Genomic DNA, 72,089 nt, shown 5'->3' on the forward strand with positions numbered 1-72,089 from the left:
TTTGCTAGGTTCAATATATGCTAAAAATGGCCAGCAATTATAATTCTCTAGGTCATTATGAGTTCATTGACACCAAACATGTCTAGGCTTTTTTTTGTCTAAGTGGTGAAAACAAATTCAAAATTTTGATTAAAAAAAAAAATTGTGCAATTTTCTGATACCCGTAGCTTCTCCATTTTTCGTGATCTGGCATTGGGTGAGGGCTTTTTTGCACACCGAGCTGATTTTGTTAGTGATACCACCTTTGATCACCTTTTTCAGCGATTCTGAAAGTGGTGATACCAAATATGTGTAGGTTTGATTTTTTGTATTGTTTTATTTTGAATGGGGCAAAAGGGGGGTGAACTTTTATATTTTTCAAATTTTTTTTATATTTTTAAAAACATTTTTTTTTTACTTTTGCCATGCTTCAATAGTCTCCATGGGGGGCTAGAAGCTGCCATAGCTCCATCGGCTCTGCTACATAGAAGCGATGCTCAGAACGCCGCTATGTAGCAGAATAACTGCATTGCTATGAGCACCGACCACAGGGTGGCGCTCATAGCAATCCGGAATCAACAAACATAGAGGTCTCAAGGAGACCTCTGGTTGTTATGCCAATAAACCAATGACCCCAATCACATGACGGGGTCAGCAGTGCATGTATTTATGGCCCGATGGCAGGAAGCGCTTGTTAAATGCCACAGTCACAGATTGACAGCGGCATTTAACTAGTTAATAGGTGCGGGTGGATCGCGATTCCACCGGTGCCTATTGTGGGCACATGTCAGCTGTTCAAAACAGCTGACATGTCCCGGCCTTGATGCGGGCTCACCACCGGAGCCCACATCAAAGCGGGGGTACTGACATCAGACATACTATCCCGTCCAATGTCTGTAAGGGGTTAATAAATAATTGTAATATTTTTTAAAAAGTAATGCTTTAATAATTTAATAATATTTAATGATATATGTTAACAAAATGCAAAGTAGATAAACTAATCCGAACTTCTTATCAAATCAATATTTGGTGACTGCATTTTGCCTTGAAAACATCATCAATTCACCTTGGTACTTGCAGACATTTTTTGAAGGAAGTCAACAGGTAGGATGTGGCAAACATCTTGGAGATCTAACCACAGATCTTCTGTGGATGTCACTTGTTAAAATCCTTCTATTTCTTCATTTAATCCCAGACATACTGTACGTGAGATCAGTGCTGTGTGGAGGGCCAAAACATTGCTGTAATAAGATATAATAATAAGATGTAATAAGATATTTTACAGTTTTCCAAAAAGTTGATTTCAGAAACACTTTAGAAGATATATGCAACTTGTACCACGCTAAAGTGAAAGGTGAAGAAGATTTATGACTTCAGAAGTGTGAAACAGGGATTGAGTGATAGAAGAAATTATGATCTTCTTGTTAAATACCTGAGGTGTGTGACTGAAATATGGCAGTACATTTGCAAGTGAAAAATGGACTTAGCATGTGTCGAGACGCTTAAATGAAATCTGATCTTCCCAATGAAACAGGTCAACAAAACTGCTACCTTGTCATCCCAAGTTTTAGCATACCGGTTGTACAATACTAAAAAAAAAAAACTCGCTCCAATTTAACCTGCTTCTCGATGTTCATGATGTCATAAAAGATTCTCAAGAAACCCTAAGCTCTAAAGGAAGGCAACACTGACTCTTCTCAGGTACATTCACACCAGTCATTGTTTGCACTCCATCTACAGTATCTAACCTAAACCATGTTCTCTACCTCCCAATGATTTCCACCACTTCCATTGTTAGCAGGCTTCTTCTCTATACTTCTTTGGGATTTCCATCATTTTCATTGTTATCAGGCTTCTTCTCTTTACTTCTCTGGGACTTCCACCATTTCCATTGTTATCAGGCTTCTTCTCTTTATTTCTTTGGGACTTCCACCATTTCCATTGTTATCAGGCTTCTTCTCTTTATTTCTTTGGGACTTCCATAATTTCCATTGTTATCAGGCTTCTTCTCTTAAGGGTATGTGCACACGTCCGGATTTCTTGCAGAAATTTCCTGAAGAAAACCGGAAATTTTCTGCAAGAAATCCGCATTTTTTTTTTTGCGTTTTTTTTCCGTTTTTTTCGCATTTTTTTTCGCATTCTGCAAGCGTAATTAGCTTGCAGAATGCTAAAGTTTTCCAAGCGATCTGTAGCATCGCTTGGAAAACTGACTGACAGTTCACAGCGGTAAGGTCCAGGCTGCGTCGGAGAGGTGAGTATATCAATATTTTTTATTTTAATTCTTTATTTTACACATTAATATGGATCCCAGGGCCTGAAGGAGAGTTTCCTCTCCTTCAGACCCAGGGAACCATACACTGGAAACTTCTGATTCCGATTCCCGATACCACAAAAGTATCGGATCTCGGTATCGGAATTCCGATACCGCAAGTATCGGCCGATACCCGATACTTGCGGTATCGGAATGCTCAACACTAATTTCCACCATTTCCATTGTTATCAGGCTTCTTCTCTATACTTCTTTGGGACTTCCACCACTTCCATTGTTATCAGACTTCTTCTGTAAACTTCTTTGGGACTTCCACCATTTCCATTGTTATCAGGCTTCTTCTCTATACTTCTTTGGGACTTCCACCATTTCCATTGTTATCGGGCTTCTTCTCTGTACTTCTTTGGGACTTCCACCATTTCCATTGTTATCAGGCTTCTGCTGTATACTTCTTTGGGACTTCCACCACTTCCATTGTTATCAAGCTTATTCTCTTTACTTCTTTGGGACTTCCACCATTTCCATTGTTATCAGGCTTCTTCTCTATACTTCTTTGGGACTTCAACCACTTCCATTGATATCAGGCTTCTTCTCTATACTTCTTTGGGACTTCTACCATTTCCATTGTTATTAGGTTTCTTCTCTATACTTCTTTGGGACTTCCACCACTTCCATTGTTATCAGGCTTCTTCTCTATACTTATTTGGGACTTCCACCACTTCCATTGTTATCAGGCTTCTTCTCTTTACTTATTTGGGACTTCCACCATTTCCATTGTTATCAGGCTTCTTCTCTATACTTCTTTGGGACTTCCACGATTTCCATTGTTATCAGGCTCCTTCTTTATACTTCTTTGGGACTTCCACGATTTCCATTGTTATCAGGCTTTTTCTCTATACTTCTTTGGGACTTCCACCATTTCCATTGTTATCAGGCTTTTTCTCTATACTTCTTGTAGTATTATGTATCCTTGTCCCTCTACTTTAATTAAAGAAGTTTTATTAGAAATAGTTGGAATAATGCTTAGTAGTGTATATTGCAACAACTACTCTTTACTATTGTTTAATAATTCATAATTTTCTGTCTCCAGAAATAGTCTTATATTGCCAGTAAAGCACTGTTAAAAAACAACAAAAAAACAACAGGAAGTTTCTGTTTACTGTGTGTAGATGAAGCACAGTTTTCCTTTCACTTTGCAAACTGACAGACAAGATGCTAAGATCCTAAGCTGTAAGAAATACCAGTTGTTCCCAGAGATACTTAGCACTTGTTGGCCCTTTTGCCTTCACTCTGCAGTCCAGCTCACCCCATACCATCACTATGTAATAATTATAGGGGATAACTCAGGAGACTCTTTGTGTGGAACAAGACAACTACAGGACACAGTTTTATAAGTGGTAAAGTCTATATTATCACACGGTGATTCAAACAGGTGCAGAGAGAAACTCAAGTCCACAACACTTGGTGTAAATGTTAAATGCAGCTTAGCAGTCTATAGGGAACTTCAGAGGAAAATGCAATCATGCAGAAAGTCTATGAAGCACAGTTATTCTTGAGGATACTTGACACGAATAAGTCCTTGTTTTAGTCCAAACACAGATAGATATGCTTATAAGGCATTTCAAGCAATGTCTTATCTCAACCAGGAAGGCCTGGGTGATAATCTCAGGTTTAAGCAGAGCAGCAACAGCTTACATGTCCAGCAAATGCAGATGGAAGTAAACACGAGCAGCAGATGAAGGAGGATTACTGGAAACTGGTGTATGCAGCAGGAACTCTGAGCAGAGTAGCAGGATCACCACAGGTTCACAGGAGCAGGTATATAGCCAGGGAGTCACCAGAGTCAGGAGCTGGATGCAAGGCAGAATACTCTAGCACAGACTGAAGGCTGGGGTGGAGTTTTATAGCAGGAAGACACAGTGCACATGAGACCAAAGATGCCATCCTGGAAAAGGGCTGTAATGCACAAAAGGCAATAAAAATGTTCAGAGTCCTGACACTCTATTGGGTTAAGGTCTGGTGACTGTGGTGGCCAGGTCATCTGGCGTAGCACCCCATCACTCTCTTTCTTGGTCAAATAGCCCTTACACAGCCTGGAGGTGTGTTTGGGGTCATTGTCCTGTTGAAAAATAAATGATGGTCCAACTAAATGCAAACCGGATGGAATAGCATGCCGCTGCAAGATGCTGTGGTAGCCATGCTGGTTCAGTATGCCTTCAATTTTGAATAAATCCCCAACAGTGTCACCAGCAAAGCACCCCCACACCATCACACCTCCTCCTCCATGCTTCACGGTGGGAACCAGGCATGTAGAGTCCATCCGTTCACCTTTTCTGCGTCACACAAAGACACGGTCGGTGGAACCAAAGATCTCAAATTTGTACTCATCAGTAGTGTTGAGCATTCCGATACCGCAAGTATCGGGTAACGGCCGATACTTGCGGTATCAGAATTCCGATACCGAGTTCTGATATTTTTGTGGTATCGGAAATCGGAATCGGAAGTTCCCAGTGTATGGTTCCCAGGGTCTGGAGGAGAGGAGACTCTCCTTCAGGCCCTGGGATCCATATTCATGTAAAAAAAAAGAATTAAAATAAAAAATATGGATATACTCACCCTTCTGGCGGCCCCTGGACCTTACCGATTGTAACCGGTAGCCTCTGTTCCTAAGAATGAGGAGTTTAGGACCCTCGATGACGTCGCGGCTTGTGATTGGTCGCGTGCCGCTAATGTGACCGCTCACACAACCAATCACAAGCCGCGATGTCATCGCAGGTCCTAAACTCCTCATTCTTAGGAACGGAGGCTGCCGGTTACAATCGGTAAGGTCCAGGGGCCGCCGGACGGGTGAGTATATCCATATTTTTTATTTTTATTCTTTATTTTTTACATGAATATGCATCCCAGGGCCTGAAGGAGAGTTTCCTCTCCTTCAGACCCTGGGAACCATCCAGGATAGCTTCCGATACTTGTGTCCCATTGATTTGTATTGGTATCGGGTATCGGTATCGGCGATATCCGATATTTTTCAGGTATCGGCCGATACTATCCGATACCGATACTTTCAAGTATTGGAAGGTATCGCTCAACACTACTCATCAGACCAAAGCACAGATTTCCCCTGGTCTAATGTCCATTCCTTGTGTTCTTTAGCCCAAACAAGTCTCTTCTGCAATGGTTTCCTAGCAGCTCTGTTACCATGAAGGCCTGCTTCACAAAGTCTCCTCTTAACAGTTGTTGCAGAGATGTGTCTTCTGCTAGAACTCTGTGTGGCATTGACCTGGTCTCTAATCTGAGATGCTGTTAACCTGCGATTTCTGAGGCTGGTGACTGGGATAAACTTATCCTCAGAAGCAGAGGTGACTCTTGGTCTTCCTTTCCTGGGGCGGTCCTCATGTGAGCCAGTTGATGGTTTTTGCAACTGCACTTCGGGACACTTTCAAAGTTTTCCCAATTTTTCGGACTGACTGACCTTCATTTCTTAAAGTAATGATGGCCACTCGTTTTTCTTTACTTAGCTGCTTTTTTCTTGCCATAATGCAAATTCTAACAGTCTATTCAGTAGAACTATCAGCTGTGTATCCACCAGACTTCTGCACAACACAACTGATGGTCCCAACCCCATTTATAAGGCAAGAAATCCAACTTATTAAACCTAACAGGGCACACCTGTGAAGTGAAAACCATTTCCGGTGACTACCTCTTGAAGCTCATCAAGAGAATGCCATGAGTGTGCAAAGCAGTAATCAAAGCAAAAGGTGGCTACTTTGAAGAACCTAGAATATAAGACATATTTTCAGTTGTTTCACACTTTTTTGTTAAGTATATAATTCCACATGTGTTAATTCATAGTTTTGATGCCTTCAGTGTGAATGTACAATTTTCATAGTCATGAAAATGCAGAAATATCTTTGAATGAGAAGGTGTGTCCAAACTTTTGGTCTGTACTGTATATATATATATATAAATATACTGTATATACTGTTGAATGGCTGGACAGTACAGAGATTAATCCTCTGCCAACTGAAAAATTCACAAAGTTACTTTGGTTTGTAATAAACTAATCAGGCAAGAACAATTGAAATAGCTCAACGCAACTTAAAGAGCTTGTGATTTCTCCAAATTTACCACAAAATAACACTTTTAATAAGTTCTCCAGTCTCCGAATTATTCAATCCCTTCTTGACATGTCTTTAGTAGGATTAATCTTACTTCAGGGCCAGAGGAAACATAGCAGCAATAGAACATCACTGAACTACAGCCATGCTTTGCTGTGGCCATCCCTGAGCCACCACCATTCGTTATTGTAGGCATGATGTAATTTTCAACATATGTTTCATTTTTCTTTTTCCATACATATAACTTATTCAAAAGCCACAAAAGTGCCAATTTTGTTTTATTGATTCACGGAAAAAAATTCTTAAAACTTCTGTGGCTTACTTATTTGCTTTTGGACCAGTATAGCTACAGAATCAGATGGCATTTGGTGATAACTTTCTGCATTGTCCAAATTCTGTAGCCACTGATTCAGCTTTGATGTCTATATCTATATCTTTGGAATATTTAATGTATTTGTATCTTTTTGTGTCCTTTTTCTTCTTTGTGCATGATAATGGTAAATTCTCTTAACTTTTTAACTTTTTGGATCACTCTATTGATGTAATTCATAATTGTAACAAGCAATCTAAAATCTTAGTCAGCAAGCCTCCAGCCAGTTCAGGTATTTGAGCTCTTTCTCCTGCATAACTGATGCCTAATGAAACCCTTGGTTTGTAAGTGGCATTTTGTGATGAAACCACTTGTTAAATTAATAGTTTCTAGGTATTTACATTGTTCTTGTTTAACTGGTTTATTGAAAACAGCAGAAAGTTTATAAATTTTGCTAACAATCTTAATTTGCAATGCGGGTTGAATAATCTTGATTGCAAGCAACTGCACTTATATTTCTTTCGTATTTACTCAACTAATTTTCATTTAGGACCTGCAGTCTGTAATGTTGATTTTTGTTGCATTCATTTGTTGGAATATTTTGGCTCTTGATGAAGTCCGCTAATTATGTATTACTTGGTATCCAAAGTACCGTAAAGATATAAACAATGAACAAAGTCATACAGCAAATCTCTGTATATTGTGCAATCCTGTTCTAAGGTACTGCAGCTCGGTTCCAATTGAATTGAATAAGAGTAGAGCTGCAGTACCTGTCCCAGCCTCACGATGTCATGCTGTGACGGTCTTCAGTAAAGAAGGGGGCCTCAAACTGTCCCTGGAACTGAGACCCTAACTATCCCTCTTCCAGTCGCTACTCGTAAAGGTAGAGAGGCCCGAGTCTCTGACCATTCTATGCTCCTGTTAAACCCTAATCTGTCCCCTCCCCCACACCACAGGGCCTGGGACAGAAATATAAGGTAAACAAGACACTAAAACACACACCTAAAAACAGCCCGCAACAATCTACAGTAGCAACAATGATCTCCTATTCAGCACAGCGTCTCCAAGAAGCTAGGAAGCAAAGCTTTCACTGGCAAGGCAGAGAAGGTCTGTCCAGGATTTATAGGGAAAGGTAATGACCAGATCAGAAGCAGCTGAAAATGGAGCTGCAAATTTCTGACCAGCATAGATAGGGTTGCTAACCTCTTCAGCACCAAAGGAAACCAAATCCATTTAATATGGGACACAAACTCACAGGCTAAATGGAAAATCTGCAATTCACAATATGTAGTAATCTTCTAACCCCAGATCTCCCAGGAGGACGTGACACACGCGTGACACCCGAATGCTTATATGTGACTGAACCATATCTAAATGTTTAACTTTATTTTAAGTTTATTCAATTTCCTATCATATCTCCATGATATTCCAAGGCACTTTATAGACATTATCATCACTGTCCCCATTGGGCTCACAATTTGAATTTCCTAACATGGGAAGAACATACAAACTCCTCCCAGATGCTGTCCTTGGTGGAATTTGAACCCAGGAGAACCACAGCAATGCAACACTAGTAAACACATAGCCATCCTACTGCTATAGCTCATGGTGACTGTTTATTTTCATGTAAAGGGAACCTGTTGGCAGATTTTGCCGCTATAAGATGTGGCCACAGCCTTTCAGGGCTTATCTAAAGCATGCTGCAATGCTGTAGATAAGCCCCCGGTCCAACCTGCAGGTGAAGAAAAATAAGTTATATTATACTCACCCGGGGGGCGGTCCGGTCCAATGGGTGTCGCAGGTCCGGGTCCGACGCCTCCCATCCTCATGCGATGTCGCCCTTCTGCTTCTTCATCGCTCCCTGGCATCGGCGCTCCTGCGCAGGCGTACTTCTCTGCCCTGTTGAGGGCAGATCCAAATATTGCAGTGTGCAGGCGCTGGACCTCTCTGACCTTTCCCAGCACCAGTGCACTGCAGTACTTTACTCTGCCCTAAAATACGCCAGCGCAGGAGCACTGATGCCAGGGAGAGATGAAGAAGCAGGAGGGCGGAGTCACAAGAAGAAGGGAGGTGCCGAACTGCGACACCCATCAGACCGGACCACTGTTATGACCCCAATGGCAGAGGGTCTCAGGAATAAATACCAAGTCTGCAAACACAAAAAACCAGCTCATAGGGCAGTGGTAACTGGGCTGACCATATATCTAATCCTAGCACCACAAATAGAAGTAGCCGGGGAACGTGCCTACGTTGGTTCTAGACGTCTCGCGCCAGCCGGAGAACTAACTAACCCTAGAAGGGAAAAGAAAGACCTTTCTTGCCTCCAGAGAAAAGACCCCAAAAGTTGGATACAAGCCCCCAACTAATAATAACGGTGAGGTAAGAGGAAAAGACAAACATAAGAATGAGCTAGGTATTTAGCAAAGAGAGGCCCACTAGCTAATAGCAGAATATAGTAAGATGACTTATATGGTCAGCAAAAACCCTATTAAAATATCCACGCTGGATATTCAAGAACCCCCGAACCGTCTAACGGCCGGGGGGAGAACACCAGCCCCCTAGAGCTTCCAGCAAGGTCAGAAATCACATTTAGTACAAGCTGTACAAAAATAGTAGCAAAGCAAGTAACTCAAAAAACAAAGAAGCAAGACTTAGCTTAATTTTGCAAGAGCCAGGACCAGCAGACAGGAGCAACAGAAGGATCTGATTACAACGATGCCAGGCACTGGACTAAGGATCCAGGAAGTTAATATAGTGACACCCCTGGACTAACGACCCAGGTGAGTGCCAAACAGAAAAAAGACAATCCCAGAGTCATACCACTAGTGACCACAAGAGGGAGCCAAAAAGTCTAATTCACAACAGACCACCCCTCGTGTGAGTATGATATAACTTATTTCTCTTCACTTGCAGGTCGGACTGGCGGGTTATCTACAGCAATATAGAATGCTGTAGATAAGCTCTGAAAGGCAGTGGCTGCATCTTATAGCGGCAAAATCTGCTGACAGATTCCCTTTAAGGAGCTCTTAAAAATGTATTATTATAATTATTAGTATTATTATTCCCATTGGCTAATCCTATTAAATATTAAAACTAATTGGCATATTTTGGATTTTTTGCCTTAATCTATACTTATCCAGTTAGATGTGTTCCTTCTAACTCTTTTCTCCAGTGTTGTGATCAGACGTGTAAGTAAATCTCACATATTGTATTCAATTATTCAGGATTATTTGCATGGTAATTCTATTACCTTCATTACACATACGCAATCGAAAATGATTTCTAGCAATTACTGTGTGTTACTTCCATTATTACAAGACCCAATTAATGGATCTCATGGATGCTCTTCTGTTGCTCAGGTCTACGAGATAATGTAACGCACTTTATGCAGCCGCTACAATGTTCATGTTAGTAGAGCATGCTGCGCTAATGCAAAGTAATTAATCATCTGTTTTGGAGTATACTCTACTAAATTGTCACTGGCGGACAAGGAATTAGTTGCTTTCAGTCCATAACAGTAAATCTTTCATAGCTGTTATGAAAATAAATTGATACCTAAAGTTTTTGAATTAGAAGTGTTCCCCGGTCTTTAATATTTAATCCTTTCTTTTTTTAACTTAAATTATCAAGGACTTGAGATGAGGGATCTGCTTATAATGGATAGTTTAGGTTTCTTTACAATATATGCAATTATTATATTATATAAAACTTGTAGAAAATCATGGTCTGTGGTCCTCATCCCTCCCCCCCACAACAAGCCTTCTTCAACCCCCCACAATAGTAGACTAATTTTAGTTCGCATACCACTCTACTATTTCCAGGAACTCTCCCAATTCTCGTTTTGTAGCTTGCCATCCACTCTTTTTCAGTGGGTGGTTCATTTTTTGCCAGCATTCTGCCAGCACTATAAGTGCTAGAACTTGATGAAATGTTATTTTTTATTTAAAATATCTTCCAGTAGTGCAAAACAGTAAAAAAAATAATTTTAATATAGTGACAGAGTTATAGCTCATTACCATTAGTGCTCCTAAAATGAAAGACTAATTAAAGAGCTATGTGTTCCTCAAAATATTATTATTAAATAAGTTTTCCAGTACTTTAAAATTGATGGCCTAGTCTTACTATATGTCATCAGTCAAAAGAAGAATCAAAGAGGGTTTAGTCCCAGATCCTTAGATAAAATTCTAATATTTTATTTAGACTGTTGTAAAAAAAAATTCCATGGCATTCAAAGACAAAAAGTCAATAAAGAGGAGAGAAAAGCAATAAGTTTTGATTGCAGACTGCGATCTTAATTAAATGAGTGCCGTGGAATATTCTACAATTGCCTAAATAAAGCATTGGAATTTTATCTATGTAGCTGGGACATAACTCTCTTTGCTTTTTCTTGACTTGTTACATCAGATCGAAATGGAGTTCTGTGCACCTGGACTGATTTGGACTTCAAAAGTGAGATGGATGTTTCATTACCTTGGTTTATATGGATTTTAAAAATTAACAAAAACTGACTGTCACATCCATAGACTAGGTGTGAACAGGTGCTAACCTAGAGTCACCAACTCATATACAATCAAATAAATAAGGCAGCACACTGTAGCGCCAAAACTTGAAAACATGAAATATGAAAATTGAATTGCATTACTGCACTAGAGATATGAAAAATTGAGAACGTTTAGCGCATAAATTGGCCAATTCATGTCTACCTGGTAGCCACGATAAGGCATTTCTCGTTTACCAGGACCTAACAATTCCAATCCTCTCTTAGAGTAAAGTCTTCAACTGTATGGGAACCTGTGAATCCTCTCTTAGACTAAAATCTATTGGCCAATTTATGCTCTAAACTTTCTCAATTTTTCATATTTCTAGTGCAATAATGCAATTCAATTTTCAGATTTCATGTTTGAAAGTTTTGGCGCTACAGAGTGCTGCAAAAAGCAATAGTGTAGAGTAGCAATACCATAGACATACCCTCTGGGTTAGCAAGTAGGATCAGCTGTGGAGGATATCCACTATTAAAACATAACTTTTAATAATATGAAAATAAAATATACTGTACACCCAACAACAGAAACAAACACAAACAAAAACAAGTGCTCAAGTGAACCAGTGCTCAAGAATAAAAATTGGATTGGTCTCACCAATGATGACTGACATATAATGGTATGCTTCCAACTGTAGGCACAGGGTCCGGGCTTGTAGAATAGAGGTAGGGCTCAGAATATACTATCTACCCTGTGTACCCCTGTGTAGAAGCTACAGAGTGCTGCCTTATTTATTTGCTTGGATTATATGGGTCATCAATTCTAGGTCAGTGGGTGGGTCAATATCTGTCTCACCCGCTGAGCAGTGGCTGCAGAGTTATACAGCACATCTCTACCAACTGTACAGTAGCCGCGGCTTGGTACTGCACATCTGCCTCTATACTTATGAGTATGGGTGGACTTGCAATACCCTGCTGTGGCCACTATGCAGTTGATGGAGCTGTGTTGACCTGCTCTGCAACTGATCATATCAAGCCACTGCCGATACTGGGAAGATCTAATTGGCAGGAAAGCCGGGTGTCACCCCCCCACCAATGTGATATTGATGAAATGAAAGGATTTCTCCAAAAGCTCTCATGTAAAAATGAATATAGCTCCAAGGTGTAGATTTTAAAATTCGTCCAGAGAACCTTTTTAAACTAAAAAGTTATGAAAGGTTAAATGAGTAAATGAATTGTGTAATATACAGTACATTGTTTTGATGGTGCATGAATAAGTACGTTTTCTGTGGTTTGCTACATCTTCCAAGACAAAAGATGTGACGGGGGACACAGTTTGCTGCGTCTAATCTTTTATTCATAATTTTAGCATACATAGCCCCTCGATGCTTTTTTACTGCCATAGATATTGTATAGCCTGTCTTAGGTGGCACAAACAAATAGCTCAGAAATTCCCCTAAATTAGAGCATAGTGATAGTGCCGTATATTACATGCCGTGAGACATGACAGCATGAAAGATTGCAAAGCAGCGAGCCTTCCATGTTGTCATAGCCACGTTACAATTCTAGAGCTCCCCACAGTCAGTCTGCCAGAAAATATCAATCTAATACATGTTAAAAAAAGAAAAAAAAGGTGACCATATGAAGTGGTAAGGAAAGGAGAAGCCAGTCTCCTCTGTCAAGTTCTGCAAATCCTCAGCATGGTTTAATTATGTAAAAATTAAGGCTGCACAACAAGCAGCATGTTAGATTCCAACTACGGTATATTGTGTTCATAAAAAAAAATTAAAAAAGGAAACAAACAAACCATTGTACAACTATATAATTATATTTATTTTTATTTTTAATTTTTAAAATTATTATAAAAACGTTTTAGAATGTATATTTTATTATAATATTCTCTGATACTGCCAGAAATGTCACACATGAAAAATTTTCCCAATGGGTTTTTGTAAATTTAGGAGGGCAGGTAAAGGAGGAATGTGGCATTTTGCTACTATGTGAAATATCAACAGTACAATCTGCCTTTTTTCTAGTTGAAATCCATTAGATTGTAAGGATGTGACAGAGACTGGCAAATACCTTCCCCTGAAGACAACAATTGTAGTGCGAATATTGACTTGAATTGTAGTGCACTCTATTGTATAATGTGAAATGTGTAAAATGTAATGTAAAATGCACTGAGTATTACAAGTACTAGATAGTGATGGGCCTTAGCAGTGTACAGAAATAAGAATAGTGTATGATACAGTTAAATGTTTGGGACCATCCCAGCATGGACGGGGCAAGCTCAAGTAAAAAGGGGAAACACTTCCTGGTTTAGTTAGTTAGAGAAAGCATGAGGTTCATTTGAAGTTCAAGTTGCAGTGGGCTGGAGGCACATGGAGTACATCGTTCTGTGAGCATGAGGTCGTTACCAGATTTCCTGTGGACATTCCTGTAATGTCTGGGGCCTATGGCCCGAACTAAGCACTGGGAAGTGTGTCTTAATCCCTTCCACACAGAGGAAATCAGGCAGGGAAATGCATGAGGGAAATGTAACTGGTCTCGGGAGTGCTGTGGTGCCAGACCGGAAATTCCTGCAGCTGACAGAAGGACCAAGCGTAGGGATAGTCCAAGCAAATGCTTGAAATGTACTGTGTTGATGAAAATGGAACCAGAGGGTGCAGGGCCAGAAACTGCACATTGTAGACTGATGTAGTTTAACTTTCCAGTAATGTTGAACTTGTTATAATGAACCGGGTGTCCCCTGATCTAGGATCTAAGGACATGGATGCAGCATAGGCCTCTGGCCTGTAATTGAGTGCAATGCATTGTACACAGCACAACACATGAACTGGGACACTGCGTGCTTGTAAAGTGCCAGGGTGTGGAGGAACAGCAGCTTGCCAATGGCTACCGCCATAGACAATTTACAAGACCACAGTAACAATTCATGCACTGTATTTGAGAGATCATAACTAACAACAAAGATTGGAGATAACACAGATTCCAGTCGTGTAATGCCATAGACGATGCAGTCAATAAATACTGTAGCTCCGTGAGCTTAGTTTTTTCTTCTATTGAGACCTCTTTCAGGCATCGGTTTTTATCACGTACCAGAAAAACTGACCAAGTTTGGTCAGAACTTCATCAGTTTTTCTCACTGATGAGAAAAAAAGGTTTGCCCACCTTTCATATCTATAAGTCAATGAAAAATGGTCAACAAACGCAGAGCATCTGAGTGCTGTCCGATTTTTTCACAGACTGATAGACTTGCATTGACGATTTGATCTGACACTCAGATAAATATAGAACATGTCTCTATAATTTTGTACAGACCATTCAGTCCGAGGAAAACAATGAACATGTTAATGACCTCATAAACTGTCATAGGTATGAGTGCTATCAGTGAAAAATAAGGATAGCACTTGTACCTGAAAAACAGATGTTGTGAATGAGCCGAACTCATAGCCCCAATGTGACATGATTGCAGAGTACCAGTAGATGGCTGTAGTGAATGGCCACCTGATCTGTCACCTTAGTGTAGGGGGTCAGCCCTTGCTAAGCATTGAAAGACACTGTGAATTTAAAGAGGCCATGCTTTCCTCTGTGTGCACTTGGGCAAGTCATTTTGAAATGCTCGCCAGGGCCGTGGGGTACTCGGTACTGGGTCCGGTACTTAAGGGGATGTGTCACAGTGGCGGCGACACGGTCTGTGGCCCTGGGCGCCCATGTAAAAGGGAAAGTCTTTAAAAGGAGTTATGAATAAAGTTTTTTTTCGTGATGCCACCTGTGATATTCAGTCAGTGGGGACCAATGCTGCTAAAAGGGGTCCTCTGGGGTGATGTTATGTCAGCTAAGATGGTATACCTTCCCACAGGTGAAGTATATCCCCAGGGCTCCCGGTGTGTAGATGAGGATGGTGAATGGTGCAGTAAAGAATGGAGGACACAGGTTTGCAGTCTCTTTACCTGATTTACTTGAGACTTCAGGCAACCGCAGTCCAGGGCACCAGATCACAGGTACAGGCAGAGTCAGGGTTGCTTGAGAGCGAATTTAGAGTCACTTCTACCAGGTGGAGTTAGAAGCCTTCCTATTAGCGCAGTGATGTTGTAGTCCCTTACTGCCTATGCCTTCTGGCAAGTTGCTCACAGTTCACTCTTCCTCCATGAAGGTTAGGACACAAACCCGTATGACAGGTGGCTCGAGCCTTTTTATAGGGTCTCTATCATGCCCCGGGCTCTATATGCCACTGTGCCTCCTGGGTATTAGACAGAGACACGACAACGGTCAGCATAGTACAAAAAAATCCCCAAAGAAAACTTAAAGCGAAATATGGCTATGCTGATAAACGTAGGGACTAAATAAACGAACTAGTCGCTAATTACATAAACAAAGAGGAGTGGGTCAAAGACCCAAAAATAACCCAAAATTCACAGATACCAATATATAAATAATCTTTATTAGAAAACATTTTTTTTAAATGAAAACAGGTAGGGGCATGGCGTCACATGGCGCACAAAAAACACCACACAGTCGTGTATAGTTACCAAGGTTACACGGAACCGAGAAACCAAACATCCATGATAAAACTATGATTTAGCAGAGAACCATACATTCCCCATAAGGGGTGAAATAACGTATAATATAACATACTGCAAGATGGATGCACTATCTCAAAGTAAATAATATAATATATACTAAGTGCTCATTACCTCAAAATAGGATGCGAGACTTCCAGGGTCCATTCGCCCACCCCAGGGGAAATGTATGGTTCTCTGCTAAATCATAGTTTTATCATGGATGTTTGGTTTCTCGGTTCTGTGCGCCCATGGTAACTATACACGACTGTGCAGTGTTTTTTGTGCGCCATGTGGCGCCATGCCCCTACCTGTTTTCATTTTTAAAAAATGTTTTCTAAGAAAGATTATTTATATATTGGTATCTGTGAATTTTGGGTCGTTTTTGGGTCTTTGACCCACTCCTCTTTGCTCCTGGGTATTAGGGCAGACAGGTTACTTGTAGTTCAGTTGTCCTGCCGGTTTCTGCTGTGCCTCCTAGAGTCTGACACAACCTCAGTATTCCGGCTACCGGTATCTGCGCTTTGCCAGGGAGGTAGCCCAAACGCAGCTGTGCTCCCCTGGTGTCACTCTCCTGCGCTTCGCTCTCCTGAACGCTCACTAAACACTGTTCTTCCTTCCAGAACATCACTATCCAGGAGCTGCAGCACCTCTGGCTGAATGGCCTCTCACATGTCCTTCTGCCTCAGACTGCTCCAGGCTGCTGTCTGGCACTAACTAACTCACTTTCCCTCCAGACCAGAATATATATATAGGAAAGATCCCCTAAACCAGGTTTAGAGCTTCCCCTTCTGGCCTGGAGTGTGAACATGTTGTGTGCTTTGTGATTACCTGACAAAAGAGATCTTCCTTCACTTCCAAGTGTGACATCACTCTCCCTGTGAGGAAAGCAATGCCATTGTGACAACCAGGATCCTGGGGTGTCACACTTTCTCCCCTGCAGTTTACTGTGTGCTGGTTTTGGACAAGAAGCAGGAAGTGAGAGAAGCCTTGTCTCTAAGGGAGACTGCGAGGACTGTTTACTGTGTCCTAGCAATGAGGGAGTGAAAAACTAATGCCTTCAAGGGAGAAGATAGTGCCTGGCTACTGCAGGATTTATAACCAGGACCATGTCCAAAAGGAAAGAGTTGCATTGCACAGCCAGAATAGTTCTCCCCGAACACCTGTAACCTGAGAGAGAAAATAACACTGTGGAACCAGTCATCTCTCAATGTTGAAAGTGGGAACATGACTTGCCCATATCTAAAAGAAGAGAGATCAGTTAACCTGAAGAAAGAGCTCAACACAACAAACTCGGCACAGCTGCAACAGGACCAAGCAGCAACTACCAGACCTTCTAAGCACTACAGAACTGTGAGTGAGACACCAGTGTTAACTGTGTTAGGGTGTAGAGCAGGGTTCTTTAGCTAGGATACTGTAACAGCGTGACCCGATTATCAGAAGCCAGGTAGTAAGTTAGAAGAGAGTAGTCTGTGAAACTTGTGTATACTGTTTATGTTGAACTTTGCAGTGCCATAGCTGGAGTGCAGCTTGTGTGACACCCTCCAGCTATCTCTCCATGTATCTATTATCACTGTTATCATTACAATAACTGTTAGTTTTATTTTCCGGCATATAAACCTCTGTGTCTTATTTCTGCCTCCTCATCAATTGTATCATATTTGAGTCCTACACGGCAGTGTCGTTCAGGCGCTGCTATATTAGTGTACCTTTTTTGACCTTTGCAACCACAGGACCACAATGGGGTAGCAATGACAAGCCATATCACTCTCCAGTACTCAAGCATTTCAGGGCAATAAATAAGCAAACAATTACATGTTCAAATCTACTAGTAAAACCAAAAAAAGTAAAAAAAAGTTTTATGAAATGTATGGTATGAAAGAAAACAAATTACTGCTTGTCCTGTAAAAAACAAGCCCACACAAAGCTCCGCTGTTGGGAAATAAAAAGTGCTTTAAGCATGTATTGTATATACAGGACTGCGCAAAGGTATTGGGTGGATATGGGAAAAATGCTGCAGTAAGAATGCTTTCAAAAATACAGTGTGTCCGTAAAGTCATGGTGCACTTTTGACCAGTCACATGATCTATTTATAGTTTACATTTTGGCGCCCTTTCTCTGGCCCAATCATATCAGACCTGTTCATGAGGAGAGATAACAAGAACCAATCAAACAACACAAACTCATTTAAGCTGTTGCTGAGCCCCCAGTTAGATTAACTCCTGATAAACTGAACTCTGATTAATCCATTGTCAGCTGTGTGGTTTTCCATGCCAGTTGAGATGTGGACAGTACAGAGGAAAGTTCAGTGTGTTCTGTGGCTCGCTAAATTTGAATCCATGACCAATGTGCTACGTGAATATCGGTGCATTTATAACAAAGTACCACCACATAGGAATAGAGATAAGCAGTTGAAGGAAATCGTCAGTTTGGTGGAGAAACCCCATGATAGGCCCATTTTTCTCGCTGAGTGGTCTGTGACGGTAAACATGTATCTTGACATGTTGGAATTGTATGCAGTGCCACAATTTCCAGAAGGTGTCATCTTTCAACAGGTCGGCGCTCCTCCACACTACACCACCACTGTTCGTGAGTTTCTGGATAGAACATTCCCCTGACGGTGGATAGGCAGGGGTTCTGTCAAGCCATGGCCACCACGATCCCTGGATCTGATGCCCTTAGACTTTTACTTTTGGGCTTATGTGAAGCAACATGTGTACATTGAACGTATCGATGACACTAATCACTTAAAACAGAGTATCACAGACGTTATTCACTCTGTTACACCAGACGTCCGTAACCATGTGTGGCAAGAACTTCAGTACATTTGGTTGTGTGTAGGGCAACAAATGGAGCCCATATTGAACTGCACTGAATGGGTATGAAATTGGAAGAGGTTTTCTTTTATTTGGAGCAGATTTGACATTTCTATCATTTTTTGTTGCTTTCCAGTGACTGGTCAAAAGTGCACCGTGACTTTATGGACACACTGTAGAAGCCTATTTTTATCAATCAATGAAATGTAAAGTGAATAAACAAAAGAGAAATCAATACAAGATCTGTAATTGGTGTGGCCACTCTTTTTGCTTTCAATACATCATCAAAGCATCAATTCTTCTAAATACACTTGCACACAGTATTTCATGAAAATTGGTAGGAAGGTTGCTCCCAACATCTTGCAGCATTTTTTCTACACCGTGCAGTTTCAGTTGATCCTGATGTCCCTTACTTTAACTGCTTACTTGCAGAGCTGCAGAGCACAGCTCCATCAACCATATAGTGGCCACGGCCGGGAGCTGCTCATCCATCCCCTATTCAAATCAATAGGGAGTAGATGTACAGTGTAACAACCCTGCTGGCATCACTGCATGGCCTCCCATCCCCCACCTGCATTACACTCAAACTCACTTACTTCTCTTGGCCTTGTTGTGACTTCTCTCTGCTGCCAGCTCCATGCTGTGTGCCTCATGTCTGCTGTTTGCTCTGTGCATGCTCTTTCTGTGTGCATAGGGGGGCAGCGCCGGCAACTCCTGTGTCTTATAGAGACTGTGTGCACCTTGCTAAGGTGTCCCTGGCCAATCGCCTTGAGGCTTCCTGTATTTAAGACATCCCCTCCCATTGGTGGGGGCCTGTGCAATTTACTCCCTCAGACTAGGGTTGAGCGAAACGGATCGTTCATTTTCATAAGTCGCCGACTTTAGGCAAAGTCGGCGTCTCATGAAACCGAGCCGATCCCTGTGTGGGGTCTGCCATGCGGTACGCGACTTTCGCGCCAAAGTCGCGTTTCAATGACGCTAAAAGCGCCATTTCTCAGCCAATGAAGGTGGACGCAGAGTGTGGGCAGCGTGGTGACATAGATCTCAGTCCCAACCATCTTAGAGAAGGGCATTGCAGTGATTGGCTTGCTTTCTGCGGCGTCACAGGGGCTATAAAGGGGCGTTCCCGCCGACCGCCATCTTACTGCTGCTGATCTGAGCGTAGGGAGAGGTTGCTGCCGCTTCTTCAGAAGCAGGGATAGTGATAGGCAGGGTACATAAAGCCACAAACCGCTTGTGCTGTAGCGATTTCCACTGTCCAACACCACCTTTTGTTTGCAGGGACAGTGGAAGCTACATTTTTTTTCCCTCAGCGCTGTAGCTCATTGGGCTGCCCTAGAAGGCTCCCTAATAGCTGCGTTGCTTTGTGTGTACGCCGCTGTGCAAACCAACTGCTTTTTTCAAAGCACAAATCCTGTTTTTCCTTTCTGCACAGCTATCTTGTGTGTTTGTCCACACTTTTGTGTGCAGCAGTCCTTTTTATAGCTGCCTGCCATACTTTTCTGACATTACTGCAGGGAGATAAATATTGGCAAGTCTGCCTCTGTGCCATTGCTGTGTGTGGCATCTGTCTCTCATTGTGTGCCACTGAAAACCACTGTGTAATACTTGGCCATTTTTTTTTTATTTTTTTTTACAAATTCTCCCTTTTCCAAAAAAAATAATTAGTGGGAGATAAATATTGGCAAGTCTGCCTCTGTGCCATTGCTGTGTGTGGCATCTGTCTCTCATTGTGTGCCAACCGAAAACCACTGTGTAATACTTGGCCAATTTTTTTTTTTTTTTTACAAATTCTCCCTTTTCAAAAAAAAAATAATTAGTGGGAGATAAATATTGGCAAGTCTGCCTCTGTGCCATTGCTGTGTGTGGCATCTGTCTCTCATTGTGTGCCACCGAAAACCACTGTGTAATACTTGGCCAATTTTTTTTTTTTTTACAAATTCTCCCTTTTCAAAAAAAATAATTAGTGGGAGATAAATATTGGCAAGTCTGCCTCTGTGCCATTGCTGTGTGTGGCATCTGTCTCTCATTGTGTGCCACCAAAAACCACTGTGTAATACTTGGCCATTTTTTTTGGGGGGGGGTAAATTCTCCCTTTTCAAAAAAAAATAATTAGTGGGAGATAAATATTGGCAAGTCTGCCTCTGTGCCATTGCTGTGTGTGGCATCTGTCTCTCATTGTGTGCCACCGAAAACCACTGTGTAATACTTGGCCATTTTTTATTTTTTGGGTAAATTCTCCCTTTTCAAAAAAAATAAATTAGTGGGAGATAAATATTGGCAAGTCTGCCTCTGTGCCATTGCTGTGTGTGGCATCTGTCTCTCATTGTGTGCCACCGAAAACCAGTGTGTAATATTGGGCCATTTTTTATTTTGGGTAAATTCTCCCTGTAAAAAAAAAATTAATAGTGGGAGATAAAGATTGGCATTTCTGCTTGAGTGCCAGTCCTGTGTATGCCATCTGTCTCAAATTATTGAGGTACAGAAAACCTAATGTGTAACATTGGGCCTGATTTTCTTTTCAGTGTCAGGCACCTATAAAGGTATATATAAATCCTACAGAAGTTTGAGTTCACCTTATAAGTTGTTTTACAGTAACAAATACCGTTACTTTGGTTACGTTTTTGCAAACAATGAGGAAGTCTAGTGGAAGAGGTCGTGGCCGAGGGCGGTCATTGTCAGCTGGTAATGATGGTAGTGGTGGTGGAGCATCAGGTGGTCGTGGTAAAAGCAGTACAGCACCTAAGTCTCGAGTTGTTGAGCCAGGTTCGTCGTCTGGCTACACAAGGCCTCGAACGCTCTCTTTTCTGGGAGTAAGAAAACCACTTTTGAAGCCGGAGCAGGAGGAACAAGTCTTGGCTTTCATTGCTGACTCTGCCTCTAGCTCTTTCGCCTCCTCCTCGGAAAGTGCCAAATGTCAGAGCAGTGCATCGTCAGTGGATGCTCACGGTCAGGAACAAGTCGCTTCCTTGTGTCCTTCACCCAGAACAACAGTGAAGGATGCGTCAGTCGACACAACAGGTTGCTCCATGGAGCTCTTTACACATACCGTTCCTGGGTTAGACAGTGAAACAGTTAACAGGCCATGCCCATTAGAAGTTGAATCGGACATGGAGTGCACAGATGCACAGCCACAGCCAGATTACTATGCTGTTCCTTTGACTCAGACCAGAACATTGCTCTCGCAGTGTACTGAGGCAGAATCAAACCCAGCGGAGACTATGGTACCCCGTCACGAACGCTATACCACCGGCTTACACGGTGACACAGACGAAGTTGCACACGACATAGAAGAGGAGGTCATAGATGACCCAGTTGTTGACCCCGATTGGCAGCCATTGGGGGAACAGGGTGCAGACGGCAGTAGTTCTGAAGCGGAGGAGGAGGAGCCGCAGCAGGCATCAACATCACAACAGGTTCCATCTACCGGGTCTGTATCTGGCCAAAAACGCGTGGCAAAACCAAAACCTGTTGGAGGACAGCGTGGCCATCTGGTTAAAGAAGCTCAGTCTGCAATGCCTGAAAAGGTATCCGATAGTAGAAAGAGTGCAGTCTGGCATTTTTTTAAACAACATCCAAATGATCAGCGCAAAGTCATCTGTCAAAAATGTTCAACTACCTTAAGCAGAGGTCAGAATCTTAAAAGTCTAAATACAAGTTGCATGCATAGACATTTATCCACCATGCATTTGCAAGCTTGAACTAACTACCAAACATCCCTAAAGGTTGCAGCACCCTCGGCCAATGAAGCTAGTCAGCAACGCTACATCCCTTCCCTCACTGTAAACCCACCATTTCCCGCACCACCTGCAGTATGTGTGCAGCTTTCGTCGCCAGGCCAAAGCAGTCAGGGAATCACCAGGTTTGCAGTAGGAAACACTGCATGTAGGGCACCGGCAAGAATAACATCTCCAACCCTCTGTCACTCACCCATGTCCACCGGCACCACCGCTAGTTCCACGATCTCCAGCTCTCCAGTCCAGCTCACCCTACATGAAACTCTTGTTAGGAAAAGGAAGTACTCATCCGCGCATCCGAGTACACAGGGTTTGAACGCCCACATTGCTAGACTAATCTCATTAGAGATGATGCCCTACCGGTTAGTTGAAAGCGAAGCTTTCAAAGCGCTGATGGACTACGCTGTACCACGCTACGAGCTACCCAGTCGGCACTTCTTTTCTAGAAAAGCCATCCCAGCCCTCCAACAGCATGTTAAAGACCGCATCGTCCATGCACTCAGGCAGTCTGTGACTGCAAAGGTGCACCTGACAACAGATGCATGGACCAGTAGGCATGGCCAGGGACGTTACGTGTCCATCACAGCACACTGGGTGAATGTGGTGGATGCAGGGTCCACAGGGGACAGCAATATTGGGACAGTTCTGCCTAGCCCAAGGTCAAGGAAAGAGTTGGCTGTAGGCGTTCGCCCCCCCTCCTCCTCTTCCTCCTCCTCCTGCAGAAGCAAGAGCTCGTCCACAGACCGCAGTCGCACATCCACTCCCTCCGCAGCTGCCACTGTTGCACACCAGGTGTGCCATTATGGGACAGCTAGTGGCAAGCGTCAGCAGGCTGTATTGGCAATGAAGTGTTTGGGCGACAACAGACACACCGCGGAAGTTCTGTCCAAGTTCTTGCACCAAGAAACTCAGTCATGGTTGGGCACTGTACATCTTGAGGCAGGCAAGGTAGTGAGTGATAACAGAAGGAATTTCATGGCTGCCATAGCCCTTTCCCAACTGAAACACATTCCTTGCCTGGCTCACACCTTAAACCTGGTGGTGCAGTGCTTCCTGAAAAGTTATCCGGGGTTACCCGACCTGCTCCTCAAAGTGCGCAGACTTTGCTCGCATATCCGCCGTTCGCCCGTACACTCCAGCCGTATGCAGAACTATCAGCGTTCTTTGAACCTTCCTCAGCATTGCCTAATCATCGACGTTGCAACAAGGTGGAACTCCACACTGCACATGCTTCAGAGAGTGTGCGAACAGAGGCGTGCTGTTATGTATTTGTGGGAGGATACATGGGCAGGCAGTTGGATGGCAGACATGGAGTTGTCAGGTGTGCAGTGGTCGAAGCTACAAAACCTGTGTCAAGTCCTTCAGTGTTTTGAGGAATGCACACGGCTGGTTAGTGCAGACAACGCCATAATAAGCATGAGCATCCCCCTAATGCGTCTGCTGATGCAAAGTTTGACGCACATAAAGGAGCAGGCGTCTGCAGCCGAGGAAGAGGAAAGCCTTGATGACAGTCAGCCATTGTCTGGTCAGGGCCGTGTAGAGGATGCGGTAGCGGGCGAAGAGGAGGAGGAGGACGAGGAGGATGATGGGGATGAGTACTTTTTTAATGAGGAAGCTTCTCCTGGGCCAACAGAAATTAGTGGCGTTGCAAGGCCGGGTTCTGTTTTTTTAAGGGAGACAAGTGACGTAGATTTGCCTGTAACTGCCCCTCAAACCAGCACAACCGCAGATTTGACAACTGGAACTTTGGCCCACATGGCGGATTATGCCTTACGTATCCTCAAAAAGGACACACGCATTATTAAAATGATGAGCGATGACGATTACTGGTTGGCCTGCATCCTTGACCCTCGCTATAAAGGCAAATTGCAAAATATTATGCCACATGAGAACCTCGAACAAATATTAGCAACCAAACAAGCTACTCTTGTAGACCGTTTGATTCAGGCATTCCCAGCACACAGCGCCGGTGATGGTTCTCACACAAGCTGCAGGGGGCTACAGGGCAGAGGTGTTAGAGGTGCACAGATCAGAAGTGGCGTTGGACAGAGGGGTTTTCTGACCAGGTTGTGGAGTGATTTCGCAATGACCGCAGACAGGACAGGTACTGCAGCATCTATTCAAAGTGACAGGAGACAACATTTGTCCAGTATGGTTACTAACTATTTTTCATCCCTTATCGATGTTCTTCCTCAAGCATCATTCCCATTTGATTACTGGGCATCCAAATTAGACACCTGGCCTGAATTGGCAGAATATGCATTGCAGGAGCTTGCTTGCCCAGCAGCTAGTGTGCTATCAGAAAGAGTATTCAGTGCTGCTGATTCAATATTAACCGAAAAAAGGACTTGTCTGGCTACCCAAAATGTGGATGATCTCACCTTCATTAAAATGAACCACTCCTGGATTTCAAATTATTTTGCCCCACCTTTCCCGGCTGACACCTAGCTTTCCTATAAAAAGGTCTTGCTTGTGGACTGGTCTTACTGAGTGTTCCAATCTCTTAATTTGCAGCAGCTGTTTGTCCAGCATACTACATGTTTACACCTCCCCCAGTTGGAAAACTCCCCCCACGGGGCCGTGGTCTCGCCACTTGGCGCAAGCACCCGTTACAGTGCTGTTTGTCTGAAGAGGTGGGTGTGCCCGCTTTTGGTCGACAGCACTGCCACTGGGTCCCTCATAGTACAATGTAGTGTCTCTGGCGGTGGTGGTGCGCACCCAACGTCAGACACACCGTTGTAACATGAGGGGCCCTGGGATGGTACCGCCGGCCACAAGAGAGTTCCCCCACCCCCCCAGCTCAAACTGTGCTCTACCACGTGCAAAATTATCTCGCACAGCTCCACCAATGTTTAGTCTATGCGCTGACATCATTCAATGCCTGGCACTGACAATACCAATTTGTTGACATCTATGATGCTAGTTAAAGTAGTCTGGGTCAGTGTCCTATATTGACACCAGTAAATACTAAGTTACTGCCAAATTACTTTGTCAGAAACTCAGCAGATGAGCCCACCCCTGTACCTTAGTATGCCACCTTTTTTTTTTGTTGTTGTTGTTTTGCGAGACATTAACATCTATTTATTTTTTGTGAGTACTAACTGTGTCAGACACTCCTTGCAATCATCCTCCGCTGACCACACCAATGCTGCCTGTGTACCCCAGCGAGATAACTCTAAGTGCCTTGAGCCTATTTTTATTTATTTTAGGCCTACTAAGCCTGTCTGCGGTCACTCCTTGCAATACTCCTCCGCTGACCACAATGCTGCCTGTGTATCCATGTAGCCTATTTAAAAATGCCATGATCCTATTTTTTGTTATTTTAGGCCTTCGTAAGCCTGTCTGCGGTCACTCCTTGCAATCCTCCCCCGCTGACCACAATGCTGCCTGTGTATCCATGTTACCGATTTAAAACTGCCATGAGCCTATTTTTTGTTATGTTAGGCCTTCGTTAGCCTGTCTGCGGTCCCTCCTTGCAATACTCCTCCACTGACCACAATGCTGCCTGTGTATCCATGTAACCTATTTAAAAATGCCATGATCCTATTTTTTGTTATTTTAGGCCTTCGTTAGCCTGTCTGCGGTCACTCCTTGCAATACTCCTCCACTGACCACAATGCTGCCTGTGTATCCATGTAACCTATTTAAAAATGCCATGACCCTATTTTTTGTTATTTTAGGCCTTCGTTAGCCTGTCTGCGGTCACTCCTTGCAATCCTCCTCCGCTGACCACAATGCTGCCTGTGTATCCATGTAACCTATTTAAAAATGCCATGATCCTATTTTTTGTTATTTTAGGCCTTCGTTAGCCGGTCTGCGGTCACTCCTTGCAATCCTCCTCTGCTGACCACAATGCTGCCTGTGTATCCATGTTACCGATTTAAAACTGCCATGAGCCTATTTTTTGTTATGTTAGGCCTTCGTTAGCCTGTCTGCGGTCCCTCCTTGCAATACTCCTCCACTGACCACAATGCTGCCTGTGTATCCATGTAACCTATTTAAAAATGCCATGATCCTATTTTTTGTTTTTTAGGCCTTCGTTAGCCTGTCTGCGGTCACTCCTTGCAATACTCCTCCACTGACCACAATGCTGCCTGTGTATCCATGTAACCTATTTAAAAATGCCATGATCCTATTTTTTGTTATTTTAGGCCTTCGTTAGCCGGTCTGCGGTCACTCCTTGCAATCCTCCTCCGCTGACCACAATGCTGCCTGTGTATCCATGTTACCGATTTAAAACTGCCATGAGCCTATTTTTTGTTATGTTAGGCCTTCGTTAGCCTGTCTGCGGTCACTCCTTGCAATACTCCTCCACTGACCACACCAATGCTGCCCGTGTACCCCTGGAACCTATTTAAAAGTTCATAGAGCCTATTTATATATTTTATTTAATATTAATAAAGCCATGATGGACTATGCTGCACCACGCTACGAGCTACCCAGTCGGCACTTCTTTTCTTGAAAAGCCATCCCAACCCTCCACCAGCATGTAAAAGACCGCATTGTCCATGCATTCTGGCAATCTGTGAGTACAAAGGTGCACCTGACAACAGACGCATGGACCTGTAGGCATGGCCACGGAAGGTTACGTGTCTTACGTGTCCATTACGGCGCAATGGGTTAATGTGGTGGATGCATGGTCCACAGGGGACAGCCTACTAAGTCTGTCTGCAGTCCCTAATTCAAATTGTCCTCCACTGTCTAAATCTGAGCTTCAACTTTCAGGCTCTCAATAAGTGCTTTTTTAACCAAAAATTGGTGGTTGGGGCCTACTAACGGTGTCTGCCCCCCCTGGTGTTTTTCCTCAACTGAATAAAGCTGAGCTTCAACCTTCTGGCTTTCGGCCTATAGTATCAGATATTAAACTGCATTTGGCCTTCAACTTTGGTTACGGCCTACTAACGGTGTCTGCCCCTCCCTGGTGTTTTTCCTCAACTGAATAAAGCTGAGCTTCAACCTTCTGGCTCTCATTAAGTGCTGTTTTTTAAAAAATTGGTGGTTAGGGCCTACTAACAGTGTCTGCCCCTCCCTGGTGTTTTCCCTCAACTGAATAAAGCTGAGCTTCAACCTTCTGGCTCTCATTAAGTGCTGTTTTTTAAAAAATTGGTGGTTAGGGCCTACTAACGGTGTCTGCCCCTCCCTGGTGTTTTTCCTCAATTGAATAAAGCTGAGCTTCATCCTTCTGGCTTTCGGCCTATAGTATCAGATATTAAACTGCATTTGGCCTTCAACTTTGGTTACGGCCTACTAACAGTGTCTGCCCCTCCCTGGTGTTTTTCCTCAACTGAATAAAGCTGAGCTTCAACCTTCTGGTTTTCATTAAGTGCTGTTTTTTAAAAAATTGGTGGTTAGGGCCTACTAACGGTGTCTGCCCCTCCCTGGTGTTTTCCCTCAACTGAATAAAGCTGAGCTTCCACCTTCTGGCTCTCATTAAGTGCTGTTTTTTAAAAAATTGGTGGTTAGGGCCTACTAACGGTGTCTGCCCCTCCCTGGTGTTTTTCCTCAACTGAATAAAGCTGAGCTTCAACCTTCTGGCTTTCGGCCTATAGTATCAGATATTAAACTGCATTTGGCCTTCAACTTTGGTTACGGCCTACTAACGGTGTCTGCCCCTCCCTGGTGTTTTTCCTCAACTGAATAAAGCTGAGCTTCAACCTTCTGGCTCTCATTAAGTGCTGTTTTTTAAAAAATTGGTGGTTAGGGCCTACTAACAGTGTCTGCCCCTCCCTGGTGTTTTCCCTCAACTGAATAAAGCTGAGCTTCAACCTTCTGGCTCTCATTAAGTGCTGTTTTTTAAAAAATTGGTGGTTAGGGCCTACTAACGGTGTCTGCCCCTCCCTGGTGTTTTTCCTCAATTGAATAAAGCTGAGCTTCATCCTTCTGGCTTTCGGCCTATAGTATCAGATATTAAACTGCATTTGGCCTTCAACTTTGGTTACGGCCTACTAACAGTGTCTGCCCCTCCCTGGTGTTTTTCCTCAACTGAATAAAGCTGAGCTTCAACCTTCTGGTTTTCATTAAGTGCTGTTTTTTAAAAAATTGGTGGTTAGGGCCTACTAACGGTGTCTGCCCCTCCCTGGTGTTTTCCCTCAACTGAATAAAGCTGAGCTTCCACCTTCTGGCTCTCATTAAGTGCTGTTTTTTAAAAAATTGGTGGTTAGGGCCTACTAACGGTGTCTGCCCCTCCCTGGTGTTTTTCCTCAACTGAATAAAGCTGAGCTTCAACCTTCTGGCTTTCGGCCTATAGTATCAGATATTAAACTGCATTTAGCCTTCAACTTTGGTTACGGCCTACTAACAGTGTCTGCCCCTCCCTGGTGTTTTTCCTCAACTGAATAAAGCTGAGCTTCAACCTTCTGGTTTTCATTAAGTGCTGTTTTTTAAAAAATTGGTGGTTAGGGCCTACTAACAGTGTCTGCCCCTCCCTGGTGTTTTTCCTCAACTGAATAAAGCTGAGCTTCAACCTTCTGGCTTTCGGCCTATAGTATCAGATATTAAACTGCATTTGGCCTTCAACTTTGGTTACGGCCTACTAACGGTGTCTGCCCCTCCCTGGTGTTTTTCCTCAACTGAATAAAGCTGAGCTTCAACCTTCTGGCTCTCATTAAGTGCTGCTTTTTAAAAAATTGGTGGTTAGGGCCTACTAATGGTGTCTGCCCCTCCCTGGTGTTTTTCCTCAGCTGAATAAAGCTGAGCTTCAACCTTCTGGCTTTCGGCCTATAGTATCAGATATTAAACTGCATTTGGCCTTCAACTTTGGTTACGGCCTACTAACGGTGTCTGCCCCTCCCTGGTGTTTTTCCTCAACTGAATAAAGCTGAGCTTCAACCTTCTGGCTCTCATTAAGTGCTGTTTTTTAAAAAATTGGTGGTTAGGGCCTACTAACGGTGTATGCCCCTCCCTGGTGTTTTTCCTCAACTGAATAAAGCTGAGCTTCAACCTTCTGGCTTTTGGCCTACAGTAGCAGATATTAAACTGCATTTGGCCTACTAGTGTGGTTGGGCCCTTAAAACAGTGTCTGCTGCTCCTGCATTACTACTCCACTGAACAAAGCAATGCCGCCTGTTTAGTCCTGTTACCAATTTTGAACTGCATTTAGCCTACTTTATTCTTTGGCCCTATATCTCTTTCCTCCTCATCCTGCCCATTGCCCAGCCACTGCTAGATGAGTCTGCTGGTACATTGACCTAGACCACTACATTCCCCTTGCACTCTACACAGCCAGAATCTGACCCTGCTGAAAGTAAGGTTCCCCTTCCCGCATGTTATACCACCTTACACAGGGACAAAGAGGAAGGTGCAGATGAAAGTGCAGGTTCCTTCATCAGGTGGGGGGGCATACTCGTTGGTGACGTCACTGGCACAGGGCCCCTCAGAGTACGCAAAAGTGTCGCTGCTGGTGGGAGGCGCCCCCGCCGTGCAAACACACCGCTGTACTTTGAGGGGCTCTGTGCCAGTGCCAATGCGAATGAGTGGGCCTCCCCTGCTTGCTCAGGATCACAGCACTTGCAACGTTGAAATACTTACCTCTCCCTGCTCCACCGCCGTGACGTAGTCCACGTTTCCTGGGCCCACTAAAACCTTGAACCAGCCCTACCCCCCACAACTTTTGCCAAATGACCCCCAAGTTCCAATGCCCAACTATTATTATAAAGTTAATTAAGATTGACAAGCTTCAGAAACAAGAATGGATGTTTTTGGCATTAAAATGGGTACTGTAGGTGTTTTCCTGGCCTCCACTCACTGCCGACTATGCTTCCCCATTGACTTGCATTGGGTTTCGTGTTTCGGTCGATCCCCGACTTTTAGCGATAATCAGCCGACTGCACTCGACTCGACTCTGGACAAAGTCGGGTTTCACAAAACCCGACTCGATCTTAAAAAAATGAAAGTCGCTCAACCCTACCTCAGTCAGTTCTTAGCTGCTGAGGTGCCAGGCCCTGTTTCGCTTACTTCTATGTCCGCCACCCAGAGGGGCGTCGTACCCTGGCTTGTGTCCATGTCTCTGTGCCTTGTCTCGTTCCTGACTCTGTCTTAGTCTAGTCCTGTTCCTGTGTCCGTTTATATCCCTGCCTTGGTTTCCTTTTCTCTGCTGTGCGTACTCTGTGTCTTGCTTTGCCCTGCTCTGCCCTCTGTGTCTTGCTTTACTCTGCTTTCGGCTCTGCTCTCTGCAACCTTGCTTTGATCCTTGCTCTGCATTGTGAACTTGCTCTTCACTCTGTGGTTTTGCTCTCGGCTCTGCACTCTGTGTCTTGCTCTGCACTCTGACTTTGCTCTGCGCTCCGTTCTGCACTCTGTGGCTTTGCTCTCAGCTCTGCTCTCTGTAGCTTTGCTCTGCACTTTGCTCTGTACTCTGACTTTGCTCTGCACTCTGTGTCCCTGCTCTGTGGCTCCACTCGGCTCTCGCTCTGTGGGTCTGCTCCTTGCGGTTCTACCTGGCTCCGCTCCTTGCGGTTCTTCCTGGCTCCGCTCCTTGTGGTTCTACCTGGCTCTGCTCCTTGTGGTTCTACTTCTCCCGCTCTTGGCTCTGCCTCCTGCATTTCTGCACTTGGCTCCGCCTCCAGCTCTTGGCTCCGCCTCCTGCATTTCTGTTCTTGGCTCTAGCTCCTGTGCTTTCGCTCTGCATCCGGTCTTGCGGTCTTTATCTACCAATTCTTAAGTCCTCCTGTCTGAACAGGTTCTTACCTGTTTTATATGCCAGCCTGCAGACCGGTCCCTACCGGTTCTTCCAGTGTTCCAGTCTTGTCCGCCTGTCCTGCCAGAGAGCCAGCCGTACCTGCCTGCCTACCAGAGAGCGAGCCGTGCCCGCCTGCCTGCCAGTGTCTCTGTTGTACCCAACTGCCTTCCAGTGTCTCTGTTGTACCTGTCTGCCTGACTGAGTGCCAGCCGTGCCCGCTTGCCTGTCTATGTTCCGTTCCCCGGTGGGATCAGCAGCCACAGCCAGACACCACCCTGGAGTGGTACCTGGTAGCTTCCTATTTCACAAGTCTGACCTCACCATCAGAGGCTCCAGCGAACACCTAGGAAGCTACTTAGTTACGCCCCTTCCAGGGAAGTTTGGTCTGTGGTCCAGTGGGGCCACACCCCTGCACGCCCGCGTCAACCAGTCTCGGCGCGTGCGCGACATACAGTAAGCGGCCATGGCCACTATTGTGTGCAGCTTTGTAGGTGGGCCGTTCCAGCCGCCACCAACACTGGCAACAGTTGATTTATAGGGTGTACGGGGTGTCGCATCCCCACTGATCAGACATTGGTGACCTATCCTAAGGATAGGCAATCAATGCTAAAGTACCAGACAATCACTTTAAAGATCTTGAAATTGGCTGGATACAGTCCTTGGAGACCGTTGGATCACTTTAGGGACATTGTCATCAAAATTTAAATTCCCTATCTTTCTGTATTTTGGAAAAGGGGATGAAACCGGAGTAACCAGAAAAAAAAACACACAAACACAGGGAGAACATACAAATTCCTTGCACATGTTAATCGGACTTGAACACAGAACCCCAGCGCTGCAAAGCAACCATGAACCACCATACTATACACACTCCAGGGCAATTGGAGTACCTGTGTTTATCTCTAGTTGTTGTAGATATAAAAAACAATTTGTTCTTCAATACATAATTGGAATATTAGTTTCCATATTTCTATTGGATGATGAACACATTGATACCATTGACAAATCCTTATTTTACCAAATCCCTTTATCCAATAAAGAACCTTGAGAACATTATGTATCAGTGCATCTGACAATCCCAAGTGGAACCACAGATTGGCCATGAGCAATTTATGACTTCAATCAGGTCTGAGAGAAGATCTACCAAGAATACCAGACTGAGTCAACAAAGGCCCACGGGGGTAGGGGGGCATAGGCATTACTGATAACAATCACTCAATCTGGCTCCATCTGTGATTTAGATTTTTGGGGTGTCTTACATCCAGTCTTTAAATGGTCCATGATTTTGGTTTCAATTGAACATTGATACATCAGTTTGTTCTCAACAAGTTGCACAATTTCTATAAGTAAAGATTTTCAACTCGAATTTTTTAGTGGTCTGAAAATGGTTAATAAATATAAGACCCTTTTCTGATTCAACTGATTTAAGTTTTGTAAATTTAAGTTATGTAAATCCAGTGTATCTAAGTAGTTTGGACTTTTTTTTAATCTGATCAATTTACTTTGATGCTGCTTTCTGACAACAGCAAAAAGCTCTTGGTCAGTGATGAATAAACGGCACCATGTTTCCTTCCATGATAGTAAAACTGTTCAGAAACAGCTCTTTGATCTTTTTAAACTTGTATCTAAGGATGCAGACATGGAAGTGGATGAGACAGAAGATCACACAAAGAGTTTTCGCTATAACTATAATTTACATAAAAAATATAGCAATTTTTTTTGGTATAGAAATATGTTTTCAATTTCTTGCTAAATTCAAAACCCGCAAGGCTTCCCGCTTTCAATTAAGTACAAAATAAAATAAAGCCTTGCGAAAAGTAGAAGCAACTTTACAGCTGTTGACTAGTGTTGAGCGATACCTTCCGATATGCATTGGTATCGGTATCGGATAGTATCGGCTGATACTGGCAAAATATCGGATCTCGCCGATACCGATAGCCGATACCAATGCATTTCAATGGGACGCAAAGTATCGGAATGGTTCCCAGGGTCTGAAGGAGAGGAAACTCTCCTTCAGGCCCTGGGATCCCTATTCATGTGTAAAATAAAGAATTAAAATAAAAAATATGGATATACTCACCTCTCCGGCGGCCCCTGGACTTTACCGATGTAACCGGGAGCCTCCGTTGCTAAGAATGAGCACGTGAAGGGCCTTCGATGACGTCGCGGCTTCTGATTGGTCGCGTGAGCGCTTACGTGACCGCTCACGCGACCAATCACAAGCCGCGACGTCATCGCAGGTCCTTCACGCGCTCATTCTTAGGAACGGAGGCTCCCGGTTACGGCGTTAAGGTCCAGGGGCTGCCGGAGAAATGAGTATATGGATATATATATATATGGATATACTCACCTCTCCGGCGGCCCCTGGACCTTACTGCCGTAACCGGGAGCCTCCGTTCCTAAGAATGAGCGCGTGAAGGACCTGCAATGACATCACAGCTTGTGATTGGTCGCGTGAGCAGTCACATGAGCCACTGCTCACGCGACCAATCAGAAGCCGCGACGTCATCGAAGGCCCTTCACGCACTCATTCTTAGGAACGGAGGCTGCCGGTTACAGCGGTAAGATCCAGGGGCCGCCGGAGAGGTGAGTATATCCATATTTTTTATTTTAATTCTTTATTTTACACATGAATATGGTTCCGATACCGATTCCCGATATCACAAAAGTATCGGAACTCGTATCGGCCGATACCCGATACTTGCGGTATCGGAATGCTCAACACTACTGTTGACCTATAAACAAAATATATTACCTATCCACAGAATAAATTAAATTATATATATAATTGTATGTGATTATTATTATTATTGTTATTATTTATTTATATAGCACCATTAATTCCATGGTGCTGTAAATTAGACGGGTTACCTCAAAATTAAAATATCACTTATAGTAAACAAAACTAACAATAGCAGACTGGTACAGAGGGGAAGGAGACAGTAGGTCGAGGGTTGCAGTGGCTCCGATGGTGTTGAGGTGGCCGTGTGGTCATTGCAGGTTGTAAGCTTCTTTGAAGAGATGGATTTTCAGGTTTCTTTTGAAGGATCCAAATGTGGTGGATAACCGGATGTGTTTGGGCACAGAATTCCAGAGGATGGGGGATATTTGGGAGAAATCTTGGAGGCGATTGGGTGAGGAGCGAATAAGTATGGGGGAGAGAAGGAGGTCTTGGGAAGACAGGATATTATGTGAGGGAAGATATTGAGAGATTAGTTTGGAAATATACGGAGGAGAAAGGTTATGGATGGATTTGTATGTGATGATGTATTCTGTCATGACCTTAAGCACCGGTGACATTGGTACCTGGTTGCGTGTGACAGGCAATGTCTCTTTCCATGATCCTTCCTCTTGACCACATACTGTGAGATGACATAACATTTTAGACCCAGCATTTTATTCAGGATGTAAAAGTAAACTGTAGTTTATTTAGGAATTATGCTTGAATGTAACATCTTTTGGATAATACAGAGGCACACACTTTGCAGTTGAAGGTGGCGGCACATGTCTTGTGAGAAGTATAACAGCTTTACAGGATACTTGTATAGGGCACTACATTTCTAACTTGCTTGTCTTCCAACCACAGATCAGTTTCATGAAATAATTGGGCCTCAGCCTTTCAAGTCCAACCTTTCTTCATTAAAGCTTCCAGATCTCATCTACACACCAGCCTCTGCCTTTTTTATTCCCCTCTACTATCTGAGGGTCCCCACTATCTCACAGCAACATCGTTCAGGCGTCCAACTTTGTATTGCTCAACCTGAGCTAACGAGTCAGTTCTTTGTCCAAAACTTGCTCGCTGCCTTTCCGGATCCGACTGCCATGATGCATTCCGTTGCTCACTTGCTACCTAGATCTCTGTGTCTCCCTTATTTTCCCATACACATCAGTTTTGAAGCCTCCTCTGTCACCACACCTGTTACTGGCTTAAAGGGAACCTTTCACCCCCAAAATCAAAGGTGAGCTAAGCCCACCAGCATCAGCGGCCTATGTACAGCATTCTGTAATGCTGTAGATAAGCCCCCGATGTATCCTGAAAGATGAGAAAAAGAGGTATATTATACTCAGCCAGGTGCGGTCCCGCTGCGGTCCAGTCCGATGGGCGTCGTGGTCCAGGCCGGCGCCTCCTATCTTCATCAGATGATGTTCTCTTCTTGTATTCACGCTGTGGCTCCGGTGCAGGCATACTTTGTCTGTTCTGTTGAGGGCAAAGTAAAGTACTGCAGTGCACAGGTGCCGGCCTCTCTGACCTTTCCCGGCGCCTGCGCACTGCAGTACTTTGCTCTGCCCTCAACAGGGCAGACAAAGTACGCCTGCACTGGAGCCGCATAGTGAAGACAAGAAGCAGATGTTATCATAAGAAGATGGGAGGCGCCGGACCGGACCGCGACACCCATCATACCGGGACCACCCCTGGGTGATTATAATCTAACCTCTTTTTCCCATCTTTAAGGATACATCGGGGGGCTTATCTACAGCATTCCAGAATGCTGTAGATAAGCCCCAGATGCTGGTGGGCTTAGCTCACCTTTGATTTTGGGGGTGACAGGTTCCCTTTAACTCTCTACCTGCAACTGAGAACAAGAAACTTCCCTCTTGCTCCTAAAACGCCTCCCATCTACATGGCCCGGTTAATCCCTAACTCTTTCTTCACCCTGTATCGGCAACATTTAGTTACACTTCCTCAATATTTTTGCATTAGAAGGTAGTAATACTGCATCGAAAATGATAGGGATACATTATTTCAGTGTATCATATCAATAATATCATCTTCAGGAGGTTTTTCTTCTTCTGTCCTCCTGTCAGGATTCTGCTGTCCTTCTGGAGATTGACCACTAGTGGCTGCTGTTATTCACATTGACAAATTGTGATGCATTTCCACTCCTTATCGCTAAAAGCTATCACACTAAAACTCATCCCATTAAAAATAGACCCTCATACAACTTTTGTCGAGGCAAAAATAAAAAAAAGAAAATGGCTTTAGGAAAAAGAAGAAAATAACAAAAGAAAAACAAGCAAAAAAAATTGCCCAGGAGTGAAAGGGTTCTTTTTTATGTCCCAACTAGTGTTTTATTTTTTATTTCCTTTTTTTATGCTTGTTTGTGGTCATAGTCCACTTTTTATAAGGGATTTCTATTTACTGTTACTGCAAGGCATACAATCTAGAAAGGAGTAAGTCACATGTAAGGCATGACCCGAGTATAAAGGAACATTTTATGTGCAACTCTCCAAATGGCTGTAACTCAGCAGAGGTCACTTGCCAACTTTGGCTTTTACATTAGTTGAATCTGATCCAATACAATCATCAAGAAAAACAAGAGAATACAAACTATTAGCTCCTGTTTCTTGCTCAAAAGAAAGGGTTATTCTATGTGAGAGGCTCTGCTGCCGTAAAAGAACATTTAATAGTTCCATGAGCTCAAGTTTAGAACATAGGTCAAATTGCAAATTGCATGAGTTTTACTGAAATTTTGTCTAGTGTTGAAAGTAGTCAATCTCTCTATCATTCTATCTGTCTATCAATACATTATCTATCTATCATCTATCTATTATCTATCTATCTATCTATCTATCTATCTATCTATCTATCTATCTATCTTTGTAAATCCCAAAATATGAGAGCAACATTCCGAAGTCAGGTGATGTGAAAATGTCCCCTTTTTTGGGGTCTGTGTACAAGAGGTTCTGATGATAACGAGCTCTGCACCTTTTTTTTTTTGCATGAAAAGTTATGTTTTTATCTATCTTTTTATCTAAATCCCCTAAATAGGAGGCAGCATTTCAAAGTTAGATGGTGAGAACATTTTACCATTTCTGGGGAGATTTGTATACAAGAGATCTGGGTGATTAACTTTGGGGGCTTTCTCTATCTATTTATAGAGTGGCATGTAAAAGTCTGGGCACCCCTGGTCAAAATTACTGTTATTGTGAACAGTTAAGCAAGTTAAAGATGAAACAATCTCTAAAAGACCTAATTTTAAAGATTACACATTTACTTTGTATTTTAGCCATATACAACCCCTGGCAAAAAATTATGGAATCACCGGCCTTGGAGGATGTTCATTCAGTTGTTTAATTTTGTAGAAAAAAAGCAGATCACAGACATGGCACAAAACTACAGTGATCTCAAATTGCAACTTTCTGGCTTTAAGAAACACTAAAAGAAATCAAGAACAAAAAATGTGGTAGTCAGTAATGGTTACTTTTTTTCAACCAAGCATAGGGTAAAAATTATGGAATCACTCAATTATGAGGGAAAAAATTATGGAATCATGAAAAACAAACAAACAAAAAAACACTCCAAAACATCACTAGTATTTTGCTGCACCACCTCTGGCTTTTATAACAGCTTGCAGTCTCTGAGGCATGGACTTAATGAGTGTCAAACAGGACTCTTCATCAATCTGGCTCCAACTTTCTCTGATTGCTGTTGCCAGATCAGATGTGCAGGATGGAGCCTTGTCATGGACCATTTTCCTTGTCATGGACCATTTTCTTCAACTTCCACCAAAGATTTTCAATTGGATCGAGATCCAGACTATTTGCAGGCCATGACATTGACCTTATGTGTCTCTTTCCAAGGAATGTTTGCACAGTTTTTGCTCTATGGCAGGATGCATTATCATCTTGAAAAATTATTTCATCATCCCCAAACATCCTTTCAATTGATGGGATAAGAAAAGTGTCCAAAATATCAACACAAAGTTGTGCATTTATTGAAGATGTAATGACAGCCATCTCCCCAGTGCCTTTAGCTGACATGCAGCCCCATATCATCAATGACTGTGGGAATTTACATGTTCTCTTCAGGCAGTCATCTTTATAAATCTCATTGGAACAGCACCAAACAAAAGTTCCAGCATCATCACCTTGCCCAATGCAGATTCGCGATTCATTACTGAATATGACTTTCATCTAGTCATCCTGTCAGGACTCTGAACATTTTTTATTACCTTTTGTGCATTACTGCCCATTTCCAAGATGTCGTCTTTGGTCTCATGTGCACTGTGTCTCCTTGCTATAAAACTCCACCCCAGCCTTCAGTCTGTGCTAGAGTATTCTGCCTTGCATCCAGGACCTGACCTCTGGTGACTCCCTGGCTATATACCTGCTCCTGTGAACCTGTGGGGTTATCCTGCTACTCTGCTCTGAGTTCCTGCTGCATACACCAGTTCCAGTAATCCTCCTTCATCTGCTGCTCGTGTTTACTTCCATCTGCATTTGCTGGACATGTAAGCTGTTTCTGCTCTGCAAGAAACTGAGACTATTACCCAGGCCTCCCTGGTTGAGCTAAGATATTATTTGAACTGCCTTATAAGCATATCTATCTGTGTTTTGGACTAAGCAAGGACTTATTCGTGTCAAGTATCCTCAAGAATAATTGTGCTTCATAGACTTTCTGCGTGATTGCATTTTCCTCTGAAGTTTCCTATAGACTGCTAAGCTGCATTTAATATTTACTCCAAGTGTTGTGGACTTGAGTTTCTCTCTGCACCTGTTTGAATCACCGTGTGTTAGGACTGGAGGAATGCACCAAGTAAAAGATGTAATAATATTGGTGCGTTCGCAGTCTGGGGTCCACCGTGCAGGTGAAAACCCGCTGCTAGCAAATGGCGGCGCTATATGGCGGTGGAAGCGAACCCTGCTAAGCCACAGGTCCGCAATACCGCACAAATGAGTGCAAGCAAGGAGTCGGCGTACTCAATCCAAAGACTCAGGGTAGAAGTCCGTACAGACTACTTGCTCACCACACCGCAACTGGGTGTGTAGGTATAGTAAGAGCACCGAACTGTGAACAGTGCCGTGCTGGCAGACACCACTAGTACCCGGACGTGGGTTAAGAAGCGCACAACTGGCACGTGGCGCTGCACTGGCGGTCACAGCGATAGAAGCTGACTCGTGTGTAACATGTGGAGTGATTAGTCGGGCGCTAGGTAGCAGCCATACACCTTATGCAATCTTTCATACAATAGGGTAGGGGTATTTAATGAACGACTTACACTCACAACAAACACATGTATACAAATGTACACTAGCGCATGGGCGTGCGGACATGCGAGCCTTATATAGCTGCAGCAAGTAAAAGACCTTCCTAAAAGGACCAATGAGAGACTGTCATACCAGAGCATGTGACCCTAAATCTCCACTGAGAGATCTTGCCCTGGGCATGCTCAGTGTGTGCAAAGCAAGACTTAGCCTTAGCACTTAAAGGACCTTCCTGAAAGGACCAATGGACTTAGCTGCAGTGTCTGACCATGTGACCCTCGATCTCCACTAAGAGATCTCACTCAGGGCATGCTCAGAACGAGAAAAGCAGGACTTAGTGCCAGAAGCGTCTGTTCACCGCTGCCCAGCACTGACTTCAATGGCAGAAGCCGGAAAAGCAGCTGTAACTCTTTGTACAGAGTGGGACTGAGCAAGACCCTGGGACCAACGTCTCTGCTGAGCAGGCTCCACTGCAGCAGGAGAAGAATGGGAGACCGCAGCAGAGACGGCCCGAGATTCTCCCTGTGCAGAAGCGGGAACTCTACCCCTAACACCGTGTGATAATATAGACTTTACCACTTATAAAACTGTGTCCTGTAGTTGTCTTGTTCCACGCAAAGAGTCTCCTGAGTTATCCCCTATAATTATTACACATCCACAGTCCACGATTGCTTTTCCTTAGCCCATTGTAACCTTGTTTTTTTTTCTATTTAGGTGTTAATGATGGCTTTCGTTTAGCTTTTCTGTATGTAAATCCCATTTCTTTTAGGCATTTTCTTACAGTTCGGTCACAGACATTTCCACCCATTCAATCCTCATTTGTTTTGTTGTGCCTTTCCTGCTTTGGAGGCATATTGCTTTAAGTTTCCAGTCTTGATGCTTTGATGTCTTCCTTGGTCTACCAGTATGTTTGCCTTTAACAACCTTCCCATGTTGTTTTTTGCACCCTTGGAAATTTGTGTGCTCAGATAACTTTCACCAAGATTTCAGACCTTAATTAGCCTAATCAGGGTTACGGCTTGTTTGCTATCATTGTTAGGAAAGGAAGGTGATTCAAATTTCTCAGCTTTATAAAAACCCAGCCTCCTCTAACCTTGTGCCATAAAAACAGCAGCCACAGGTTCCTCTAAGTAGCTGCCTAGCCTTCTGAAAATTTAAATGGTAGCCTAAAAAGCAGAAGAAGGCTATAAGAAGATAGGAAAGTGTTTTCAGGTTGCCCTTTCCAAGAAATGTATTTAAGAAATGGCACCTAATAAGAACAATGGAGATCAAGATAAGATTTCGATGGCCAAGCAAAATTTCAGTGAAAGCTTCTTGTAGGATTGCTAGAGTGGCAGATCAGAACCTTCTCTTGACTGCAAAAGACCTTCAGAAAGATTTAGCAGACTCAGGAGTTGTGATACATTGTTCTACTGTCCAGTGACACCTGCACAAAAATGCAGTAAAGAATAGTAATAACGATCCTAGGAGCACTGGAAATGAGACCAAAGCAAGGATTTTAGTGTTGAATCACAACGCATTTCAACGGTTAAACCGTCTTCATCACGTGGAACTTCCACATGATGAAGACGGTTTAACCGTTGAAACGCGTTGTGGTTCAACACTAGAATCCTTGTTTTGGTCTCATTTCCAGCACTCCTAGGACCGTTATTACTCTTCTTTACTGCATTTTGTATCCTCCTAGAAGGTTAACGGCTGGAGCTGCGGTGGACCTTTTGCCTTCAATTTTAACTGTGACCCTCACAGCGCTCCCTAGTGACCGCTTTCTTTTCCCTTGAATTTCACCTGCACAAATATGGCCTTCATGTAAGAGTCATGAGAAGAAAACCTCTCCTGCATCCTCTCCATAAAATTCAGCGTCAGAAGTAGAATAGTCCACAGTGATCAAAGGTATATGCAGAGAAAAAAGAGCACAACATTTCAGGAAAGGAAGATCTTGCCAACCAATAAGTATGGGGTGGATCAATCATGCTTTGGGGTTGTGTTGCTGCCAATGGCATGAGGAAAATTTGTTGGGAAGAGGTAAGAATGGATTCAATGAAATTTAAAATAATTCTTGATGCAAACATAACACCATCTATAAAAACGCTGATAACTTCTAATGATTCTAAACACACATCAAAATCCACAATAGACTAAGTCAAAAGGCTCAAGGTGAAGGTTTTACAATGGCCCTCACAGTCCCCTGATCTGAACATTACTACAAACCTGTGGCTAGATCTCAAAATTTCAGTGCATGCAAGACATTCCTGGACTCTCACAGAACTGGAAGAATTTTCCAATGAAGAATGGATGAAAATCTCTCAAACAAGAATTGAAACACTCTTGGCTTGCTAACAAAAGCATTTACAAGCTGTGATACCTTCAAAAGAGGGGTGCCAGAAGAAATTATGGAGAAAGTTCGGAACGGCTCATGATTAGTGATGAGCAAGTATACTCGTTGCTCAGGTGGTCTCCGAGTATTTGTGAGTGCTCGGAGATTTAGTTTTTATTGACGCAGCTGCATGATATCGGAGTAACCTTTGACTCTGCCCTGTCCTTCAAACCGCACATCCAAGCTTTCTCCACCTCCGGTCACCTCCAGCTCAAAAATATCTCCAGAATCAGTCCTTTCCTCAACCTTCAATCTACTAAAATGCTTGTGCATGCCCTCATCATCTCCCACCTTGACTACTGCAACATCCTTTTCTGGGGCCTCCCTGGTAACTCCCTTGCACCTCTCCAGTCCATCCTTAACTCTGCTGCCCAACTAATTCATCTCTCTCCTCGCTACTCCTCCGCTTCCCTCTCTGCAAATCTCTTCACTGGCTCCCATTCCCTCAGCATATCCAGTTCAAATTACTAACACTGACCTACAAAGCCATCCATAACCTGTCTCCTCCATATATCTCTGAACTAATCTCCCGATATCTTCCTTCACGTAATCTCTACTCCTCCCAAGACCTCCTTCTCTCCTCCACACTTATTCGCTCCTCATCCAACCGCCTCCAAGACTTCTCCCGAATATTCCCTATCCTTTGGAATTCTGTGCCCCAACACGTCTGACTATCAACCACATTCGGATCCTTCAGACGGAACCTGAAAACCCATCTCTTCAGGAAAGCCTACAGCCTGCACTGACCCGGCTGCCTCCTCATCACTACCGGAGATACTGCCTCATCAACCTCGGAGCTCCTGCAACCCTCATTGTCTCCTTCCCCATAATCCTGTAGAATGTAAGCACGCAAGGGTAGGGTCCTTGCCCCTCTGTATCAGTCTGTCATTGTTAGTTTTTCTTACTGTAAGTGATATCTGTAATTTGTATGTAACCCATTCTCATGTAGAGCACCATGGAATCAATGGTGCTAAACAAATAAATAATAATAAAAATAATAATGATATATGGCTGCTAGCCAGCCTGAGTACATGTGGGGGTTGCCTGGTTGCTAGGGAATCCCCACATGTATTCAAGCTGCCTAGCAGCTACAAATCATGCAGCTGCATCAACAAAAACTAAATCTCAGAGCAATCACAAATACTCAGAGACCACCCGAACGTGCTCGGGAAAAGCCAAGCAACGAGTATACTCGATCATCACTACTCATGATCCAAAGCACACCACATCCTCTGTAAGACATGGTGGAGGAAGTGTGATGGTGCGGGTATGCATAACTTAGAATGGCACTGTTCACTAGTGTTTATTGATGATGTGATGGAAGACAAAGGCAGCCAGATGAATTCTGAAGGTAGAGGGCAGTATAAGAAAATACTTCTATAAAACATGAATGTACTATTATGGAATTGACATGACACTAATCACTGTATTTCATTGAAAACCTAATAACACAAAGCACTTTGAGTTTGAGGACTAATTAGTTTTCACATGTCAACATATACACTTTCACTCAGTGACAAACAAGCAATTAACTTCATGCCAACAAATCTATTGTGGAGAATGTAGCTAACAAAATGTTGAAGACTAAAGTTGTTGTTGTTAAACGCAAAATATGTATTCAAGCGATACTTGAATAGCAATCAAGCGGCCTGTATATTTTGTCAAAAATCCATTTAATGTATTTTTTTATGTTTTTAAGTGAAAACAACAGTTATTATGCTGGTAGCTATGTGTTGTAGATAAAACATGCCTCCAACATAAATATTCAATTATCTCCCATTTAGCACAAAAATCATTTTGAAGCAAGTGCTTTTACCGGATAAACAAAAATGCTGATAATATGTGGAACATTTGGAATAACTGCTGGGGCTCTTAAAAGATAATGGGTTTTGCAGAAGAAAATGATTAATGTGGATATATTAACCAAGAAGAAATAGAAACCATCTATAGAACACACTTACTAACACCTTACGATAGGTGATCCCTATCCGTGGGTGTACTCTAAATTCTGTTTTGGAATGTATTCAAAATAAAGAATAAAATAGAAGCAAAAAGAACGTGTATATAATGTGTAGTCTAAGTGAATAATAACAATAGATGTAAAACCAAAAGGACTATGTGCTGTTTAATTCCGAGTCCTCAGTGGTTGATACCTTTTAATGGCTAACTGAAAAGATGGTAACAAATTGCAAGCTTTCCAGACTACTCAGGTCCCTTCGTCAGGCATAGACTAATAGAAATTCTGAAGAATCACACAGCACAGAAATAATGCCATATATAAGATAGGTGACTGAAGCAGAACTATCTTTATGTAAGTGATAAACAGTTATGTCCATAAATATTGGAACAGTTCATAGATAAGGAGTATGAATGTTTTGTCTTCTGATTGGGGTCTTGTTCTATGTTATGATACCCCCACACGGTCTGAGGAGCAAATTCCTTAATTGATGTAAAAAGGCATAAATCCATGCAACACATTCATTCCTGCACTGAGTTTGTCAAAGGTCATCATCAGCTTATATTCTCAGACTCTTCTGTCTCTCTGAGATTTGAAGTTACCTTTTAATACAAGTAATTTCATGTCCAGAATGCTGTAATCAGGGAGACAAATTGTATTGCCACAGGTAGATCCATTCTTTTTTCTCTTTTTGTGTGGTGATGAAAGTTCATCCTTGTTCTCAGTTTTTTTCTCAGCATTATGGACATGAAATTACTTGCATTAAAAGGTAACTTCAAATCCCAGAGAAACAGAAGAGTCTGGGAATATAAGCTGATGATGACCTTTGACATACTCAGTGCAGGAATGAATATGTTGTATGGGTTTATGTCTTTTTACATCAATTAAGGAATTTGCTCTTCAGACCATGTGGGGGCATCATAATATAGAACCAGACCCCAATCAGAGGACAATAAAACATTCACACTCCTTATCTATGAACTGTTCCAATATTTATGGACATAACTGTTTATCACTCACATAATGACAGTTCTGCTTCACGTCACCTGTCTTATCTATGGCATTACTTCCATGCTGTGTTGTGCATAAATATGTAATTCTTCAGAATTTCTATTAGTCTTTGCCTGATGAAGGGACCTGAGTAGTCTGAAAAGCTTGCAATTTGTTACTGTCTTTTCAGTTAGCCATTAAAAGGTATCAACCACTAAGGACTCTCAATTCCAAATATTTTTTTTATCCACTGGCTAACAAGGTACCAAGATATATATCTTTCCTGTTTAATTTCATAAGATATACACTCCTCAGTATTGAAATTGCAACACGAAGGAGAAGCGGTGGAATTAAGGAACTCACAAGATGGATAGACAAGTTAAATAGGGGACCAAGAAAAAGGGATGCATTAAAGAGTCAAACACCCTTCCTATAATATCAACAAGTCAAAAGAAAGCGGAAGTCATAAGGTGAGCAATTTTAGGCGGTAAAACATCATATAACAAATTTTATTAAAACCAGTAATAAATAGTGTTGAGCGATACCTTCCGATATCGGAAAGTATCGGTATCGGAAAGTATCGGCCGATACCGTCAAAGTATCGGATCTAATCCGATACCGATACCCGATCCCAATGCAAGTCAATGGGACGAAAATATCGGAATTAAAATAAACCCTTTCTTTCCTTGTAGGTTCATTCTACATGAAGGAAAACAACTAAGAATAATGTAGGATGTATTGGGGGAGGTGGCGGAGACATTAAAGGCACAGAGGTTTAGCCCAAACAAATAGAATAGCAGGTTTTTTTGTTTTTTTTTATGACGTTCGGCGTTAGAAAGATTTTGACTATTTTTTTTTTTTTATTTTGTCAGATATTGATGTTTCACTACTTCCACGTCCTTCACCTTCTTTTTTACTTCTCCCACACTTTCTTCTTCATTATCCTCATCATCAGCTTCTTTGACATCAACTATCTTCACCTTATTCATCTTCTTCTTCTTCTACCTATAATTTTTTTTTTTTACATTGTTCATATTCTTTTTATTTAACTATTATCTTTTTCATATTCAACTTCTTCATCATATTCTTATTTGTGACAGGCATTCCCGTAGTTGTTATCTATAAAAGTTTGAAGATTACACCTTCCGTTCTGCCTGTCACAAAAGAGGTACATTTGTCCGCGTTCAGTTTGGCCTGCAGCATCAGGCTTTATCCAGGGGCACCACGAGGAGGAACGGACTCACCCCCATACACTGCTTAGTCTTCTTCTGCTTATAATTTAGATAATATCTTTTGCTCTTATATTTAGTGTTATGCTTAATGTTCTTCTGCTCTTTGTTCTGCAGCCTCTTGTTCTTCTGCTTCTCGGTCTTCCAGGTTGTCGTCGTTGTCTCCAGGGTCGTCGTCTCCGGGGTCGTCGTCATCGGGGTCATCATCATCGGGGTCGTCTTCAGGGTCATCGTCTCCAGGGTCGTCGTCATCTCGGTGGTTGTCGTCTCTGGTGTCGTCATCATCTTAGGGGTGGTCTTCCGGGTCATCGTCTTTAGGGTCTTGAACTTGGAAATGTAGCAGAAGGTACAAGAAGGCTGAGAAAATGCCGAGAAACAGCTGATGGAACTGGAACTCGGATGGCTACCCGAAGGTCCAAGAGCCAATGGAACTACCGTGGACCAGCTGACGTTACTGGAACCCGGTTACTAAGCAGGAGGTACCCGTGCCTGAAAGCACTACCAAGGACCACCTGACGTTGGTGGAACTCGGATACCCAGAGGGAGGCACCTAAGCCAAAGGCTCTGCCCGGAACCAGCTGACGGTACTGGAACCAGGATGGGGAGCAGAAGGTACAAGAGCAAAAAACACTGCCGAGAACCAGCTGACGGTACTGGAACCCGGATGGGTAGCCGAAGGTCCAAGAGCCAATGGAACTACCGAGGACCAGCTGACGTTACTGGAACCCGGTTACTAAGCAGGAGGTACCCGTGCCTGAAAGCACTACCAAGGACCACCTGACGTTGGTGGAACTCGGATACCCAGAGGGAGGCACCTAAGCCAAAGGCTCTGCCCGGAACCAGCTGACGGTACTGGAACCAGGATGGGGAGCAGAAGGTACAAGAGCAAAAGACACTGCCGAGAACCAGCTGACGGTACTGGAACCCGGATGGGTAGCCGAAGGTCCAAGAGCCAATGGAACTACCGAGGACCAGCTGACGTTACTGGAATCCGGTTACTAAGCAGGAGGTACCCGTGCCTGAAAGCACTACCAAGGACCACCTGACGTTGGTGGAACTCGGATACCCAGAGGGAGGCACCTAAGCCAAAGGCTCTGCCCGGAAACCAGCTGACGGTACTGGAACCAGGATGGGGAACTATTCAAGCTTGTCTTCCTAGAGCCCCAACTGGCGGTGTTGGAGCCCAGGGTCAGCAGAAGGAGGAGCAGGGGGAGGGGAGTGTAGGCCGAAGCCTGCACTGGCGGCAGCTTTGGGTCTGTTGTGTCTGCGTGGCGGTCGCAGGACACGTTGCCGGCTACACAGCAGGGGAACAGCTGGCGGTGCTGAACCCCACTGACACATTGGCGAGGTGTTTGGCTCTGTGCAGCCAGCACTTCCGGACAGCAACTAGCGGTGTTGGAGCCCGGGCTCTGCAGGTGGAGCAGAGTGTAGGCCGAAGCCTAATTGAACCAATTTCAAAGGTAACCTTTAACCCCCCCTCACGGGTTACAAACTAGAAGAGCCACAGCTTATGCAGCAGTAGTGCTGCACAAGTCAAAGGTTGCTCTTTTCATTTTTCTCCTTGCACACGCTGAATGAAACACGTATAACATTTAGCCCTTTATACAGTCAAACTGTGTTGGAGGCGTGAGTTCCCTTCGTAATGAGACGCAGCACAGCTGACAAAAATGCCACCTTGGTGCTTTGCGCGGCATCCTGAGCTTCGTTATTTGTTGCACAGGAGTCTGCGCTGTCGTGTTATCCCTTGGCCTTGCGCTGTTAGCGCTGCCCGTCCTCTGACAACATTTGATGTCGGCCGGTGCGGTTCGCGATGACCATGAATCCCAGCCCCGCAGTGTCTTAACATTGTTAAAACACTGCGGGGCTTGGATTTATGGCCTGGCGCAGTACATATGTTCGCCTCTCGCTTGGGTTCTTACACCTGCTTCAGACTATGCGGCATCAGCTGATCCCTTATCGCATGCCACGGCCATGAAGCCGCACAGTCCGAAGAAGGCGGAAGGAGATGAGGGATAGGCGAAGAAATGCACCGTTCATGCCCGTCAATCACACCCTCGCAGTCAAAATAAATAAGACACCGAGGGGCGTTGTGTGGGGCAAGGCGGCGGCAGAGGCGCAGCCAGCCAAACAATGATGCCAGAAGACGGGCAGCGCTACCAAGGAGCTTGTTGCGTGTCAATACAAAGGAAAATCACACCTGAGGGACGTTTTAATGGTCTCAGAGGACTCATTTTAGACGTGTTCAGTTCCCCATGGGCAAGGAGAATAAGTTTCCGAGCCACCTTGCACACATGCAGCATTACTGCTGTACAAGGTGGCTGTAAAACATAGAAACACCTGGGGGAGGGGGGACAGGTTCCCTTCAATTTCAGTTCTTGTGTCTGCGTGGCTGTCGCAGGACACGTTGCCGGCTACACAGCAGGGGAACAGCTGGCGGTGCTGGACCCCACTGACACATTGGCTGGTGTTTTTCTCTGTGCAGCTAGCACATCTGGGCCCCAACTGGCGGTGTTAGAGCCCAGGGTCAGCAGGAGGAGGAGCAGGAGGAGGAGCAGGGGGAGGGGAGTGTAGGCCGAAGCCTGCACTGGCGGCAGCTTTGGGTCTGTTGTGTCTGCGTGGCGGTCGCAGGACACGTTGCCGGCTACACAGCAGGGGAACAGCTGGCGGTGCTGAACCCCACTGACACATTGGCGAGGTGTTTGGCTCTGTGCAGCCAGCTCTTCCGGACAGCAACTAGCGGTGTTGGAGCCCGGGCTCTGCAGGTGGAGCAGAGTGTAGGCCGAAGCCTAATTGAACCGATTTTAAAAGTAACCTTTAACCCCCCCTCAGGGGTTACAAACTAGAAGAGCCACAGCTTATGCAGCAGTAGTGCTGCACAAGTCAAAGGTTGCTCTTTTCATTTTTCTCCTTGCACACGCTGAAAGGGACACGTATAACATTTAGGCCCTTACACAGTCAAACTGTGTTGGAGGCGAGAGTTCCTTTCGTAATGAGACGCAGCACAGATGTGAAGAATCCCACCTTGGTGCTGGGCGCAGCCTCCTGAGCGTTGTTATTTGCTGTACAGGAGTCTGCGCTGTCGTGTTATCCCTTGGCCTTGCGCTGTTAGCGCTGCCCATCTTCTGACATCATTTCATGTCGGCTGTTGTGGTTTGCGATGACCATGAATCCGAGCCACGCAGTGTCTTTACATAGTTAAAACACTGCGGCGCTGGGATTCATGGCCTGGCGCAGTACATAGGTTCGCCTCTCACACTCGGGTCCTTACACCCGCTTCAGACTGTGCGGCGTCAGCTGATCCCTTATCGCATGCCGCGGCCATGAAGCCGCACAGTCTGAAGAAGGCGGAAGGAGATGAGGGACAGGCGAACATAAGCACTGCTCATGCCCGTCAATCACACCCTCGCAGTCCAAATAAATAAGACACCGAGGGGCGTTGTGTGGGTCAGGGCGGCCGCAGAGGCGCAGGCAGCCAAACAATGATGCCAGAAGACGGGCAGCGCTACCAAGGGGGTTGCAGCGTGTCATTACAAAGGAAAGTCACACCTCCGGGACGGTTAAATGGTCACAGAGGACACATTTTAGACGTGTTCAGTTCCCCATGGGCGAGGAGAATAAGTTTCTGAGCCCCCTTGCACACATGCAGCATTACTGCTGTACAAGGTGGCTGTAAAACATAGAAACACCTGGGGGAGGGGGGACAGGTTCCCTTCAATTTCAGTTCTTGTGTCTGCGTGGCTGTCGCAGGACACGTTGCCGGCTACACAGCAGGGGAACAGCTGGCGGTGCTGGACCCCACTGACACATTGGCTGGTGTTTTTCTCTGTGCAGCTAGCACATCTGGGCCCCAACTGGCGGTGTGAGAGCCCAGGGTCAGCAGGAGGAGGAGCAGGGGGAGCGGAGTGTAGGCCGAAGCCTGCACTGGCGGCAGCTTTGGGTCTGTTGTGTCTGCGTGGCGGTCGCAGGACACGTTGCCGGCTACACAGCAGGGGAACAGCTGGCGTTGCTGAACCCCACTGACACTTTGGCTGGTGTTTTTCTCTGTGCAGCTAGCAGTACCGGGCACCAACTGGTGGTGTTAGAGCCCAGGCTCTGCAGGGGAGCAGAGTGTAGGCCGAAGCCTAATTGAACCAATTTTAAAGGTAACCTTTAACCCCCCCTCAGGTGTTACAAACTAGAAGAGCCACGACTTATGCAGCAGTAGTGCTGCACAAGTCAAAGGTTGCTCTTTTAATTTTTCTCCTTGCACACGCTGAAAGGAACACGTATAACATTTAGGCCCTTACACAGTCAAACTTATTTTGAGGCGTGAGTTCCCTTCGTAAAGAGACGCAGTACAGCTGGCAAAAATGCCACCTTGGTGCTTGGCGCGGCCTCCTGAGCATCGTTATTTGTTGCACAGGAGTCTGCGCTGTCGTGTTATCCCTTGGCCTTGCGCTGTTAGCGCTGCCCATCCTCTGACATCATGTAATGTTGGCCGTTGCGAAATGCGATGACCATGAATCCCAGCCCCGCAGTGTCTTAACATTGTTAAAACACTGCGGGGCTGGGATTCATGGCCTGGCGCATTACATATGTTCGCCTCTCGCTTGGGTTCTTACACCCGCTTCAGACTATGCGGCGTCAGCTGATCCCTTATCGCATGCCACGGCCATGAAGCCGCACAGTCCGAAGAAGGCGGAAGGAGATGAGGGACAGGCGAAGAAATGCACCGTTCATGCCCATCAATCACACCCTCGCAGTACAAATAAATAAGACACCGAGGGGCGTTGTGTGGGGCAAGGCGGCCGCAGAGGCGCAGGCAGCCAAACAATGATGCCAGAAGACGGGCAGCGCTACCAAGGAGCTTGTTGCGTGTCAATACAAAGGAAAATCACACCTGAGGGACGTTTTAATGGTCGCAGAGGACTCATTTTAGACGTGTTCAGTTCAACATGGGCAAGGAGAATAAGTTTCTGAGCCACCTTGCACACATGCAGCATTACTGTCGTACAAGGTGGCTGCACAACATAGAAACACCTGGGGGAGGGGGGACAGGTTTCCTTCAATTTCAGTTCTTGTGTCTGCGTGGCTGTTGCAGGACACGTTGCTGGCTGCACAGCAGGGGAACAGCTGGCGGTGCTGAACCCCACTGACACATTGGCTGGTGTTTTTCTCTTTGCAGCTAGCACATCTGGGCCCCAACTGGCGGTGTTAGAGCCCAGGGTCAGCAGGAGGAGGAGAGGGAGCAGAGTGTAGGCCGAAGCCTGCACTGGAGCAAGTTGAAAGGGAACCTTTAACCCCCCCCCCAGGCATTTGTAGCTGAAAGAGCCATCGTGTACAGCACTAATGCTGGAAAAGGTAAACTTAGCTCTTTTAATTATGGTCCTTGCACATGCTGAACCTAACACTTATGAAAAGTGTCCCCTCCTACCGTGATACCGTCCGGTAGGTGGAACTTTCCTTTGTGATGTGACGCAGCACAGCCATCATTCTTACCCCCTTGGCGCCGTGCGCCGCCTCCTCAGCGTTGTTTGAATCAGTCCCGGAGCCTGCGCTGTTAGGTTAGCCCTTGGCCATGCACACATTTTGCGCTGCCCGTCTTCTGACATCATTTGGTGTCAGACTGGCTGCCCCTGTGCGGCTGCGCTGGCCGAGATCCCGCCTCGCAGTGTCGTCTAATGTAATCCCACCGCGGGCCTGGGATCCGTGGCCATGCGCAGTGCATATCCTCACCTCTCACTCCCCTCCCTACGGCTTCTTCAGACTGTGCGGTGTCACGGCCGTGGCATGCTATTAGGGATCAGCTGACGGCGCACAGTCTGAAGAAGCCGTAGGGAGATGAGTGAGAGGTGGAGGTTCAGATATGCACTGCGCATGTCCATGGATCTCAGGCCCCCAGTGGGATTAAATCAGAAGACACTACGAGGCGGGATCTCGTCCAGCGCGGCCGCACAGGCTCAGCCAGCCTGACACCAAATGATGTCAGAAGATGGGCAGCGCAAAATGTGTGCATGGCCAAGGGCTAACCTAACAGCGCAGGCTCCGGGACTGATTCAAACAACGCTGAGGAGGCGGCGCACGGCGCCAAGGGGGTAAGAATGACGGCTGTGCTGCGTCACATCACAAAGGAAAGTTCCACCTACTGGACGGTATCACGGTAGGAGGGGACACTTTTCATAAGTGTTAGGTTCAGCATGTGCAAGGAGCACCACGAAAAGAGGCACTTTTTCCCTTTGCATCATTACTGCTGCACAAGGTGGCTCCTTCAGTAACAAATGCCTGGGGGGGGGACAGGTTCCCTTAAATTTAACTTGTTGTGCCTGCGTGGCAGTCGCAGTACACGTTGCCGTATACACAGCAGGGGAACAGCTGGCGGTGCTGAACCCCACTAACACATTGGCGAGGTGTTTGGCTCTGTGCGTACAGCACTTCTGGACAGCAACTAGTGGTGTTGGAGCCCAGGGACAGGAGGAGGAGGAGGAGGTGGAGGAGATAGGAGGGATTGCCACACACACAGCAGGGGAACAGCTGACGTTACTGAACCCCAATAACAGAGGAGGGACTGTTGGGACTGTGCGGACAGCACTTCTGGACGGCAACTAGCGGTGTTGGAGCCCAGGGACAGGAGGGGGAGGTGGAGGAGATAGGAGGGATTGCCACACACACAGCAGGGGAACAGCTGACGTTACTGAACCCCAATAACAGAGGAGGGACTGTCGGGACTGTGCGTACAGCACTACCGGGCAACAACTAGCGGTGTTGGAGCCCAGGGACAGGAGGAGGAGGAGGAGGTGGAGGAGATAGGAGGGATTGCCACACACACAGCAGGGGAACAGCTGACGTTACTGTACCCCAATAACAGAGGAGCGACTGTTGACTGTGCGTACAGCACTACCGGGCAACAACTAGCGGTGTTGGAGCCCAGGGACAGGAGGAGGAGGAGGAGGTGGAGGAGATAGGAGGGATTGCCACACACACAGCAGGGGAACAGCTGACGTTACTGAACCCCAATAATAGAGGAGGGACTGTCGGGACTGTGCGTACAGCACTACCGGGCAACAACTAGCGGTGTTGGAGCCCAGGGACAGGAGGAGGAGGAGGAGGTGGAGGAGATAGGAGGGATTGCCACACACACAGCAGGGGAACAGCTGACGTTACTGTACCCCAATAACAGAGGAGCGACTGTTGACTGTGCGTACAGCACTACCAGGCAACAACTAGCGGTGTTGGAGCCCAGGGACAGGAGGGGGAGGTGGAGGAGATAGGAGGGATTGCCACACACACAGCAGGGGAACAGCTGACGTTACTGAACCCCAATAACAGAGGAGGGACTGTCGGGACTGTGCGTACAGCACTACCGGGCAACAACTAGCGGTGTTGGAGCCCAGGGACAGGAGGAGGAGGAGGAGGTGGAGGAGATAGGAGGGATTGCCACACACACAGCAGGGGAACAGCTGACGTTACTGTACCCCAATAACAGAGGAGCGACTGTTGACTGTGCGTACAGCACTACCGGGCAACAACTAGCCGTGTTGGAGCCCAGGGACAGGAGGAGGAGGAGGAGGTGGAGGAGATAGGAGGGATTGCCACACACACAGCAGGGGAACAGCTGACGTTACTAAACCCCAATAACAGAGGAAGGACTGTTGGGACTGTGCGGACAGCACTTCTGGACGGCAACTAGCGGTGTTGGAGCCCAGGGACAGGAGGGGGAGGTGGAGGAGATAGGAGGGATTGCCACACACACAGCAGGGGAACAGCTGACATTACTGAACCCCAATAACAGAGGAGGGACTGTCGGGACTGTGCGTACAGCACTACCGGGCAACAACTAGCGGTGTTGGAGCCCAGGGACAGGAGGAGGAGGTGGAGGAGATAGGAGGGATTGCCACACACACAGCAGGGGAACAGCTGACGTTACTGTACCCCAATAACAGAGGAGCGACTGTTGACTGTGCATGCAGCACTACCGGGCAACAACTAGCGGTTTTGGAGCCCAGGGACAGGAGGAGGAGGAGGAGGTGGAGGAGATAGGAGGGATTGCCACACACACAGCAGGGGAACAGCTGACGTTACTGTACCCCCATAACAGAGGAGCGACTGTTGACTGTGCGTACAGCACTACCAGGCAACAACTAGCGGTGTTGGAGCCCAGGGACAGGAGGGGGAGGTGGAGGAGATAGGAGGGATTGCCACACACACAGCAGGGGAACAGCTGAAGTTACTGAACCCCAATAATAGAGGAGGGACTGTCGGGACTGTGCGTACAGCACTACCGGGCAACAACTAGCGGTGTTGGAGCCCAGGGACAGGAGGAGGAGGAGGAGGTGGAGGAGATAGGAGGGATTGCCACACACACAGCAGGGGAACAGCTGACGTTAATGAACCCCAATAACAGAGGAGGGACTGTCGGGACTGTGCGTACAGCACTACCGGGCAACAACTAGCGGTGTTGGAGCCCAGGGAGAGGAGGAGGAGGAGGAGGTGGAGGAGATAGGAGGGATTGCCACACACACAGCAGGGGAACAGCTGACGTTACTGTACCCCAATAACAGAGAAGCGACTGTTGACTGTGCGTACAGCACTACCGGGCAACAACTAGCGGTGTTGGAGCCCAGGGACAGGAGGAGGAGGAGGAGGTGGAGGAGATAGGAGGGATTGCCACACACACAGCAGGGGAACAGCTGACGTTACTGAACCCCAATAACAGAGGAGGGACTGTCGGGACTGTGCGTACAGCACTACCGGGCAACAACTAGCGGTGTTGGAGCCCAGGGACAGGAGGAGGAGGAGGAGGTGGAGGAGATAGGAGGGATTGCCACACACACAGCAGGGGAACAGCTGACGTTACTGTACCCCAATAACAGAGGAGCAACTGTTGACTGTGCGTACAGAACTACCAGGCAACAACTAGCGGTGTTGGAGCCCAGGGACAGGAGGGGGAGGTGGAGGAGATAGGAGGGATTGCCACACACACAGCAGGGGAACAGCTGATGTTACTGAACCCCAATAACAGAGGAGGGACTGTCGGGACTGTGCGTACAGCACTACTGGGCAACAACTAGCGGTGTTGGAGCCCAGGGACAGGAGGAGGAGGAGGAGGTGGAGGAGATAGGAGGGATTGCCACACACACAGCAGGGGAACAGCTGACGTTACTGTACCCCAATAACAGAGGAGCGACTGTTGACTGTGCGTACAGCACTACCAGGCAACAACTAGCGGTGTTGGAGCCCAGGGACCGCAGGAGAAGCAGAGGAACACAATGTAGGCCGAAGCCTGATTGGAGAAAGGGAACCTTTAAACCCCCCCCAAGGCGTTTGTAGCTGAAAGAGCCAGCTTGTGCAGCACAAAAGATGCAAAAGGAAAAGGTGGCTCTTTTCATTATGCTCCTTGCAAACACAGAACTTAACACACTTATAAAATGTGTCCACTGATACCGTAAAACCGTCCCGGAGGTGGGACTTTCCTTCGTAATATGACGCAGCACAGCTGTCATTCCTACCCCCTTGGCGCCGTGCCCCGGCTCCTCAGCGTTGTTTAAATCTGTCCCGGAGCCTGCGCTGTTATGTTATCCCTTGACCAGGCACACTTAGCGCTGCCCATCTTCTGACATCATTTGGTGTCAGGCTGGCTGCGCCTGTGCGGCCGCGCTGGCCGAGAGCCCGCCTCGCAGTGTCGTCTAATGTAATCCCACCGCGGGCCTGGGATCCGTGGCCATGCGCGTTGCATATCCTCGTCTCTCACTCCCCTCCCTACGGCTTCTTCAGACTGTGTGGCCTCACGGCCGTGGCATGCTATTAGGGATCAGCTGACGGCGCACAGTCTGAAGAAGGCGTAGGGAGATGAGTGAGAGGGGGAGGTTCAGATATGCACTGCGCATGTCCATGGATCTCAGCCCCCAGTGGGATGAAATCAGAAGACAATGCGAGGCGGGCTCTCGGCCAGCGCAGCCGCACAGGCGCAGCCAGCCTGACACCAAATGATGTCAGAAGATGGGCAGCGCTAAGTGTGCCTGGCCAAGGGATAACATAACAGCGCAGGCTCCGGGACAGATTTAAACAACGCTGAGGAGCCGGGGCACGGCGCCAAGGGGGTAGGAATGACAGCTGTGCTGCGTCATATTACGAAGGAAAGTCCCACCTCCGGGACGGTTTTACGGTATCAGTGGACTCATTTTATAAGTGTGTTAAGTTCTGCGTGTGCAAGGAGCTAAACAAAAATAGCTACCTTTTCCTTGTGCAGCATTACTGCTGCACAAGGTGGCTCTTTCAGTAACAAACGCCTTGGGGGGGGGGGGACTGGTTCCCTTACATTTCAGTTGTTGTGTCTGCGTGGCGGTCGCAGGACACATTGCCGGCTACACAGCTGGGAATCAGCTGACGTTACTGAAACCCAATAACACTGGGTCGTATGTTTTGACTGTGCAGACGGCACTTCTGAGCCTCAACTGGCGGTGTTGGAGCCCAGGAATTTAAGTTCAGGTGGTAGAAAGATGAACACAACAGGAGACCTGGATAACGTAGACAGTCACCTAATTATTTAATCAGGAAGAGGAGTGGCAAATTCCTGCGAGATCCAGGCCTTGTTCATTTTCAGGAAAGTAAGCCGGTCAACGTTATCGGAGGATAGTCACATGCGACGGTCAGTTAGTACACCACCTGCAGCACTAAAGACGCGTTCCGATAATACACTAGCCGCAGGGCAAGCCAGCACCTCCAATGCATACTGGCTTAGCTCTGGCCATGTATCCAGCTTTGAGACCCAAAACTTGAAAGGGGAAGAGCCGTCTGGGAGTACAGCAAGAGGGCAAGACATGTAGTCTGTCACCATCTGACGGAACCGTTGCCTCCTGCTGACTGGAGCCGTCTGTGATGGTGTTGACTTTTGTGGCAGGCACAGAAAACTGCCACAGTTGGGCCATACTGCTCTTGCCTTGGGCAGAGGCACTGCTTCTGCTCCCTCTTTGTGCAGAGCCTCCACCACTGCCTGGACGCACTGAGCTGCTTTGTAATGCACTAGCAGCACTTCTCTCACTTGGAATGGAGAAGATGATGGAATTCACCAGTGTGTCTTGGTACTCCCGCATTTTTCGCTCCCGGTTCAACGGTGTGATGAGGCTTTCTACGTTGTCCCAGTAGCGAGGATCGAGGAGGGTGAACACCCAATATTCAGACATGTTGAGAATGTGGGCGATGCGGCGGTCGTTTCTCAGGCACTGCAGCATGTAATCAACCATGTGCTGCAGACTGCCAACTGCCCAAGAAACGCTGTCCCCTGCTGGAGGCGTGATCTCTGCCCGCTCGTCATCACCCCACCCTCGCTGTACACACTGAGTACTGGACAATTCTGTAACTCCCTCCTCTGGATGGATGTCTTCCTCCTCCATTGACTCCTCCTCATCCTCCTCACAAACTGTCCCCTGCCTACGCGTTTGTGAGGAACCACATGGCGCTGACTGTCCAGAAGATGATGGAAATGGTGAATCCTCATCCTCCACCTCTTCCACAACATCATCCCTTAGCGCTTTCTGTGATTTTTCAAGCAGTCAGATAAGGGGGACAGTCATGCTGACTAGTGCAGCATCTGCACTCGCCATCCGCGTGGAATAATCGAAGGGACGCAAAACCTGGCAGATGTCATTCATAGTGGCCCACTCTGTGGTTGTGAAGTCTGAACGGCGCTGAGTGCGACTTCTTTGCGCCTGATGCAGCTGGTACTCCATTACAGCTTGCTGCTGCTCACACAACCGCTCCAACATATGTAAGGTGGAATTCCACCTGGTAGGTAGGTCACATATGATGCGATGTTCCGGCAGGCGGTGTCGGCGCTGCAGAGCCGCAATGCGCGCTTTTGCCGTGCTGGAATGCCGCAAGTGAGCACACTCTAGGCGGACCTTGTGCAGCAGTGCATCAAGATCCGGATAGTCCCTCAAAAAACTCTGCACGACCAAATTGAGCACATGTGCCAGACAAGGGATGTGAGTGAGGTTGCCGAGGCCCAGAGCTGCCACCAGATTTCGGCCATTATCACACACTACCATGCCTGGCTGGAGATTCGCTGGCACAAACCACACATTGCTCTCCTGCTTGATGGCATTCCAGAGCTCCTGCGCTGTGTGGCTTCGATTCCCCAAAGAAATTAATTTCAAGACGGCCTGTTGACGTTTGGCCACGGCTGTGCTCATGTCGGTCTTAACAGGTAAACGTTCATCACGGGTCCATGTGGAGGTGGACTGTGACGGCTCCTGCAGCGATGATTCTGAGGAACTGGTGTAAGAGGAGGAGTCAATGCGTACAGAATGGATTCCTGCAATCCTTGGAGTGGGCAGGACACGTCCTGCGCCACTCGCACGGTCTGTACCCGGCTCAACGACATTAACCCAATGGGCAGTGAGGGAAAGGTATCGCCCCTGTCCATGTTGACTGGTCCACGCATCGGTGGTGAGGTGGACCTTGCTACTGACGGCGTTCAGTAGCGCGTGTTTTATGTGTCCCTCCACATGCTTGTGCAGGGCAGGGACGGCTTGCCTGCTGAAATAAAAGAGCCTGGGCACATTGTACTGTGGGACTGCCAATGACATCAAGTCACGGAAGCTGTCAGTCTCCACCAGCCTGAATGACAGCATTTCCAGTGACAGAAGTTTGGCAATGCCTGCAGTCAGAGCCTGTGCTCGCGGGTGGTTTGCCGAGAAAGGCCGCCTTTTCTCCCATGCCTGTACTACCGATGGCTGTACACTGGGCTGGGAGTGTGTGGATGACTGGGAAAGTGGTGCTGCGGGTGGAATTACAGCGGGTCTCTGGACAACAGGGCCAGAGGTTCTTCCACGGCGATCCTGGGAGGAAGCCGAACCAGCTGCGTGTGAGCTGGAGGAAGAGGCAACACGAGCTGAAGAGGTGGTAGCTGCCGCTGTTGGTTGGCCTAGCTCTTCAGTGTGTTTTTGTAACAACGCCGCGTGCCTGTTGCGCACATGTTTCCACATGTTGGAGGTATTGAGGCTGCTGACATTTCGACCTCTTTTGACTTTGTGATGACACACCTTGCATTTGACATAGCAAATGTCATCTGCAACTGTGTCAAAAAAGGCCCAGGCACTGCAAGTCTTGGGAGCGCCCTTTTTGGCTTTTGGAAGAGACATGCTCCTAACGGGTGCCAAAGCGGAGGCTGCAGGATCCGCAGTCTTCCCCCTCCCTCTCCCTCTTTGGGCCGTACGGGGAATCTCTTCCTCAGAGCTGCTCCCACCACCTTCCTGTCCCTCACGCCAAGATGGGTCAAGGACCTCATCATCTACACTACCCTCTGCCCCCAACTGCTCCTCCTGGGTAGTCTCAGCAGCAGAGCACGCACCAGTAAGTGGCACCTGAGTGTCATCATCAGCGGATGCGGCCTGCGATGTGACCGGAGGCACTGGCCCACCCGCCTCTTCAGACTCAGAGAGAAAAAGCTGTTGGGCATCACTGCACCCTGCCTCTTCTTCCATTTCTCCAATGCTGCTTGGCTGGCCCCCTGTTTCCAAGCCAAGAGATTCAGAGAACAGAAGTAGAGACGGCTCCTGTCCTGGGCTCTCTGTCTGCCTGGGCTGTTGTGGGTTGGACTTTTTTGGCTCCCTCTTGTGGTTGCTGGTGGTGTGGCTCTGGGGTTTCCTTCCCTCGGTTTGCGCCCGGCTGGGTCATTGCTTCAGGGGTGTTGTTGTGTGGACCTCCTGGGGCCTTGGTCCGGTGCCTGGCGTCGGTGTTATCAGACACATTCTGTTTGCTCCTGTTTGCTGGTCCTGGTTCGTGCAAAACTAAGCTAAGTCTTGCTTCTTTGTTTTTTGGGTTATTTGTTTGCTATCATTTTTGTCCAGCTTGTACTAAATGTGATTCCTGTCCTTGCTGGAACCTCTAGGGGGCTGGTGTTCTCCCCCCGGGCCGTTAGACGGTTCGGGGGTTCTTGAATTTCCAGTGTGGATATTTTTGATAGGATTTTTTGCTGACCATATAAGTTATCTTTCTATATTCTGCTATTAGCTAGTGGGCCTCTCTTTGCTAAATTCCTAGCTCATTCTTATGTTTGTCTTTTCCTCTTACCTCACCGTTATTATTTGTGGGGGGCTTCTATCCAACTTTCGGGGTATTTCCTCTGGAGGCAAGAAAGGTCTTTCTTTTCCCTTCTAGGGGTAGTTAGCTCTCCGGCTGGCGCGAGACGTCTAGGATCAACGTAGGAACGTTCCCCGGCTGCTGGTATTTGTGGTGCTAGGATTAGTTATATGGTCAGCCCAGTTACCACTGCCCTATGAGCTGGTTTTCTGTATTTACAGACTTAGCATTATTCCTGAGACCCTCTGCCATTGGGGTCATAACAGTATGCCAGGCCAACATTGAATGTTTAAAGCATTGCAGAAGTGGGATAATAAGAAAGAAAATTCTGAGTTTTTTTTTTTTTTTTCCTTCTCTTCCTCCCCTTTACCTTTGAGTGGCTTGTGCTTGCTGCAGACATGAATGTCCAGACCTTGATTACAAGTGTGGACCAGCTGGCAGCTCGTGTGCAGGGTATACAAGATTTTGTTACCAGTAGTCCTATGTCTGAACCTAAAATACCTATTCCGGAATTGTTTGCTGGAGACCGATTTAGGTTTAGGAATTTCAAGAATAATTGTAAATTGTTTCTTTCTCTGAGACCCCGTTCATCTGGAGATTCAGCTCAGCAAGTTAAAATTGTTATTTCTTTTTTGCGGGGCGACCCTCAGGATTGGGCTTTCTCGCTAGCGCCAGGAGATCCGGCATTGGCGAATATTGATGCGTTTTTTCTGGCGCTCGGATTGCTTTACGAGGAACCCAATCTTGAAATTCAGGCAGAAAAAGCCTTGCTGGCTATTTCTCAGGGTCAGGATGAAGCTGAAGTGTATTGCCAAAAATTTCGGAAATGGTCCGTGCTTACTCAGTGGAATGAGTGTGCTCTGGCCGCAAATTTCAGAAATGGCCTTTCTGAAGCCATTAAGAATGTGATGGTGGGTTTCCCCGTTCCTACAAGTCTGAATGATTCTATGGCGCTTGCTATTCAAATTGACCGGCGTTTGCGGGAGCGCAAAACCGCTAATCCTCTGGTGGTGTTGTCTGAACAAACACCTGATTTAATGCAATGTGATAGAATTCAGACTAGAAATGAACGGAAAAATCATAGACGCCAGAATGGGTTGTGTTTTTACTGTGGTGATTCTACACATGTTATATCAGCATGCTCTAAACGCCTAACAAGGGTTGTTAGTCCTGTCGCCATTGGTAATTTGCAACCTAAATGTATTTTGTCTGTGACTTTAATTTGCTCTTTGTCTTCTTACCCTGTTATGGCGTTTGTGGATTCAGGTGCTGCCCTGAGTCTTATGGATCTGTCATTTGCCAAGCGCTGTGGTTTTGTTCTTGAACCGTTAGTAAATCCTATTCCTCTTAGAGGTATTGATGCTACGCCATTGGCGGAAAATAAACCGCAGTTTTGGACACAGGTGACCATGTGCATGACTCCTGAACATCGGGAGGTGATTCGTTTTCTTGTTCTGCATAAAATGCATGATTTGGTCGTTTTGGGTCTGCCATGGTTACAGACCCACAATCCAGTCTTGGATTGGAAAGCAATGTCTGTGTCAAGTTGGGGCTGTCAGGGAATTCATGCTGATTCCCCGCCGGTGTCTATTGCTTCCTCTACTCCTTCAGAAGTTCCTGAGTATTTGTCTGATTATCAGGATGTATTCAGTGAGTCCAGATCCAGTGTTCTGCCTCCTCATAGGGACTGTGACTGCGCCATAGATTTGATTCCAGGTAGTAAATTTCCTAAGGGAAGATTATTTAATCTGTCAGTACCTGAGCATGCCGCAATGCGTTCATATATCAAGGAGTCTCTGGAGAAGGGGCATATCCGTCCATCCTCTTCCCCTCTTGGTGCGGGATTCTTTTTTGTGGCCAAGAAGGACGGATCTTTGAGACCTTGTATTGACTATCGGCTTCTGAATAAAATCACTGTAAAATTTCAGTATCCTTTGCCTCTCTTGTCGGACTTGTTTGCCCGGATTAAGGGTGCCAAGTGGTTCACCAAGATAGATCTTCGTGGTGCGTACAACCTTGTGCGCATTAAGCAAGGTGATGAATGGAAGACTGCATTTAATACGCCCGAAGGTCATTTTGAGTACTTGGTGATGCCTTTTGGGCTTTCTAATGCTCCCTCAGTATTTCAGTCCTTTATGCATGATATTTTTCGGAAGTATCTGGATAAATTTATGATTGTTTATCTGGACGATATTCTGGTTTTCTCTGAAGATTGGGACTCGCATGTGGAGCAGGTCAGGATGGTGTTTCAGGTTTTGTGTGAGAATGCCTTGTTTGTTAAAGGCTCAAAGTGTCTCTTTGGAGTACAGAAAGTTCCCTTTTTGGGGTTTATTTTTTCCCCTTCTGCTGTGGAGATGGACCCAGTCAAGGTCCGAGCTATTCATGAGTGGACTCAACCCACGTCAGTTAAGAGTCTTCAGAAGTTCTTGGGTTTTGCTAACTTTTACCGTCGTTTTATCGCTAATTTTTCTAGCGTTGTTAAACCTTTGACGGATATGACCAAGAAAGGTTCTGATGTTGCTAACTGGGCTCCTGCAGCCGTGGAGGCGTTCCAGGAGTTCAAGCGCCGGTTTACTTCGGCGCCTGTTTTGTGCCAGCCTGATGTCTCACTTCCCTTTCAGGTCGAGGTGGATGCTTCTGAGATTGGGGCAGGGGCCGTTTTGTCACAGAGAGGCCCTGGTTGCTCGGTAATGAGACCATGTGCTTTCTTCTCTAGGAAGTTTTCGCCTGCTGAGCGGAATTATGATGTTGGCAATCGGGAATTACTGGCCATGAAGTGGGCATTTGAGGAGTGGCGTCATTGGCTCGAGGGTGCTAAGCATCGTGTGGTAGTCTTGACTGATCACAAAAATTTGATGTATCTCGAGTCTGCTAAACGCTTGAATCCTAGACAGGCCCGCTGGTCATTGTTTTTCTCCCGTTTTGACTTTGTGGTCTCGTATTTACCAGGTTCAAAGAATGTGAAAGCTGATGCTCTTTCAAGGAGCTTTGTGCCTGACTCTCCTGGAGTCACAGAACCTGTTGGTATTCTTAAAGAAGGAGTTATTTTGTCAGCCATTTCTCCTGATTTGCGACGTGTGTTGCAGAGATTTCAAGCTGGTAGACCTGACTCTTGTCCACCTGACAGACTGTTTGTTCCTGATAAGTGGACCAGCAGAGTCATTTCCGAGGTTCATTCCTCGGTGTTGGCAGGTCATCCGGGAATTTTTGGCACCAGAGATCTGGTGGCTAGGTCATTTTGGTGGCCTTCCTTGTCACGGGATGTACGGTCATTTGTGCAGTCCTGTGGGACTTGTGCTCGAGCTAAGCCTTGCTGTTCCCGTGCCAGCGGGTTGCTCTTGCCCTTGCCTGTCCCGAAGAGGCCTTGGACACATATTTCCATGGATTTCATTTCTGATCTCCCGGTGTCTCGGGGTATGTCTGTCATCTGGGTGGTATGTGATCGCTTTTCAAAAATGGTCCATTTGGTGCCTTTGCCTAAGCTGCCTTCCTCTTCCGATCTGGTTCCTGTGTTCCTTCAGAATGTGGTTCGTTTACACGGCATTCCTGAGAATATTGTGTCTGACAGAGGATCCCAGTTTGTTTCCAGGTTCTGGCGATCCTTTTGTGCTAGGATGGGCATTGATTTGTCGTTCTCGTCTGCCTTTCATCCTCAGACTAATGGACAAACTGAGCGAACTAATCAGACTCTGGAGGCTTACTTGAGGTGTTTTGTTTCGGCAGATCAGGATGATTGGGTGACCTTCTTGCCGTTGGCTGAGTTTGCCCTAAATAATCGGGCTAGTTCCGCTACTTTGGTTTCGCCATTTTTCTGCAACTCTGGTTTCCATCCTCGTTTTTCCTCGGGACATGTGGAGCCTTCTGACTGTCCTGGGGTGGATTCTGTGGTGGATAGGTTGCAGCAGATCTGGAATCATGTGGTGGACAATTTAAAATTGTCACAGGAGAAGGCTCAGCGTTTTGCCAACCGCCGCCGCGGTGTGGGTCCCCGACTTCATGTTGGGGATTTGGTGTGGCTGTCTTCTCGATTTGTTCCTATGAAGGTCTCCTCTACTAAATTTAAGCCTCGCTTTATCGGTCCTTACAAGATATTGGAAATCCTTAATCCAGTGTCCTTTCGCTTGGATCTGCCGGCTTCGTTTGCCATTCACAACGTGTTCCATAGGTCTTTGTTACGACGCTACGTTGTGCCTGTGGTTCCTTCTGCTGAGCCTCCTGCTCCGGTGTTGGTTGAGGGCGAGTTGGAGTACGTGGTGGAGAAGATCTTGGATTCTCGTCTCTCCAGGCGGAGGCTTCAGTATTTGGTCAAGTGGAAGGGTTATGGTCAGGAGGATAATTCCTGGGTGGTTGCCTCTGATGTGCATGCGGCCGATTTAGTTCGTGCCTTTCACGCTGCTCATCCTGATCGCCCTGGGGGTCTTGGTGAGGGTTCTGTGACCCCTCCTTAAGGGGGGGGTACTGTTGTGGGTTGGACTTTTTTGGCTCCCTCTTGTGGTTGCTGGTGGTGTGGCTCTGGGGTTTCCTTCCCTCGGTTTGCTCCCGGCTGGGTCGTTGCTTCAGGGGTGTTGTTGTGTGGACTTCCTGGGGCCTTGGTCCGGTGCCTGGCGTCGGTGTTATCAGACACATTCTGTTTGCTCCTGTTTGCTGGTCCTGGTTCGTGCAAAACTAAGCTAAGTCTTGCTTCTTTGTTTTTTGGGTTATTTGTTTGCTATCATTTTTGTCCAGCTTGTACTAAATGTGATTCCTGTCCTTGCTGGAAGCTCTAGGGGGCTGGTGTTCTCCCCCCGGGCCGTTAGACGGTTCGGGGGTTCTTGAATTTCCAGTGTGGATATTTTTGATAGGATTTTTTGCTGACCATATAAGTTATCTTTCTATATTCTGCTATTAGCTAGTGGGCCTCTCTTTGCTAAATTCCTAGCTCATTCTTATGTTTGTCTTTTCCTCTTACCTCACCGTTATTATTTGTGGGGGGCTTCTATCCAAATTTCGGGGTATTTCCTCTGGAGGCAAGAAAGGTCTTTCTTTTCCCTTCTAGGGGTAGTTAGCTCTCCGGCTGGCGCGAGACGTCTAGGATCAACGTAGGAACGTTCCCCGGCTGCTGGTATTTGTGGTGCTAGGATTAGTTATATGGTCAGCCCAGTTACCACTGCCCTATGAGCTGGTTTTCTGTATTTACAGACTTAGCATTATTCCTGAGACGCTCTGCCATTGGGGTCATAACACTGGGCAATTTGGCAGGTGGTGAAGAGACAGATGGCTGCTCTCCAGTGCTCTGTGTCTGAGAGGATGTGGCACTAATTGAAGTTGATGCATTAGCTGCCATCCATCCGACAACGGCTTCAATTTGGTCTTCACGCAGCAGCGGTGTACGGCGCTCTGCGATAAAGCTACGCATGAATGACTGTTCCCTGGTGAAAGTGGGTGCTGATGAGTCACCGGTGCCCGCAGCAGGCACAGAATCCCCACGTCCCCTCCCTGCTCCGCGCCCACGCCCACGTGCCTTACTCACTGCCTTCTTCATCTTGGTTGACTGATAAAGATAAGCAGAAAAAGTACTAACGGCTTTGTGTGCTTATTCCTGAACAGGTATAAGAAACACTAATTTTCTAAAGTGTGGACTAGACTTTAATATGAGCTAATGTGGCCTACACAAATGTAAAGTGGTGTCACAGGTGTGTTTGGTGAACTTTATTATTTATTTATTTTTTGGGGGCTGAACTGACAACAGAGGGAGCTGCAGTCACACGGAGACCGTGCAGACAGCCGTAAACGGCGCTGCAAGGCCCAAAAACCCTCCTCTACGTTATCCTATGTAGTGTTTTTCCACAAATTAGCTGGAGACGGGTGGAAAGACACTAATAGGATTTTTTTGAAAAAATTAGCAGCAGACTACACTACTTAAAAGAAAAGGAAAATTGATTTTACGGTATGACGCAGTGAAGAACCCTGGGCTGGAGACAACCAGGCTATGGCTGCTCACAGACTACAGGGCAAGCTGCAGTCACACGGAGACTGTGCAGACAGCCGTAAACGGCGCTGCAAGGCCCAAAAACCCTCCTCTACGTTATCCTATGTAGTGTTTTTCCACAAATTAGCTGGAGACGGGTGGAAAGACACTAATAGGATTTTTAAAAAAAAATTAGCCGCAGACTACACTACTTAAAAGAAAAGTTAAATTGATTTTACGGTATGACGCAGTGAAGAACCCTGGGCTGGAGACAACCAGGCTATGGCTGCTCACAGACTACAGGGCGAGCTGCAGTCACACGGAGACCGTGCAGACAGCCGTAAACGGCGCTGCAAGGCCCAAAAACCCTCCTCTACGTTATCCTATGTAGTGTTTTTCCACAAATTAGCTGGAGACGGGTGGAAAGACACTAATAGGATTTTTTTGAAAAAATTAGCAGCAAACTACACTACTTAAAAGAAAAGGAAAATTGATTTTACGGTATGACGCAGTGAAGAACCCTGAGCTGGAGACAACCAGGCTATGGCTGCTCACAGACTACAGGGCGAGCTGCAGTCACACGGAGACCGTGCAGACAACCGTAAACGGCGCTGCAAGGCCCAAAAACCCTCCTCTAGGTTATCCTATGTAGTGTTTTTCCACAAATTAGCTGGAGACGGGTGGAAAGACACTAATAGGATTTTATTGAAAAAATTAGCAGCAAACTACACTACTTGAAAAAAAAAAAAAAGAACAGTATGAGGCAATGAACCACCCTCCCTGAACTGAATACAACCAGCTATGGATGGCCTATGTGGCTGCACTCAGACTAGAGAGTGGGCTGCACTCACACACACACACACAGACCTTGCAGATCGCTGTGAAAACAGCGCTGCAAGGCAAAAGCAAGGTGAATAGTAGGTGAACACAGCGGTTGCTAAATTAGCCTTGGAAAAGCACAAAGAAGCAAATCGCTATCTCTAAACTGGCCCTCAGTCAGCAAACAGCGTCCTGTCACTAACTGAATTCACAGCAGAGTGATCGCAAAATGGCGCCAGCGACTTTTAAACTGCATCATGACATCATTTCAGCAGCCAATCACAGCCTTGCCAGTAGTTTCATGCCCTCCATGCTGAACATGATGTGCCCACACTTGGAATCAGTCTCATTGGCTGATTTCTTGCAGTTTGAATCTGGGAACTTCCGATTCCGGTATCCGATACGCGGCAAGTATCGGAATCCCGGTATCGGAATTCCGATACCGCAAGTATCGGCCGATACCCGATACTTGCGGTATCGGAATGCTCAACACTAGTAATAAACGATGAAATAAAGAGAAGAATCATAGAGTGTCACATGGCCAGGAATACAGATGGTCTATAGGCTACACAACATATGGACAACAACATACAGCATAGGGGCTACAGAGTAAATCATGAAGTATAAAATAGACGGTGGAACAAAAAACTGATGTAGCAAAAATGTAAAAGTAATAATGATTAAGTACTACAGTCAAACGCTCAAAATAACATGGAAATATCCTAAGTAAAATAACAGTGCTGTAATCGATTAGACCAACAGTTCAATCGATATAATAAGCCCCTAAATCAGAGGAAATAGGATCTATTCTGTATTCACCCAGTAGTCACTCATGCTGCAGAGATTCCCATATGAGTAAGCATCTAGACAAATAAGGGCAAAGTGCCTATTGTATTTACCTGGCAATGAGACACAGCAACCGCAAGGCATGTTTTGTGTAAGCTTCTTCGGGGGGTTATGATTAGGGTTTCCTCCACATATGGGGTATCGGCGTACTCCGGAGAAATTGCACAACAAATTTTGTGGTCCATTTTCTCCTGATACCCTTGTGAAAATAAAAAAAATTGTTTCCAAGAAGGGTTAATAAACTTCTTAAATGTGGTTTTGCACACCATGAAGGTTGAAGTTATTAGAATGGTGTCACTTTTTAGTATTTTCTGTTATATTGACCCCCACTCCCCCCTCAAATGTGACGTGGTCCTGAAAAAAATGGTTTTGTAAATTTTGTGGGAAAAATGAAAATTTGCTGGTCAAAGTTTAATCCTTATAACATCCTAATAAAACAAAATGTGTTTCCAAAATTGTGCTGATGTAAAGTACACATGTGGGAAATTTAATTTATTAACTATTTTGTACGATATGACTCTCTGATTTAAGGGCACAAACATTAAAAGTTTGAAAATTGCAAAATTTTCAAAATAGTTGTTAAATTTCCATTTTTTATAAATAAATTCAAGTCATATCGAAGAAATTTTACCTCTAACATGAAGTACAATATGTCACGAGAAAACATTCTCAGAATCAGCAGGATCCGTTGAAGCGTTCCAGAGTTATAGCCTCATAAAGTGACAGTGGTCAGAATGGTAAAAATTGTCTCAGTCAAGTACCAAATTGGCTCTGTCACAAGGAGATTAATTCCATACCATATTTTGATATACAATCAATTTATTCATTGAACTTGCATGTATTCTTTTGATTATTTATCTTTGCATTATCTATATATTGTAAATTATCCTGCATTATTATTATATTATTTACAATTATTTACAAAGTCTTATTGTATCTGATCTTGCCATCATAATTACAGTTATATGAAAAAGTTTGGGCACCCCTATTAATCTTAAGCTTAATGTTTTATAAAAATTGTTTTTTTTTGCAACAGCTATTTCAGTTTCATATATCTAATAACTGTTGGACACAGTAATGTTTCTGCCTTGAAATGAGGTTTATTGTACTAACAGAAAATGTGCAATCTGCATTCAAACAAAATTTGACAGGTGCATAAGTATGGGCACCCCTATCATTTTCTTGTTTTAAATACTCCTACCTACTTTTTACTTACTTACTAAAGCACTTTTTTTGGTTTTGTAACCTCATTGAGCTTTGAACTTCATAGCCAGGTGTATGCAATCATGAGAAAAGCTACTTAAAGTGGCCACTTGCAAGTTGTTCTCCTGTTTGAATCTCCTCTGAAGAGTGGCCTCATGGGCTCCTCAAAACAACTGTCAAATGATCTGAAAACAAAGATTATTCAACATAGTTGTTCAGGGGAAGGATACAAAAAGCTGTTTCAGAGATGCAACCTGTCAATTTCCACTGTGAGGAACATAGTAAAGAAATGGAAGAACACAGGTACAGTTCTTGTTAAGGCCAGAAGTGGCAGGCCAAGAAAAACATCAGAAAGGCAGAGAAGAAGAAGGGTGAGATCAGTCAAGGACAATCCTCAGACCACCTCCAGAGAGCTGCAGCATCAACTTGCTGCGGATGGTGTCACTGTGAATCGGTCAACTATACAACACACTTTGCACAAGGAGAAGCTGTATGGGAGAGTGATGTGAAAGAAGCCGTTTCTGCAAGCACGCCACAAACAGAGTCGGCTGAGGTATGCAAAAGCACATGTGGAGAAGCCAATTTCTTTTTGGAAGAAGGTCCTGTGGACTGATGAAACCAAAATTGAGTTGTTTGGTCATACAAAAAGGCGTTATGCATGGCAGCAAAAAAACACAGCATTCCAAGAAAACACTTGCTACCCACAGTAAAATTTGGTGGAGGTTCCATCATGCTTTGGGGCTGTGTGGCCAATGCCGGCACCGGGAATCTTGTTAAAGTTGAGGGACGCATGGATTCCTTTCAGTATCAGCAGATTCTTGACAATAATGTTCATGAATCAGTGACAAAGTTGAAGTTACGCAGGGGATGGATCTTTCAGCAAGACAATGATCCAAAACACCGCTCCAAATCTACTCAGGCATTCATGCAGAGAAACAATTACACTGTTCTGGAATGGCCATCCCAGTCCCCAGACCTGAATATCATTGAACCTCTGTGGGATCATTTGAAGAGGGCTGTCCATGCTCGGCGACCATCAAACTTAACTGAACTGGAATTGTTTTGTAAAGAGGAATGGTCAAAAATACCTTCATCCAGGATCCAGGAACTCATTAAAAGCTACAGGAAGCGACTAGAGGCTGTTATTTTTGCAAATGGAGGATCGGCTAAATATTAATGTCACTTTTCTGGTGAGGTGCCCATAGTTATGCACCTGTCAAATTTTGTTTGTATGCAGATTGCACATTTTCTGTTAGTACAATAAACCTCATTTCAAGGCAGAAACATTACTGTGTCCAACAGTTATTAGATATATAAAACTGAAATAGCTGTTGCAAAAAAAACTATTTTTATAAAACATTAAGCTTAAGATTAATAGGGGTGCCCAAACTTTTTCATATAACTGTTTGATCTTCCCTCCGGTGATACTCTTTGTCTATCATGTGACTCATTTTTAAATTTGTCTTTTTATATGTAAACTAATAATTGACATATGTTATTCAGATATGCATTGTTTGCTACTTTTTCTTTGTAGTTTTTCATGCCCTAGAAAAGCAGCACAATATTTATTACAGAGGAAATAATCTAAAATTAGTGTCAGTCAGAGATGGTGTGCTGGTTCAGTTTTTACATATTTGTTGGAATCCTTTTTGTGAGGAGGGATAATAGTTTTTTAAAAATACTAAAGAAAATTCCCACAACATTTAGACGACTAAGTGACACTTAAGTTACACAGAGTGTTCATGTTGCAAACAATTTTTTTTGCCATGATTTATTCATCAAATTTTACATTCATCCACACCACATTATGTCAATTTTTTTGTCTTTTAACTTTTTTTTTAGGTAAATGATGTTCTAGACAGCCTGCATGCATGCAGGGATTGCCTGTTTGTTAGGGAATCCCCACATGTATTCAGGCTGTCTAGCAGCTGTAAATCATGCAGCTGCGGGGAAAACAAACATAATCTACGAGCATGCTCGGAAAATTTGAGTAATGAAGCACACTCACTCATCACTAGTAGGCAAGCATAATATATTCTAAGATTTGTTTAATTTTATTTTAGTACTATTGTTCTTTTGTGCTTACTTTAAGATCTTTTCATTACAGTTTAGTGCAATTTAGTTATTTGGTAGACTTTCACATCATGTTTTTATTGTTGATTGGTTTGTCCTATCTCTTAAAGGGAACAAGAGCAGAACTTTACTAGGTGTAGGAAAATTAATACTATTTAAGAGCCATGAAAGTTGGGGAACCTGTTGCGATTTTCACGTTGAAGACAACAAGGTTCAACTAACACTACATATATTGTATTTTGTAATCATATTATGATTTGAACTGTACTACTTTTATTTTTCCTTGTGGTTAAAAATTTTGGAGGGGACGATTAAACAATTTGTGACTTATTTTGAAAGTCATGAGTATCAACCATTGACATCCAGGAAACACCACACCGACCCATGCTCCAGCTATTTGTAAATAATCCATGAAACACTAAAATTAAGTATGCCAAATATATCATTTTTTTCTACTTATTAGTTCATTGATTAAAATAATTATATAGATTATCTTTGAAGAGTTGTTATAACAGTTAATGAAGCTTAATTAGAGCCATATCTAATTTTAACTTATTCAAGTTCAAATTAGCGCTATGTATGATGATACATAACAGGTATTTTTACATCTGTAGGAAGCTTACACAATTCATATTCAGTCACCTGAATCAATGAGTTTTTCAGACATATTCATTGTGTTTGCCAGACCATAAAGAGGTTGCTTTCTTATTATGGAGCAAATTAACCTGTCAGCGTAGGTGATGTTTCTACACAGTGATGAGACGAGATGAGGAAAATCTGGAGTTTCAATAGAAAGTAATAATTGAGTGGGCTTTGCACTGTTTAAATTGGATTCTGTGGTGTTCTGATAGCTTGAGATGGCTTGCAACTTCGTGTGGGGTTTGCCGAAAATCCAGTTGCATGTTTAGAAAAGACAAAGTTCGATGAAGGTAGTCTTTATACACATGGCAGAATTAATAAAATTCAGTGTGAAGATGTGTGCCAATACATATATTACAAGGACATAGGGGTTTCCAGTAATGCCATATGTTGTTACGTTGAGGCACCCTATAATAGAGTCTGACATGGCTATATTTGGTGAAAACGTTAACATTGAGCATGGACCCTTGAGCCTAGAGGACCGTAGACAGACAGCAGAGGTAATGAAATAGCAAACAGGTAGCAGAGGCATTGGAAGCTGCAGGCAGAAAAGAGACATCCGGGAGACCACAGTCAGGTAGTAGAGGTACTGGAAGCGCAGGCAGATATGAAATGTCCTGGAAACGACAAACAGGTGGCAGAGGTACTGGAAACCGCAAATAGGTAGCAGCTCAACCATCATGGCGACTGCAACATCTACATAAGTTATATCGAAATGTCTAGTTTTTCATCACACAACACTGCAATGTGCACTAAAGAAATAAAAAAAAAATCAACCAAAATAACTTTCCTGTTATTCAACTCACAGCTCTTTGTTCTTTCTTTGAATGTACATCTTTCTTTTAAATCAGGTAAATACTGTAAATTCCTTTGACATCTGAAATACTTTTTTTTTTGTCTCTCTGGACTAAAATAATAAGCCGTTAACACAATTTCTTGCTTTTCAAACTGTCTGCAACTCTCCGAGTGTAGTGACAACAAAAACACTTTTTTCGACCTTAAAAGCCATATTTCGTTATA

Source organism: Ranitomeya variabilis, chromosome 4 (assembly GCF_051348905.1).
Source record: "Ranitomeya variabilis isolate aRanVar5 chromosome 4, aRanVar5.hap1, whole genome shotgun sequence".
Classification (NCBI taxonomy): Eukaryota; Metazoa; Chordata; class Amphibia; order Anura; family Dendrobatidae; genus Ranitomeya; species Ranitomeya variabilis.